The sequence below is a fragment of the Crassostrea angulata genome, chromosome 6, assembly GCF_025612915.1.
Source record: "Crassostrea angulata isolate pt1a10 chromosome 6, ASM2561291v2, whole genome shotgun sequence".
Classification (NCBI taxonomy): Eukaryota; Metazoa; Mollusca; class Bivalvia; order Ostreida; family Ostreidae; genus Magallana; species Magallana angulata.
In genome coordinates, this window is record NC_069116.1 from 15,304,431 (window position 1) to 15,365,378 (window position 60,948).

Below are 60,948 nucleotides of genomic sequence, written 5' to 3' on the forward strand. Positions count from 1 at the left end.
ATGTAAATAAAAAATTTTAATGGATTTAAAATTGTTGATACTCATATACCATAAAGCAATAGCTACTGATACAAAGCTAACTGTGGTTTATAAAATAAAAAACTTTATTAAGTGATAATTCATTAGGTATTGTTAATGGAAGATATATTTCATCAGATTAAAATTAATGCTATGTACTATTATTAAATGAAAGATAAAGCACCAAGGTATTATATTTATATATGACAACAAATTTATATCACAAAAAATTACAGCTAGGTCATATGATGTGACCTGTGATGTGGTTATACTGAAACATGTTGGTGAAGGATGACTTGTTAAAATTTACTATTAAAGATGAAGAAACGTTTTTACACAGCAAGCGTTGCATTTATCATGTTGTTAAATAAAGAAAACACATTCAAAATATTTTCATCAACTATTCAGTGTGTTCTGCTTTGTATTGTAATGAAAATTTCTCTTTGAGATTTGTAGAGAAGCAGCCATTTATCCCATATTCTCAAGGTAAATGGCTGAAGTCCAGCTGTTCTAATGCCGACTTACTGAACTTCCCGTAGGAATGTGTTCCATGTCAGGACTAAACAGCTGAAAATGATCACAGAGCAAAAATTTACAGGAATAAAAAAATCTTACAACAGCAACAACAAAGATATACTTACATCGAACAAAAATTTCAATGCCATTCAATGATCATACATATAAGCTTTTTTAAAAACTTGTGCATTGACATTAGTGCACAATGCCAACCCCAAATTTGATGGTGTCTATAGTATACTATATAATGAAACGAGATGTTTATGAAACACTTATGCCCCCTTCCTTGGAAACATCCACAGAGAAAATGAATGTAAACTGCAAATAACTGGAATTTTTCTAAGTCCAAGGAGTATAACTCTGTCGAAAACTGCTCAATCATACCTATAATCAAACTTGACCTAGATATTATTTAGATAAACCTGTATACCAAATTTCATATCGATATGTGCACCTTCTGCGAAGAAAATGAGGAGAAACTTCAAATAACTGGAATTTCTCTATGTCCAAGAGCCATAACTCTGTTGAAAATTGCTCGATCATACCCATTATCAAACTTTACCTAGATTTTATTTAGATACACCTGTATACTAAATTTCATATCAATATGTGCACCTTCTGCGAAGAAAATGAGCAGAAACTGCAAATAACTGGAATTTCTCTATGTCCAAGAGCCATAACTCTGTCGAAAATTGCTCGATCGCACCAAATATTGAACTTGACCTAGATATTATCATGATACCTGTATACCAAATTTTCTTTCAATATTTTCATCCTCTGCGAAAAAAATAAGTGGAAACTACTAATAACTGGAATTTTCCTATGTCCAAGGGCCATAACTCTGTCAAAATTGCTTGATCATACCCAATATTGAACTTGACCTAGATATTATCATGATAAATCTGTATACCAAATTTCCTTCCAATACTCATCCTCTGTGAAGGAAATGAGCGGAAACTACAAATAACTGGAATTTTTCTACATCCAAGGGCCATAACTCTGTCAAAAATTGCTTGATAATACCCAATATCAAATCTGACCTAGATATTATCATGATAAACCTGTATACCAAATTTCATTTCAATACGTTCATCTTCTGTGAAGAAAATGAACGGAAACTGTTGGTGGACCGACCGACCGACAGACAGCAGCAAAGCAATATGCCCTCCCTTCTTTGAAGCCTGATCAGGTTTGATTGACCTAAACCTCACAGTGCGCTAATGTCCAAGTCCTACCAGCTAGGAGCATATCCTAGTGACAGGTATTGTTTGTTTTTAATAAACAGGAATCGTTTTTCATATGTTGGCAATAAACACTACCTGTGCTCAATATTCAGACTTGGAAAATGACACACAGAATAACATTTATCAGCCCTGACACCCCTGCGAATGTGTTCGGAATGTTTTCTTTATCGTTGCTAAGTATGTGATAAATCCAGAAGTGCTCGAATGAAAGTTCACGAGACTTCACCGAGATTTGTTAAGTTGCCGTGAAATTTCGAGCGGAAGTATAAGTGTTCGGATAATATTCTATAAATACGTAAGTACTGGTCAATTTTCATATCATATCCTACTTTGATTTATTTTAAAACATCAAAATCTATTAAGATGTATGTCTTATTTCACCATCTAGCAGTTATTTAAATTAAACGATGATATTCAGAACAGAGTTATCATTCGTGTTCAACCACGTGTAGAGTCGTTGAAAATATAAACACTGGGTTGCTAAATAAAACCATAGCCATGTTTGATGCTTGTGTTTTTTAAAAAAATAATGGGTGAATGTTTTGCATAAAAACTTTGTATATCGAGCCATTTTCAAGAAACATTCTGCATAAAATAGTATAGTCTCTTTCACTATTGATGTTATTACTAGGTCAGGCGCGGATCGAAAATTAATTCCTAGGGGGGAACTCTACTATGCATGTTAATTGTTGCAACAGCAGAAAAAAACTATTTTTTGTAATGTCACATTTATTTCTAGAATACATTTTATCCACCAATTAATGAAGATAAAGTTTAAAATCAATAAACGTCTAGAATTCATATTTGACAACAAGTACCTATATCTATAGATTCTATAAAATAGACTATAAACACGAGGCACGATTTTTACTGCGAAACTGAAAGGGTCAAATAAAACCACGTGGTCTAAAATTTAAATGACAATAACATTCGCAGGGGTGCCTGTACTAACATACACATTACAGTAGAATTAAACACAAATGACTAAATGGGTCCTGTTTACAAGTCCTGTGACTTAATAGTGTTAACTTCTATTGTAAAGTAATTTGTTTGCTGTTTAACCTAAACTGCAAATTATTAGCATCGTAAAAGCTTCCTGCAAAAGTCTTTTTATTGTGCAAGCAGGAAAAAGGAGTGTTTGTAAGTGGCAACAATTGTTAACAATGAAATGAGGCCGATGACCCTATCCAACAGCATTGTGAATGTGTTAATTGTTAATGAGTTAATATAATGAACTCAATGGTGGCTTACTTCACAGTTAGCATTCCCATGCTTTAAAGCCCGATACAATATTGATATAAAGCAATCTATGCAAAATTTTAAAATGCTTTAAAATGATTATTACAGTATGTGCCTTGAAAACTTGAATGTAATCTGATTAGTGTGGTGAAATCAAAGGAAACCCATGGCCAGTCTTGCATTGGATTAGATAGTGGGCCTATTACCTATATTTTTTTCATTTCATGATTAGTTCATGCCTTCCTTCACAGGTTTCACCTTCTGCATTCTGTTCAACTTTGTGTTTTCACATGTACCAGTACATTTCTTTGTGAAATAACTGTTTTCATATAATGATCTCCCTTCTTATACCTCAAAAAATACTACAGAGTTTCAATTTTACAATGGGGAAATAATTATTTTCAATTTACTGAATTGAAAATAATAAATATAAAAGATCAGTGAGTTGCACATGGTTAACAAGTGTATGTGTAACTGGTTGTGGGCTTAAATGATGGTGTGGTGAAAGCTATGAAACGTTAATTATTACTAAAGCTGGTGTCAGTATAACAAAAAAATGTAAAGCAGAAATAACAAGTATAACAATATATAATTTCATTTTAGATGTATTGCCAAGTTAGTCCTGCTCTTGGTAACAATCTGCTAAACATGGCATATCTTTTTTTTAAAAGTTTAAATCAATTTAAAAAAAAAAAAGGACTGTTTGAAGAGATGAAAAGCAATGCTGTTTAAGATCATCGAAGTGGGAATAATAAATACATTGATATTAAATGTTACAAATTTTGATTGACCAATTTGAGAGACTGCAAATGTGAAGACCACATTTTATAATATACTCCTTTTTTTTAATCATTTCAAATCCAATATAATCCCGGACAAACTAAAAACCAAAATAATGAACCTGTTGCGCATCATTTCATCTCAACTGTATTGTAACTACTTCTTCTTTAAAATTTGCTATACACAATAACAATCCATAAAAATATGCCAATTTTTAAAATCTAATGATATACTTGTTATTTTCATTTACTACTGCAATAGCAAGCTAGTAAGCAAAATAAAATTGACAATGAATTACAAGGCATTCAAGAACCAATAGAAATGTACCCCTAATAACAGGTTGGGATCAAAGTAGTTGGATCCAGCCAGCAGGTCTTTTAATCCTTCTAGGTCAGAACTTACAGACTCCACGTGATCGGACATTTCACTCCTGAAAAATACATCAATAGGAAAAATGACAGAATCAGTTACTGTATAAAATAATTCTTAAGAAATACTTAGACTTCCAGCAGATAGTATTAATTCATTTCTTAAATACTGAAGCAGAAAATGAGTTTTTTACACACTGATAGATAATTGTTCTTTCAAGACTTAACACAACTGGATTAATAGCAATAGGATCTTGCTTTTCTAAACCATCTCAAAGAAGGGTAAACAATTACTAGACATTGAAGTTAGACAACTTAAACTGGTTTCAAGCACACTAGGTTTGAGTCAATCCTTGGCCTTCCTTTTTTCTTCATCTGTATAAAGTCTGAAAATTTATTCTCAATACGTTCTGCCAAAACAGCAACAACAAAAACAAAACCAGTGGATGATATCAGAGCAAAAATGCAAAAAGCTGTACCATGACACTGCTCTCCTAGTTGATATTCAGATCAGAACTCACCATTTACAATGTAAATGTTTATCATGCAGTGATGAAGAGATCATTGTGTCCTGATATATTCACATGATTTTTTTTATTTGCATGTCACTGGCTTTATATCTTTTGCTCACTTTATCTTTGTAGTAAGAGTATAAACTTTAACCAACTTTTGTTTGCGTGCAAGAAAATTTTGTGGGTTTCACTAGAGCCTCATCAATGCAAATATTAATTTCTTTAATAACAATTATTTCAAAACTGAAATGTATAGGGTATTTTATTTTCCAGACAATCTACATTTATGTTGATTGTAGTCCAATATCAACTGAATTTTGTTATCTTCTATCTGTCTTAAATATTTGCAATTAACCATTGTTCATAAGAAAATGTATTCTTTCTTAGAGTTGGTATTAAGTTGAAACATTTATAAATTTTCAGTTACACATGTATATCAGTAATGAGTAATTGCCCCGTTATGTATGAAGCCATGTTACTTAGCTATTGTAAATTGGGTTTCTGTTGAGTTTTTGTTGAAAGGGTTTGATCACAAACATTGGTCACCACAAACCAGTTTATCTCCTCTAAATCGCTAAAAGTCTTTTGAGATAAATTTCTGTTTACAGTATTCTCCCTTTGCATTATGTTTCCACCCAGATAGCTCCAGTGTACCTCTAATACTAACTCATCCCAGAAAAAGGAAATTGTTAGAGATTTTTTTTAAAAATCTGTATCGTATTCCCAATAAAGTTCTTTGTCTCATCTTTAATGTAAATGTACATAAAATAAAATATTCCAATTTAACTGTTACCCTATCCTCTCCTTCTACTGATTAGCAATATCTTACCGGTAATTAAATCAAGGCATCTAGAGCTAAACTACTATATGTATCCCACCCCTGTACCTATTTGGGTTTGGGTATCTAATAATTACTATTTAACAAAGATACCAGTCCCCTGGTCTACATCTAATTCTAAAGGACGCATTACTGATGGCAATTCAAATGCTTGTACAAATATCTACATTAAACTTTTCTTAATTGGTACTTTATCTTTAGATTTTTAAAAATTTGTTTTAAACATTCAGCAAATGAGAGATAGGAAAAAGAACAATAATTATATGGTCATGATATCTATTTATAATCAGCCTTAAAAAATAGTAAATATTTATAAAATGTATGCTAATTGAGGTTATTATAATTGAAAAACTGATTTCTTTTCAATGTCACAGAAGTTTGATGGGGTACTCTGGTGATACTTACACAGATTTCTGGCGTTGGAAATCTTTGCCTGGCTTTAACATTGTAACACTGTAATCATGGGAACAAAGCAGTTTTAACAAATGACCTCAAAATGAGTGAGAGCAAGTGCCATTTATTCTGGTGTAAAAGAGAGAAAAAACTCCCATATGGTGTATGAAAGAATGTATGCATGAATTGTACTATGCTGATAATGATAATGAAACATGTATTAACACTACAGACACTTTTTACTCTTTCACAAAATTGTTTTCAGGAAAATAATCTGATTGTGGTCTACATTACATGTATATTTGAAATTTTTATTTGTCTTGAATGTTCTTGTGTATCAAAAAATTGTAAGATATTCTATTAACATAAAAATCCTCTCCATTTCATATTATCATTTGAAGTTATTCTTATTAGAAATATGAAGTGAGAAATAAATTGATATGAATAGAGAAAAGCACCATGTTTCTTAATGTTTTAAAAGCATGCTGACAAGCATGAGTCTTGCTACATTTAGTGCAAGTAAAAAGCAGCCCAAAAAACTTATGCTCTCTTGAAACAAATGACAGACTCGGTCTGACTTCTTACCCTGGAGAGGCCACTGTGTTTGTGGGCTTGGTATTCACAGATGTTGGTACGTTCCCCATCCGTCCCAGGTCAGACATGGACATCATTTTAGGCATCAGGTCTGATGATGTTGACGAGTCGGATAACAAGTCCCCATTGAACAGAGTCAGATCGTCCTTCACACCTGACGTGTCAGGTACGTGACCCTACAATACATGATTTATGCATTGTATAGATACATACAGTTCACTTTTTTTTCAACTTTTTAACCTGATCAACATTCAATTTTTGTTGTAATATTTCTTCTATTAAAGTCTGAACTAGAAATAGGAAGAAGAGATGTTACAGTATGGAAGAAAACTGAATCTACACTGGATATCAGTATATCCCAGTATCAGGATGTTTGAATAGTAATATCAAAAATTGTAGCATTGTTGATCTTGAGAAAAGTTTAAAGAAAATTCTCAATTTATATTTCTATGCTGAACATTCAACCCAATGCAGATTTAGTTGATTGTAAACAAGTTTGAGTTATTGGACTTTAAATATAACACTGTGACTCTGATGACACCAGAGGAGTTCCAAGATAAAAGATCTCAATATGCTCCAATTGAAGAGTTTCAATTGCTATTAACGGTGGGCAAATACCCCAGAGACTAAAGACAACAGAGAAGACAATGTAAACTTGTGTAATTTTGTTTTCCAGGAGTTCAGTAGATTGAGTTATGCTACACACCGGGGTAATGATGTCAGAGGGCAGATTGAGGTGGGACAGGTCAAGTACAGCGCTATCCTTCTTAGCGCCTGAATTCTGCCTCTGATTGTTCTCTTGAAGATCTGTGATGTCGTGTATGACTGGACCATTACTACTGCTGTAATTACTGAAGGAATCAGGCTGCAAAAAAATTTGAAACAATGTATTTGGTACCAAGTTCAAAGTTTTGAGCCATGCAATGAGAAAATATAAACTCTTAAACAGATGGAAATCCTTCTAAATGTGTATTCTGATAATATAGCTGACTGGCACAAAAGTGTACTGTAAATTCCTAATTAAACGCGAGAAATTAATATCCACGTAAAATTGAGAGAAGCCCGTCTCCCGAATTTTAAAATCTCTCTTTTTATTTTCAGCCATATGTAAACTACATGAAACTATGATAAAATTTCGGCAATCGTGATTTTATGTTCTCGCGATTTGTTGGAAAACCGTTGAAACGCGGAATTAAGTACTCGCGTAAAATAAGGAATCTACAGTAATTGCATTTTCAAATTAGAATAAGACTCACCGATTCTACACAGTAACTGGATGAATCAATGTCTAAGGGTATATGAGATTTGTTGTAGCGAGCCACCTTTGGACTGGTTGAATTTCCAATCATTAGAGGCATCTTTCGCTTACTGGCAGCTGCTACTCGGTTAGCTCCGACCAAGTGTACCAGGAATTGTATCAACTGATAAAATAGAAAAGTGAAATATTTATACAATGTTTGGTTTGTGTTAATGAACTAGGAATATTTATAATTAAAATTCTAACTGAATTTGATTTATTTATGTTATATCCTATACAGAAAATGTACAGTGTTTCGTCGGTCCTGTGAAATATATACTGAACATTTCCCAACCTGTGTGATATAAACCTAAAAATCAAGTGTGATATGAAATTTCCCTTTCCCTTTTCAAATATCTTTGGTCAGTATATCACATCTTGATCAATCTTTATTTTAATCACTGGTTATTGTGACATAATGTAGAATTTGGCAAGTATCATTCAATTTCCCTGCAGACAGGAGATAATTCTATACAACAGTCATATAGATCCTCATCATAATAATTTAAAGAAATAAGCACTGCATATGACGATAAACCTTACTTTGTTTACAATCTGTGTTTGTTTCATATGTTTTTGTCTTAGAGATGCAACCTCTCGCCACAAGACTTCATTTTCTCTGTAATGCAAAATTTTCTTCGTTCATACATGCATGTTCATACTGGATTTACCAGCTAAAATATGTCCCAATATCTTACCGCCTGCTAAATTGTAAGGAAATCATTGGTTAACAGCAGTCATGTGGAGACCATGTATATCCCATACATAGTCAGTACGAAATATATCTCTCCTTGAGCATTATGATGTCTTTTTAGAGTATTATGACGTCAGGTTTCGTATTCAAATTAAAACTTGTAACATTGTTATTAAAGTTTGATTTTCATTGTTTCATTTACTTTTTATCATTAAAACAAAGGCAGTCAGTAAGATATAATTGTTACATGGTTTGTAGTTGACCTAATATGGTTTATACATGGTCAGTAAATTCCATATGGAATACTTTAAACTTTAAAATGATTAATACAATATCTTTCAAATCTGAATAAAAAATCATAATTGTTATTGAACTTTTTAAAGATACAGTTGATCACTTTTGGTATTTGGAAATTTGTTTTCTTAAATTTTTTTAGCTATAATGCTGTTTACAGTCCATCATTGCATACAACAACAAATATGTATGATCCTTTCCCATCAGACTCGAAGGCACCTGACATTATCTATTTTTCTCTTAATAGTAATATACAGCCTCTACCTATTAATAAACTAATTTTTAGCTTGAGACTCGTCAGTTAATATTTTTGTGATCTTCTGTCTTCTGAGCAGTAAAGAGTAGTAAAGAGCCTTGCAAACTCAAGAATAAATCATGCCTAGGACAATGGTTGAATAATCATATTTTGATAAATTGAAGTATTGTTTATACCCAGGTACTTTCCAATGGATTCTAGTTGTTTCAGAATTCAAAGATCTACCTTAGTCAGGGTCTCGTTATCTAGTGTATTGTATACTTGTAGCTTAATAATGGTCTCTGACCCAGTACAGGAGAAAAAGAAGTTTGATTTACTTTTTCATTGTTTCTAGTTTGTTGTTCATCATGTCCTGCTTGCTTTTGACCTGGTTGACCTCTGAAACCATCCTACTGAGGTCTTCTGTGGGCACGCTCACTGTTTGAATAGGCTCCACTTTGATTTGGGGGTGTGCAGGTACATGCTGTGCAATTAAATCAAAGGAAATATTAATTTTTTGACAAAATATTCAGTCCATCATATTCCGTATGAACAAAAGAACATGCTATTAAATCTATGCCAAAATCAAAATGAAAATTCAAGTTCATTAATCTAATCAAGAAATATTTTTAATAACATCCTTCATGTTTGTTACATCTAAGGCCTGATTAAAAGGGCATTCGCTCATGAACACAAGGAAAAATTAGTGTGATATACATGTAAGGAATTCTGAGATGCACTCACAGGCATCAGCTCACTGAACAGATTGCAGCATTAAAAAATCATGGCTGAAGTGTTGTATTTCTTACAAAGACCCAGTGTTTACTGTTCGTTTCACTTGAGCTATGTGTTTGTAATGCATGCATAGACCATACAAATGATGTTACTTTTTCTCCTGATTTAGTAAAGTGGCATATATTTGAATTTAATGCACAACCAAGAAAGACAGACAGTTAGATGAAAAGAGAAACAAAAAGGGGGAGGTGAGGAAAAAGACAAAACAAAATTGAAGGTTTTTAAGAATTAAAAGAAAACCATAGTTTAAGAGTCTCCTTTTAAAAAAATTCAAATAAGTTAATGGGTCAAGGCAAAAATTTACAAGGCCTGGAATTCTTTAAAAAAAATCTCCCCACCCAAACAATTCTTAGTACATGCCTTACTGTAAAAAGGTCTTCAGAAAAATTGTGCTCAATCGTAAGTGGCTAATTAATGTTCATACTCATAATAATTAAATTTAATTAATTTAAACATATTTTAGAATTGGGCATCAGGCAAAGCCTATATAAACCCTAATAATTCAAATACATCAACATTATATGCACAGGTAAACTTTCCATGTATAGGGAAATTGATCGCACGTAATGAAATTGAATAGTGGAGTCCGATACTTTTAACAATGTATGTCACTTGAAAAATTTCTGCAAACATGTCATTGTCCACTCTGAATATTCTCAAAACTTATGAAAAACTAAAAAAAATTGCATCATGTTAAATTTAAGCTGCATGATATAATTTTGGCTCGTTGACAATATTACCTGAAGCTGCGCATCCAAAGATTTAAAACATTTTCAACTAGTTTTAAAACACTTCTTTCAGACATTAATTAGCTCTGAGTTTCATAATACCAAAAACATTTTCATTAAAAGAGTTTGTTTTCCCAGATTATGCCTATAATACATTAATTTCCTACAAATGTAAAGTGTCTAGCATGCAAATTCATATAAATAATTTACACAGCTTTTCAAGAAAAGTAAACGAAGTATCAAATTTACATGAGTGATTTTTCTTTTGATGTGTTCAAGCAACTGCTCCTGGTCTTTCTGAAAATATGGATGTTGGAATTCCAGGTCATCCTTCTCTGTTTTCAGACCTTGTTCTATGTTGGTCACTTTCCTGAAACCATCTAAAAAGATAGGAACAAGATGTATTTGCTTCAAAATTTGCCCCACACCATGTTTGTGCTGTACACTGACCAATAAATCAATCCTGACCATTCAACCTTGATCTAAGATTTTCTCAAAAACCTTGAAATTGTTGACAACCAAGTAAAGAGTCTCTATCTAAGGTGTTTTATAGGTTCATCCATGACCTAATTAATGGCCCAATAACCTAAAATGAATTACCGTAAGTCCGAATTTTTTTTTGTAGAGTATTAATCTCAAATGAAGCAAAGATTGTAGCTGGTTCAGAGGCATGAAGCCAAATAAAAAAAAAAACGTGTTTTTGATGAATAAGATAAAATCCTTGAGGAACACAATTTGTGTCATATATGATCAATAATGAATGATTTGGGTTGTCAGGCACATTGATTTGCTTTGCTAAGGTACATAGTGCTAAAATTTCTGGCAGCAATGCAAACTCATTTCAGTCTTTCCCAACTGAGAGAACTGTGTCCTTGTGCAGTCATCTTTTCTTGGTACTGTTACTGATATCTGAATGATAACGCCCACTTACACATATTCAACTGCCTGATAAAACTGGCGATGTTGCTGTGCTTGAAATAAAGAGGCAGGATCTCCTTTGCAAATCTCCCCTGATCGAACACATGAAAGCTTTTTCCTGACTGCAAAAGACCAAGATATCATTTTGTACATATATGTCTATCAAATATAAACAAAAAGCAATACTGGTAGTAATTTTAATAAAAAAAAATGTTTTGTTTGGGTTTTTTTTAATTTTAGAACCTACTGAACTGGAAAATTAGTCAAAAAACAAAATTTTTATTAAAAATTAATATCAACGCACACAAGATGAAAACAATGACATGATTCTTTGGTGAGTGGCTTAAATAGCTTGACCTTGATATCTATTTATAGCTTTAAATTCAAACAGAAGTTGAAGTTTCTAGAAACCCTATTTGTTTACCTAGCTGACAAAAAAAAATAAAAATAAACTATTGCAGAACAAAAGCGAGATATCTGAGAACTTAATCTGTAATCCATTCAGCTGTGTAGTCTGGATTCTATCCCTTATTGAGAACATGCTATAGCCTATACGTTTATCCAAGTTATGGATTTAATCATCATTAAACATTGTGAAATTTGCACAAATCCCATACCGCTTTATGTGGTCTAACTGGTGACTAGACATGTAAATATCAACTAAATAACCACTCATCAATTCAAAACAGCAATGCATATTTCAACTGTATAATGAAGAAAAGTATGTATTCCTAATGTATTACAATTTATAAACATATTGAATTTGTATATAATATAAATTGGCTACGTCAATATTCAGCACTAAACAATTATGTTTGATATGTTTGTAATTTCAAACCTTCTTCTTTTATAATCAGAATTTGAATTCTTTATTTATATTCATTATGTTTTCAATATAACAAAAAGTTTTAGGCAATGAATCAATGTATAAGATACATATATTGCAGAAACTCCATTCTTATCCATAGTCATAAACAACTTGTTTCTGTGGTTCATGTAATTTAAACAGATATTCTCTGTTTACCTTCTTTAGTACAAAAGGGTTGATGTTTCCCATGGCACTATAGTTTCAGATAATAGGGTTAATAATCATAACAAATATTTCTAGTACAGTTAGTCAGTCACCTATTTATTCATGTGTATTTTAGTGAAGTGCAAAAAAGTCAATGCCCAAAGGCTTCCCACCATTTCCACATATCAATGAGGTAAAACATAATGTTTCATGACCCAGTTACGGTATAGTACTGAAAGGTCAAATCAGGATAAACTTTGGGGTATTCATCTACAAGTCTAGTGAGTTGTTCATCATGCTATAATTCTAAAAATCTTCTACAGTCATAAATGGAATCTTAGAACTTAACTTATTACACCAGTGGTTAGAATCCTCATAAACTAAAAGATTATATTTTGTTGGAAGCAAAGATGACGTTTGATTTTTGGCATAAATTATGAGATTATATATTTTCTCCAGCTGTTTATCATCTTAACTTTTTATTTATAAGATATTATCTTCAAAATTCAATTACACACATAGATTGAGACAGAAATTACTTTTGACTAACAAACAACAATCAGATGGAATCCTAATTGTGTGATAATGAAAATAAATTGATGAAGGCTGGATTTTTTAAGTGTACGGGGCAGGGCCTGCCACCAAATTGAAACCCATCCTTGGGGCAATGATTTTTATGCAGTCAACTGATTTCACAGAAAAACTTGTGTCATAAATTCCAGTAAAATAAATGCATGACTTATTATATAACACTAAAAAATACCAGATGAAACTTGAAGCCACGTTTAATTCTTCAATGAACAATTTATTAAGAATGCTGCTAATATCAACGAGAGGCCAATTGGCCTTAAACGGTCACCTGAGTAGCGTATAACCCATACACAAACTAGTCGAGGAGTCTCTGCATTTAATTTGGTTTCATTCTGGAGTAAGAAAATTATAAATCTGTAATGACGACCACCTCCTTGTCTGAAATCTTTCAAAAAGAACCATGAAACCTATAATTTTGGCGAAAAACTTAAAGATCTGGTCTACAAAATCATGAATTCAGTTTTCCTTTCAGGTGTGTGGGAGTTAAGATCATTTTTAAACATTATATGCATTAACACCTATACGTCCATTTTGGCCCTGCCCTAGAGTCAAAACCCATATTCCAGGGGACATGAAATTTAAAATTTTAGTAGAGGACTTCCTGGTAAACATACCTTAATTATGAAGTCAGTTTTTCATACAGATGTGTGAGAATAGAGAAGAAGATTTTTAAACATTATATATGCATTAACACTACTGGGTATATTGCCATATTGCCTCCCTCCCCCACCCCCCCTCCATGTCCTGAAACCCAGGGGCCATGAATTTCACAATTTAGGTAGAGGAGTAAGTGGACATCATAACCATGTATTCAGTTTTTTGCCTACAAGTGTGGGAGTAAAGAAGAAGATTTTTTATAAGATTTAATACATTTTTACTATATGGCCATTTTGGCCCCACCCTAGAGCCTGAACCCCTGACACGGGGGTCATGAATTTCACAATATTGGTAGAGGGCTTCATGTACATTATAACTATGCAACCAGTTTTTTCCTCACATGTGTGGAAGTAGAGAAGAAGATTTTTGAAAATTTGGCTTTTTTTTTTGCATATTTGGCCCCACCTGTGGCGCCCCTGGGGTGGTAGAGCCATAAATTTCACAATTTACATTCCTCTTACTATAGAGATGCCTCACACCAAAAATGGTAACAATTAGCCTTTTAGTTTTTAAGAAGAAGTTAAAAATGTAAAATTGTTAACGCAGGACGAACGACACAAAAACAGATAGCAATAGGTCACCCGAGTTTATTCAGGTTACCTGAAAATTTATTATTATTTTTCATGTCTGTGGACTGGTGTACAAATAATTGAATCGTAAAATCAAGCTTAAACTTAATTGTGGCACAAACAATAAATGAGATACAAATTTGCTTCTAATTTTACAGCGATACATGGCAAGACTTATCTGGTATGGAAAACATTTTAGGTGGGAATGCAATATAAAGTTAATAAACAGATCTTAACTGATGTAAGCATTTCCTAAAATTCAATTAAAAAAACCATCAATTTAAAATGGTATATATTTACATGATTAGCATTCTCGTTTTCCATGAGCCTTTACACCATTTTATTCATGTAAAAATTTCTCTGTCTACATCAATAATAATGTCAATAAGAACCACAAATGTCTACTGTCTAAGAAATCAAGGATAATGTTTTATTATTTACATCATATATTCCTCTTAACCTATTCCAAGATGGAATACTTATATTGATATCATATATATGTTCTACTTTTGGGTACATGTTAATTTCTATCAATCCTGTTTGAAAGTGTGCATGTCCCTGTTATTGAAATGAAGGTTTCAATGATTTATTCCATGACCCATAATATTTTTCTTTACAGTTTTCTTTACAGTTTTATGAGTATTATTGCAAATCTTGCTTGAATGTATACAAAACAGCCGATTTAGCAATGCATAGTGTGACGACACTGTTATATGTAATAGTTTGACAGGTTGAATCATGACTTGCAGTACATAAAAGAAACAGTTTATTTGGTTGATTTGATACCTGTCTACTCTTACGTGGTATTTGATATTTTCAGCTGTCAGGACAAATACATATTCTCTGTATTACTGCTATGTTTAGCCAAGAATTCTCTCAATAATTGCTCTTTCTGATAGTGAAATCCACACAATAAATATATATAGACATCAGTATGAATATAATTTATATGAGCATTGAATGCTTATTTTTGGATTTTGTCAGTCCTATAACACACCAAGCCGTGCGGACAAATTATCATACTGCACTTTACACAGGGTATTCAATTTGTCTGCACTGTTTGGTGTTTTTGGACTTCAGTTTTCTTTCTCCAATATTTGATTCCACTTGATTGGAATTTTGTTGCAGGGTTGTCTCTAAAAATTGAAGTAGAAGGAAGAATGAAAAAGTAAAAGGGGGGTCAGGGGGTCTTGCTTATAGCTACATTCCATTTGAAATGCAATAACAGTCAGGTAATTAAGGCATTATAGGCAGGGGACTTTCCCACCCCCAGGTCTTAGAGACAACCCTGATGTCATGCAAATCAGAATTTTTGTTGCTTATTGCAATTGTAATACAAACCAATTTGAAAGTGTCACTGAACACATTACAATTTTGTTTGTTGTGTATACTTTCTATAGCAAGATTTGCGATAAATCGAAATTCAATAATTTTACTGAGGTAAATTTGTTGTGACAAGACATTCTGATCTCAGTTGTTTGTAAATTATTTTGTTGGTTTTCCCATGCATATAATATGACATATGATTTATCAGTGAACACCTTCCACAGGTCCTTGTTCCTAATTAATATTGCTGCAAGCTATAAGTTCTTTGTCAACAAAAAAATCTGCCAAACATAGTTAGGTTTTAACTTAGTAAGTTAGGGCCTATTATATAACATTTTAACTGATTATAAATCTCTACAGTGTAAGCAAAAACGACCAAAATCATAAACTGATGCTTTTTTTCATAAAATACGAAATAAAATTTGATTTGAAGCAAATCTAAATTTTAGCTCGTTTTGTTTAGCATCTACATTCCAAAGAATAACTTACTTCGTCCCAACAAATAAGGTCGTCACATGTTGGATTTTCAACAAGTGCCCATAACTTGGTCAAAAACGCTGGTACAGGGTTTGAACCCATCGTGTTAGCGATGTAATGCTGTTGATGTTTTCACTGCCTTATTTACATTCCAAATGGCAAAACCCGATGGCCGCCGGAAGTGTACGATTCGAAAATAAGCCAGGCACGTTCACTCGTGCGATAACTTAATCTTGTTAATTGATACCTGAAGCATCAAAAGAAAAGAAACGAACATGAAAATTATTTTATGCATAGAAATACACAGTATAGTGGAAGACAGTACATGCATAATTTGCTGCGCAATTTGGCATACTTACGCAATATACAACTTCTGCATATGCAGAGTTATCGGTCGTTCGCATGTTAGAACTATTTTTAAAACCACGTGTCTAGGAGAAGTCTCGTGTTCACAACACGTGAATACTGAATAAAGTCATTCAGAATATCATTTAATTAAAAAAACTATATTATGAATAGGACACACGTGGTACAAAATCATAATTTAATTTCTAAAAGTTCTGACCCACTGCCTAGCCATGGATCATAATCACAGGCCAGGTCGGGTCACGACAGCTGTCGAGTCACGTGCACTTGGAACACATTGTAGCCTATTTTTTGCAAGGAAGGTTAACTACACATATAGATTATATAAACTGCGCAAACAAGTCAGCATATATAGAAAAAGTAGTCATTATATGTTGTTGTGTTGTTGTTTTTTTGATAAATCGAGTAAAAACAAACGATAATTTATATATTGCGCATAAATTAACTCAATTTCTTAATTTCGGTACCCCCCCCCCCCAACCTTTTTCTCGCAGCAGACATTTTTTTTTAAATGTGCATAAAAAAGTAAAATTAAGGTAGAACCCTCCCCCTACTTTTTTGGGAGCATGTCAAAAATTGAATTGAAAGGAAGGAAATTAACAGTGAATATGATGCACGTTATATGCTCTGTCCTTTATGATTATCATGATTTTGTTTCAGTCCTGAATTTAAAGTAGCCCCCCCCCCCCCCCGGCTGTCTATGTCGCATAGGCAAATACGATTTTGTTTGATTGTTCAGCAAGGGAGCCGAAATTTTTTTTAAAAAAAGAACACAATTTAAAAAAAAACCATCGACAATGTAGTTCCCATTAAAATTTGTTGACAGTAAGTGATGAAAAATAGAATATATACATGTAATAAAAAATATCCAAATTAATGAAAAGTAAAAAGGTATATAATGAACTCATTATTATATAAATACCGTACCTCACGACTAAAACATTCATGCATAGGTTTACTTGGTTGGAAGGGGGGGGGGGGGTTGCTTGTTTGCTTATAAGCTAGTGCCGCGCCGTGGTCTTCATAAATGTACAATGTAAGCAATTTAACACGCACACGATACAAAACTTTTTCTTAATTACACTGGCCCGGGCCCCCTCTTTTGTGATCAATTGCAAAATTTAAAAAAAAATATAAGACCTATAGAAAAAGAATTTGTCAAATGAGAATTTGTTGTTATTCATCATTCTTAAAATATGTCAAATCTTACTAAAAAAAACCCTCATAAAATGTCTTAAAACACTTTAAAAACCTGCGCGGATGGAGAGCTTCCAGGGGCTTCCCTTATGGATCCACTGGGGGCCCCAAGGTTTCGCCCCTTTCAACAAATCCTGGATCCGCCACTGAATTATAATTATATATAATTTGTTCCATCTTTGTACGCTTACAGAACCACTATACAGATGACAGTGAGCAGCTGACAGTAAACTGGATTTATACGGTGACAGTAAGACAATATACAAGCGAGATACGTACAGAGGTGTCAAACATCAAAAACGGAGTTAACGTGTTCATAAATAAATAAAACGAAAGGAATGAAGCAACATTTGAAACTAAACTTATACCAATACAATTAACATACTACGAAAGCCTAGTGAGGTCAAATATGAATGTTAAAAAAAATAATAAAATGTCGTTATAACGAGATAAAAGTCGTTATAACGAGATAAAAAGTCGTTATAACGAGTTAAAAAGTCGTTATAACGAGATAAAAAGTCGTTATTACGACTTTTTAAAGTCGTTATAACGAGATAAAAAGTCGTATTAACGAGATAAAAAGTCGTTATTACGACTTTTTTAAGTCGTTTTAACGAGATAAAAAGTCGTTATAACGAGATAAAAGGTCGTTATAACGAGATAAAAAGTCGTTATTACGACTTTTTTAAGTCGTTATTACGAGATAAAAAGTCGTTATAACGAGATAAAATGTCGTTATAACGAGATAAAAAGTCGTTATTACGACTTTTAAAAGTCGTTATAACGAGTTTAAAAGTCGTTATAACGAGATAAAAAGTCGTTATTACGACTTTTTTAAGTCGTTATAACGAGATAAAAAGTCGTTATAACGAGATAAAATGTCGTTATAACGAGATAAAAAGTCATTATTACGAGATAAAAAGTCGTTATAACGAGATAAAATGTCGTTATAACGAGATAAAAAGTCGTTATTACGACTTTTAAAAGTCGTTATAACGAGTTTAAAAGTCGTTATAACGAGATAAAAAGTCGTTATTACGACTTTTTTAAGTCGTTATAACGAGATAAAAAGTCGTTATAACGAGATAAAATGTCGTTATAACGAGATAAAAAGTCATTATTACGAGATAAAAAGTCGTTATAACGAGATAAAAAGTCGTTATTACGACTTTTAAAAGTCGTTTTAACGAGATAAAAGTCGTTATTACGACTTTTAAAAGTCGTATTAACGAGATAAAAAGTCGTTATTACGAGAAATTGCTATATATATACCGTTATACATCTTTAAGGTAAAGGAAATACCAATGGAATATTAAAGGTGTGATAATGGAAACTGAAGAACTAGTAAAACGGTATTTTTACCTTGGTTTGTCAAATGCGGAAATTCTAGCCTTTCTTGCCTTAACTCATCATATTGTCATTAGCGTTTCAACCTTAAAGCGCATCCTACGGCGTTTAAATATGAGAAGAAGAAAAGATTATAGTGATCTATTGGATGTTGCGATATTCATTGCCCAGCAGCAGCAGACTGCTGGAAAACTACATGGTTACCGTTGGATGCATCTCAAATGCTTGCAAAATAATCTACGTGTTCCAAGAGACAGTGTATATGAAATAATGAAGTTACTAGACCCGGGCGGGATGGCAGCTCGAAGAAGGCAACGTTTAAAAAGACGCCAATACGTTAGTAAGGGACCAGACTTTGTATGGCACATTGATTCATATGACAAATTAAAGCCATATGGCATAGCTATTAACGGATGCATCGACGGATTTTCGCGAAATATAATGTGGCTAGAAGCTAGTACAACAAACAGTGATCCTAAAGTAATCGCTTACTACTTTATTCAAGCAGTTCGACGGAAGAAAGGTGTTCCAAAACGAATTCGAACAGACATGGGAACAGAAAACACCCATGTTGAACAGATGCAAGTTTTTCTTAGACGTAACCATCAGGATGAATTATCAGGACAAAAAAGCTTTCTTTATGGAAAAAGCACACATAATCAGAGAATAGAGTGGTTTTGGGGATGTTTGAGAAAAAAAGTAGGACAATTTTGGATGGATCTTTTCCAAAACCTATCCAGTGATAATGAAAGTACGTCATTTTGTGGTACCTTTCTCGACAAAAGCTTAATACAGTTCTGTTTCATCAAGCTAATTCAGGTAAAATTTAAATATCTCTCTTTTCCCTCTCTCTCTCTCTCTCTCTCTCTCTCTCTCTCTCTCTCTCTCTGAGTGTTTGTTGAATTATTAAGTTATACAACTAAAAGGGATCAAACTCGTAAGTGGGCGGTTAGTTTCTGAGTTTTGTAGGCCTAGGCTAGCACTTCTTAATTTTTTTTGACAGAAAGACCTGGACGAGTTGGCAGCAATGTGGAATACCCACACTATTTCGTCGAGTGTTAACAGGCTTCGCGAAGGAAATCGTCCACTGATGATGTATACTTTGCCTGAGCTGTTCGGTTGTGAGAACCAACTTTGCCCTGTTAATACACACGAAGTTAACTTGTGTGAAGAAGAAACAACCCCAAAACCAGAACACCCATGTGATGACACTGTTAAAGAACTCTGTTTCGATATAATGGAGGAAACTGGAGATGTCATGCCAGACAATGCATTTAGTGCCAAAGAGTTGTACTTAAGTCTTAGAGATGCGATTCTTGAACAGCTATGAACTATTGTGACTTAATGATTGTCTATTACAATGACAAACGGAATTTACTTTACTGGCTCGATAGAACTATTTAGAATGACATAATTGCAGAATATGAGGAGTTTATATAAAACATTTAAATAAAATGGCTGACAATTCACATATTTCAATTGCCTAATGAATTTCATATTAACGTAAAACTTTTTTGTCTGTAAAGGTTTGGGTATTGTTAACATATAATTTTTCTTTAATATATTAAATTCATATAGTATGGCGTTTTAAAGCTAATTAAGAAATGAACTCAATTTCTACCCAAGTTATACGAGTATTTACGCTTTATAATCCGCGAAGCGGATAATAAAAAAGCGTAAATTGCTCCAACCCAGGTAAACTCGTATAACTTGGGTAGATAATGAGTTCATTCCTTATAATTTAATTTTCTGTAATTAATTATACGAATTGAGTGCGTTTTACTTTTTAAAATGATAATTACCTCTTCAAAATTCAAACGTAACGTCAAGCGGATTAGTACGTTTTTGACGTTGGTACATTGTGACGTGTCTTGTGACAAGCAAACCAGGTTATACAAATTTAACAAAAATTTTCTATCCAATCAAATGCTTCGTTACAACCAGAATTTATATATATATTAATTCTAGTTGTAACGCGCTTTCTGATTGGCTAAACACACAGAAAAAAAATAATTTATTTTGTATAACCTGGTTAGCTATGTAGCCACCCCTCTTGACAACCCCATTTTCACGCGCGTGTTACAGTTTTTATTTAAATTCAAATTTTAAATAATTTCTATCTTTTACAATTAATATTTTTTTAATCTATTCGCGGATTATAAAAAAGCGTGCACTGCCTCAAACCAGGTTATATCGGATAATCTGGGCAAAAATTAAAATTATTCCTTAAATAATTGTTACTTTGACTGTTGCTGTAATAATAACTGGTATATAGCACCCCCCCCCCGCCCCATTTTCTATAACGATTATCACGTTGTTCTATACTTTTGATTTTTTTTCCTTTTTCAGCATTGTCAAAATGATATATTCACTCCTTTTTGCACATTGATATTTAGTTGATATTATGCATGCCCTCTCTGTAAGGAGGAACAAAATATTGAATGAGAAATTCGAAAACTGGTCATACACATTTTGTTCTGTAATTTACATACATGTATAATATATGAATTATAAAATAAGCACACAAGAACAATCTTTTACATTTTGCTTTAATGAACAAACCAATACAAAATATCATCAGCTTCCCGACAAAGATATTTGAATGTTAAAGAACATCAAACAACACATAATCAATGTGAAAGGTTCTGATGTACACTTATTATGAAATGACATCATAATCTACGTACTAGTAGTTTTTAAGTGTGTCTTATAATTTGCAAACTTTAGATCTATTAATAATTATTGGCTGTATTTCTTATATCAATACACAATTCCCCTGTTCCCTACTTATATACATGTACACATGTACAAGAAAAATATAGAATTACATTTTTATGAAATTAATGCTGATATCATAAAAAATCTAAACAAAAACTTTGTTACAAAAAGAATTTAAAAAGAAACAAAACTGAAATTAAGGCTTCTTAAAACTGAGCATACAAGTATTTCCTTTCATGCTTCTTTTCATAAAACACATAAAAAATTAAAGATCAAAGTTAAAAGATTTACGATCTGTTTCGCTTTTAGCAACACATATTCGCCAGTGTAAATATGTACTGCGCATGTATTGAGGCATTTCAAATAATGTCCATTACCCATACATTTGCATTTAGAACTGCCAAAAATTCCGTCCTAAAACCTGGAAAATTTTCGTATGTTTTCGGAATTTCAAGCAAACACGAGCAAGTATGAGCAACAGGGCGGCGCGCCAAACCTCGAACGTTCACAAATGACACTTCAATTTTGTCTTTAAGCAGCAAGTCAGACCCGGTGCAGAATCTCATGAATTTTTTCAAGGTAAAAATGTCAAGCTCTCTGACAAATCGACGTACATGATTTGACACAATTATTTCCTCCTGAGACATGGTTTCGGGGAACTTCAACAACGCTAAAACTTTCCTGGTTGTTGGAAAAAGACTTTCGTACATTGATTTCAGCTTATCTTCTGGAATGCCAAGTTTCTTAAGATAAGGACTGATACAGTCTATGACAAACATAGAAGATTGAATCAGTTCTTTATGTGCAATTTCTTCCAAAATCTTGAGAATGGTATCTTGTTTAGGAACTCTTTTTATTTCGTGTTGATCTAAAATTTCAAGAAACTCATCCATATCAACTGATTCAATGTCTTCTAAGGCAGATTTAAGACACTGCGCATCACTTTCCGGAATAAACTTTAAAAATTCATCAAGTATGTTGCTTTTAACTGTGTTATATAGACATTGCTCTAAAAAAGCAATCGAAAGCTGTATAGGGAAGTGTCCAACACTCTTCCATCCAAAAACAATAATTTTCCCTACGGAATGCCACTCAGACTCTCCAAAATCATGTCTCAGGCATGGTACTTTGAATGCGCTTCCTAAAGTACACTCTTCAAAAAATGAGTTCCAGAACTCGCAAAGGATGTCCCTAGTAACACCCCCTCCATCTTCGGCAGTTTCGGACATCCCATTAGGAAGTATCACGTCCAGAGTACAGAGATCTTTAAAAGGGTCAACATCCTTAAACTCCTGGATCATTTCTTTCAGAACATGTCCTCTATGTACTGTTATTTTCCGTTCCGTAAGCGTTTTCGGAGGAGGGGTTTCATCTAAAACATTGTCATCTATTTCCTCATCTATTCCCGCCAGCTGTATTGCTTGCTTCAAAATGTCATGTTCCGGAGATGCTGTTCTCCTGTGACGTAAGGTTACGTGTAGATCAGGAAGTTCGTCTTCGTCGTCTGACTTATTATCATCTTGCGATATTTCATTTGCGTCCATCTCATTGTTTTCATCCTTTTCAGCATTTTTGAGTTCATTTTTTTCCTTTGTTGTAAAATAGAAACGCAATAGGGAAAGTTTTGTTTCATCATATATTTCTTTAACAGTCATCTCATTTCGAACACTCCTACCACTGAAATCTCTCAGGTCAGTCACAAAGTCTGTAATTGGTCCTTTTGGTGATTCTCCATTAGGAAAAAACAATCTTATTCCTTCTTTTATTAAGTCATCTTTTGTTGCATTTTTTTTTTAATACTAACTTTTCTGGTACCTCCCCCCTTTTTGAGTCTTACTTGGACTCCTCCATGCATCCACCCTAACTCAATTTTTCTGGTTTGTTTTTCTGCGTTTTTGTTTCCTATCTGCCTAGGTCGCATATCTTCAAGTTGCTGCTCTTCTTCTTCTTCAGACAAATCATTAAATTTGCGCTTTTGTCGCGGGTCTTCAATTTTTTTTCTTAACACCGCAAGAAGATTCTCTCTTTTCGAATTCTGTTTTTGTTTCTTTTGTCTTTGTTCTAAAAAGCGCTTGACTCTTATTCTATCTCCATGCAAAGGGATGTATACTGAGAGCTCCTGATCGCTCATTGACGTTATAAGTTCAGGGTCTATCTAAATAACAAAGAGATCGAACATTATACTTAAGAGGACCTCAAATTATTGATTGTTTCTTAAATTCAACATAAGTACACTTTTACCAATATGCACTAACAGGTATTATTATAGTTTTAAAAAAGAAGAAACCAGAAGAGAGCAATTTAAAATAATCCAAATATTAGTACACTTAAAGGAAAAATCCGAAATTTTAATAAGTAAAAACGTAACTTTGCAAATATTAGTACACTTAAAGGAAAAATCCGAAATTTTAGTAAGTACAAACGTAACTTTGCAAGGACTTTTATAATTCTTGACACATTGCAATTGGGTAAATGCAATTTTATATAAAAATGTGAGGTATAATATTTAAATATATTTTCTGATTCTTTTAATAGCTTTTCTATATGTCAAAAATGGCAAAAGCATTTGTACTGATTTTCATTTTGCTGTGATGTTATTTTATTGTTAACCTTTTGCATAACAAGTAAAGAAGTTGAAATCAGGCAAGCTAAGGCGGAGGGGGGGGGGGTGTGTGCCAAAAAATTAAATTTTAATTAACCATTCGATTTTCATGTACCTGAATATTTTTAGAAATGATTATTGAAGCTATCTACAATTATTTGGTAAAGAAAAAAATCATATATTTTGACTTAAATTTTTATCATTTTTTATATCTTTATATGGAGTTTTTCTTTTCAAGGAGGCCAAACTGATATAAAAGGACATCGACCCAAGCCCTCTTAACACACACACACACACACACACACACACACACACACAGAGAGAGAGAGAGAGAGAGCACGTTAAATAATGAATGCAGATCACTTTTTCTTGAAATTGAATGGTTTACATTACCACTAAATTTGCATAGCCCTGACTTTTTACCTCAGAATTTAAAGGGTTCATACTTCTAAAATATTTATGATCTATATTAATGAAGATTGCATGTATAGTATCAGGCATTTGGCGAAATCTACTTTTTGCGCACACATTAAGCCTCGCACTATTAACTATGTAAACTATGCAGTGACAGCTTCGTGAAAATTAATTTCATATTTTGATGCATTTTACTTGATATTTAAACTTTTATACAGTGACATAATTATTCAATCATCTATTTATATACGGTCACATACTTATTCAATCATACTTAAATGCTTAAAAAAATTTTAATCGGGAAGTACTCTAGCCTCGCCTACTATAAAAGTAAAGTTAATTAAGCTACATGTGTATTCGGAAAACAACAAAACATCGCGATTTATGTTATTTGATGCATGTTGTAGTTTCGGCATAACATTAACTTATTCCATGATACTGACAGTTCATATCACATGCCGATCATTTTTTTTTTAAAGGAATACTTTGTTTCTGTACTGTTTACCGACAACTTTACAATTACTTATGTGTACATATGGCATGGAATCCCGATCCCGATTCAGATTAACGTGTGCTACCCTGGTTCCCTGAGCTACCCATTACGCACAAGAACCATGCTAGCTCATGCGCAAGCTGAATTTTCCCCATAGCATCCGGTTTAACCTCGCTTATATATTTTCTGCGTGGACCTCAGGGTCCACGCAATTAGCAGATCAGATACGAATGGGAATCAAGTGAATTGTTCAAACATGTATTAACAATGTTTGTTTTATAAACATGAATGAAATAGGTGTTAAAAATGTCCGCGGCGAGGCAAGAGAAAATTGCTGAATTTAATAATATGATTTTGAGTTCAGATACGGTCGGTTAAAAAATAAACTGTTGATTTGTATTAAAAGTGTTTGTTTTCTAAATATACGGTATTCATGTAAATAGTTAGTGTTATTATTGTGAAAATGTCAGCGATAAGGTTTTACCACGTAATGACGTTTTCCAACAATTTTAAAAAAATTATAAACAATTGCATGCACAATGCATTGTTATGTGTTCGTACTTATTTGTAAATATAATAGATACTATAAAAACACCAAATCAATTACTTTATCTATCATTTTGAAACATTATGCTAAATATCAAGTATATAATTAAAATAAAATCCAATAATTGTTTTAATAAGGTATTTGATGTTGGCAAATTCATAAGTCTCTATTCAAAGGTCACCTCTGTTAAGAGGTCACTTTGGGTGCCTCCCGCAGGTGACTGCTTAATACAAGTTTGACTGTATATACCTTTTCATCTTTCATTTTTCTCACACATTCTACCGGAATGCAATCCCAAATATCTTCCATCGCGATCGATACTTTATAAAGAGGATAAAATACACAAATTGTCATATTATATACAAAAAAAAGTCGTTATTACGACTTTTTAACTCGTTATTACGACTTTTCAAAGTCGTAATAACGACTTTTAATCTTGTTATAACGACATTTTATCTCGTTATAACGACTTTTTATCTCGTTATAACGACATTTTATCTCGTTATAACGACTTTTTATCTCGTTATAACGACTTAAAAAAAGTCGTAATAACGACTTTTTATCTCGTTAATACGACTTTTTATCTCGTTATAACGATTTTAAAAAGTCGTAATAACGACTTTTTAACTCGTTATAACGACTTTTAAAAGTCGTAATAACGACTTTTTATCTCGTTAATACGACTTTTTATCTCGTTATAACGACTTTTTATCTCGTTATAACGACTTAAAAAAAGTCGTAATAACGACTTTTTATCTCGTTAATACGACTTTTTATCTCGTTATAACGATTTTAAAAAGTCGTAATAACGACTTTTTATCTCGTTATAACGACTTTTTATCTCGTAATAACGACTTTTTAACTCGTTATAACGACTTTTAAAAGTCGTAATAACGACTTTTTATCTCGTTAATACGACTTTTTATCTCGTTATAACGACTTAAAAAAGTCGTAATAACGACTTTTTATCTCGTTATAACGACTTTTTATCTCGTTATAACGACATTTTATCTCGTAATAACGACTTTTTATCTCGTTATAACGACTTTTTATCTCGTTATAACGACATTTTATTATTTTTTTTAACATTCATACTTGACCTCACTAGGCTTTCGTAACATACACATTTTAGTATGTAAACAATAACAAGACTCCAGAGTTGTTCGAACACAAAACACATAATTTCAAAGTTTGTAACTTGCTTGCAACTCGATATTTAACCTTTTATTTTGACGAAGGGCAAAGATACCCATATGAACCGTTTTAGACATTAAAATGGCACGGGTCATTAGCGGATTTGTTCATGTGCGGAATCTCCTCGCTTTGCATTGGCCATTAGGATAAAAGACAGTTCACTATTTCATTTATCAATAACACTGGGCTGGGAAGTAATGCCAGTGCCAAGGTGACAATTTTGCATCCGTCTAAGCCTCTATGCATGTGTCAAAAAATGAAATATATCATGCTTGAAGAATTCATTACCACTTTTTATTGATGTATTTCACCTGTTAGGTGAGAATTTTTTTTTTTAAAAAATAATGCATGTAAATCCATACAAGACAATCATTTTCTCATAGGAAAACGATTTTCCTATGGATTTTTAAATCTTTTTTTAACCGAAATATAAGAACTTTCTGTAAGAATTCAAATTACGATAGGATATTAATCATGCAGACTCCCACACTAGGATTTCAAAATCCGATAGGAAAATTCAAATCTCAATCCCCTGTAGGAGAAGCCCTGTTTAAATTAAATTCCGTGTAGAAAATACATTTTTAAAATCCTTTTAGAAATATAATTCCTGTATGATTTTTAGAAAATCTTACAGGATCAATCTCCAAAATATCTCGTCGGAAAATTATTTCATCCCAAGGGAATTATTATTTCCCCACGGGATATATTAATTTTTAAGGTAAATATCCCATCTGTCATATACAATTTAACTACTTTCAAAGATAATTCAATAAAAAATGATAGTAAAAAAACACAATACATCTTCTCTTCAGATACATGGCCTTACATAGTCTTCTTTCACTGGATACAGGGTTATGTCTGTCCACTTTTCTAAAGATAACAAGACATGCGCAGATAGAATCAAAATAACACAAAAGTGCAACTAAAATCTGTCACAGGATTTTTTTTGCTTCGTAGTGTATACACAATATACATTTACTAGAATGAAAAAAGTACATGTTTTTGCATTATTTGAATTGCCCGGCCCTCTCTTTCTGTCTTGGTTGGCTAAAAAGCGTCTTTATATAAAAATCTATGGAGATAAATGATATAAGTTAAGGTCGAATGATTAATTTAAAAATTGTGCAAGATTTTCCAAGAGACTTAATTCCAAGTGGAAAAACAATAAATCTCCTTAAGAAATCTGTGTTTTTCTTCCGGTGAAAAGAGATGATGTGTCAATGATTTCAATTTTATTTCTTTTAAAAGATATGTTTCTGGGTGTTTTTTTTTTTTGAAAACCGTCAAAATATGGCGAAAACATTAAGTTGGGACACACACGTATATTCTAGTATATTCAGCATGTTCAGTAGGGCTTGAATTAAAAAACCTTAACAATTAAGGGCCCGATGATCTTGGACCAGCAATAAGATTAGGACTTTTGCTTTTGACAATAAAAGTAACTGATTCTCAATTAATTTACCATCTTCCAAATCAAGGTTTTCTGATCCGCTCAGAAACCCTAAATTATAGTTGGTTTGGGAAGGTGCAACTTATATTTTTAATTCTATAGTTATAATTTAAAAGAGGCAAATAGTATGTTCGTTTCCTAATTAAGGGTGAAAAAAGTATTGCAGATAATTATATTAGCAGCACACATAATTTTTGTGTGGAACACGAAATGATATCTACATGTATATTTCCTATTTTGAAACTATCCCTGGTCACTACGTCTACAAACCGGAAGACATTTCGCTCATACGGAAGTAGTATGGCCGACAAATGAGAGCAACTGTTATCAACGCTAAAATGACATTAGGGACGTAAAACATATTCAAATGACCAGTAGTTTGTTCAGTTCGCATTTTAATTAATACTTAGATGTTTTCTACGAAGATTAGCTGCAGCTATTTTAAAAATCGTTGATAAATGGTCGTGGACAACATGAAATGGGATCGTGAAACTTCAACTTCGACTAAATGACAATAAAAAAGATATTCAACCCGGATATAGAATGGATATACCAATCATTCTCAGTGAGTTTTTATACTAGACCTTTAAATCAACTGCTATTCTTAAGTTCCCTTGTTTTTTTTTTATTACATTTGCAATGTTATTATCTGATACTGGGTTATGGTATGTCCCAGTTAAATCAGCTGATTTAATCAAAACGTTTATAACTATGCCAGGACCTAAATTTATGTAGTATAAATGTATTTAATCAAACATATGACAATTAAATCAAAATGAATATTAAGGTGATGTATGATCAACTCTAAATTATTACATGTAATTGTTGATTTGACAACATTGTAACCCCATCTACTCTCAAACTTTAATATCACATTGGGTACCTCTTTGAAGGATGCACTCATAACAATATATGATGTATTATGTATTTGGTTGAATTTCCATTTTCTTTTTACATTGTATGCTTTATGCACATCAAAGAAACATTGATAAACTGGGAACACTTTACAATAGGGGCCGCGGGATTCCACGAGATTTCGATCAGTTGCCAATATCTGTTATTTATGTCTCTGGCCAAACATTATGGTTCAATTGTACGATTACTTTTTCAGAGGTTGGGTTTTTAGGTTTAGTACTTTTCAAAGGAAGAACCTTTTCATAGGCCTGATGGGAATGTTAGAGTGAAGCTATTTTTTTTTTTTTTTTAATAAGATAACTTGAATGTGTGAAATATAATTTTAGAAACAACTAACTATAGCTTTTAATCTTGAAAAGTGTAATTTATTTTTAGATTATAATTACACATGGTTCTACCATTTCAGAATTATAAGACGTAAATATGTCGCGTAAATTTATGAAGAAAAAAATTTTAAAAATTGTTGTTGAGAATGCCTTTAGCATATTTAGACCTCACACATTTTTATATATAAAATTTAAGATATGCACTGAACAGACTCTCTCTCTCTCTCTCTCTCTCTCTCTCTCTCTCTCTCTCTCTCTCTCTCTCTCTCCACCCTGAGATTCAGCATTATTTATAAAAGATCACATATTGTTCCTTTTCTGATCGAAATGCTTATCTTATTTTACATCACATTTTTTCTTTTTCAGGATATTGCATATTATGTGTTTTCATCATTAGACTCAGTCACTCAAAGGGTAAGTAGATGAAGTGTTTTAGTGACCTATTATATATGTAAAAATACTTAACATGACTCAAGGAGGTGTTTCATTTTTATCACTCAATCCAGCTGTATCTAAAAGGAAGAACATATAAGCCTAAGTTGTAGCAAGATTTCCTGCTGTCACAATGAAAAGCAAACTTATAATTCATTTTACAATTTGATCATAGCTATTAAATTTACAGTGCATACCACATGTACCTGATGGCTTTCTGAAGAATTGGGGAATATATGTATTTTTTTGTATTTCTACTTGTCATGAGATTATGCGATTGAGCAAGACTAATGAAATAAGAATCAGTGTAGAAGTACAATTTAAACGTCCCTTAAAATATCAGTATACCTGTTTATAGTGATGCTCTTGACTGACTTACATACATGCATGTATATATACATGAAGTGCATACAAGTAGTTGTCACACACACAGTAACCAGTTTCACTCAAATTGACTTTTTTCATTAGAGCTTAACATGCTGCGCACACAATCACATTATTTAAAGATTAAAGATAAAGTAACAGGTAATTTTAAAAGAAATGTACAACTTTTGGTAGCAAGGTAATAAAAGAGTTAAGATAAACATATTGTATATGGAAAGGTATTTGCTTCTAATTTCTGTTTTCCTTTGTTTATTGTTTTGTATTACCTGTAGTTTCTATGATAATATATCATCAGTGATTTACCAGTATTTATAAATTTCTCAGATTGTTTTCACGATGAATACAAAGAGGAAACAGAAATCATAACATCAGCAGGCTTTCCCCTAGGATATTTACCCAACTCATGCTCTGAGTGGTTCATTACTGCCCCAAAAGGGCAGATCATTACCTTGAGGTAAGGCAACACAGATCAGCTTGTATCAAATATAATTGATGTTTTGTGCTTTCTATATAGGAAAAAATGTAAATGTGCAATTTGTCTTTATCAGTAACAGGCATTGGCCTTGGAAATTTTTAGTTTTTAATCTGTGAATTATAGCATCAACCAGTAGACTTGCACATGAAATTCAGGTCAGGGTATCTTAACTTTAGTAATATTTCATCTCAAAATGAACAAGGGAAAAAGATGATTTTAATGTGAACTTAATGTTTCAAAAGTCCAAGTTGGCAAATTAAAACATAATAAAAAAACGACCAAAAATGTTTTTTGCTGATATCACATTGAAAAATGGAATGGATATTATGTTTAATTATGAAATATGAATTGATTCTATTTACCTTTTAGTTGGTATCATATTCATTAATTTCTGCATATCAAAGTTAAGAAATATTTGTTGCAGCATATTCCTAGATATAGAGGTCGGTGATGATGGCTCTTGTAATCGAGATGCTCTAACTATTGGACCGGAACCAGTCATGGAGTTATGTGGAAATAACAGACAACTTGTTTATATTTCTAATTCATCTCATGTTTGGTTGAAGTTCTACACAGATGGATTGATATCAGGAAAAGGATTTAAGATTCAGTATATCAGGGGTAAGAAACAATTGCTGTATATTTGGATATAGAAATCTATGTAAAAAACATAAATCACATGGTCACTAAGTGTATGTTGTGGTAAAACTTGCCTTATTTAATGTTAAGATCTTGTGAATGTGTTTAGGTTGTCTTTTTGGTTCTGATCCATTACATTATGTCAAAATATAAAAGCCCTTTTCTCAGATTTTAAGGCTAGAAGTGAATTTTATAAAATATGAAGCATTTTCTTGGCATTCCATTTGAAATCATATATAACCATATCTCTTGTACAATCTCTGACATGTTCTAAATCTAATGTCGTCTGAACTGAGTGTATTTGACTATATCTTACCTCCTGCTAAATTGAAAGAAATTCACTGGCTAACAGCAGTCACGTGGAGACTATGTATATTCCATACATAGTCAGTAGGAAATATTACCCTCTTCGAGCATTATGCATCCTTTTAGAGCATTATAACGTCAGGTTTCGTACTCAAATTGAAACTTGTAATATTGTTATAAAAGCTTTATTTCCATTGTTTTATTTACTTTTTATCATTAAAAAAAAGACAGTCGTTATAAAGATATAATTGTTACATGGTTTGTAGTTGACTTAATATGGTTTATGCATGGTCCGTAAATTCCATTTGGGGGCTCGAGCTCCCCTCTTTCCCCATATGGAATTTACTGACCATATATAAACCGTAACGTATAGTATTGACATGCTTTGTGACAATGGATTTTTTCTGTCAGGTCCTCCTGTAGGAAATTGTAAGACAGACCAGTTCCTTTGTAACAGTGGCAGATGTATACTGAAGAAGTGGCTGTGTAATGGACTAGATGAATGTGGAGACGGCAGTGATGAGAATGCAAAGACATGTCCTTCAGGTAAAACCCAGAGCTACCCAGGTGTTTATTGGGTTCCCTGAAGTGTATTCTATGATACGATGTAATGTCATACATTACACCTGTTTAGAAGAGTAAAGTAAAATGTTTTATGAAATTAAGGATATTAAACTATGATTATTGGTTATTCGTAATGTTTTATAACACATGTACTGCTAGACAATTTTTATAAATCTCAAATACCTGTTATGCTTGTATTTGTAATAGCCAATTTAGATGTACGTTGTTGTGGATAACACTTTAACAACGAGTGGTAAAGCAAATGTGGACTGTAGATGATTTAGGGTTTTATGGCTCTCTTTAATCTGAAAAGGTGTAACTATATAAAACTGTAGAACTGGTATTTATTGATTGTGTTCACTTCTATATTATTTGTTGTTGATAATTTGCAGCCACTGATATTCCAACATCACCATCCAATATTAACTGTGGTGAAGGATTTTTCCGTTGCTATTCAAACTTAAGCAGTGCCTTCATTTGTCTGCCTGAAGCCAAGAGATGTGATGGCAGTGAAGATTGTTATAGGGGACTTGATGAACAGAATTGCAGTAAGTTACACCCTCACAACCTCTAAATACCCTGGTAATGCCAAAAAAACTCAACATAATAATTTCTTGATTTTGGATATGAAAATATTTCATGATTTGAAATGATTGTAAAGTGTTTTTAACTGTCTTCAAATATAATAAATGTTTTTAAATGTGTGTGTACAAATTATGAATACTAGTTATACACTATATGAGACTGAAATTTATTTATGATACATGTACTAAAATATCAGTGTTTATAATGAGCACATCATTTTGTACTGAGTAGTTTATCTATTTCTACCAAAGCTCTCTGGTTTGCTATTAAATTAAAACTCAACATTCAATCTAAAAATCTAAATTTTGTAAAAGATTGTATGCTTGGAAACATAGATTCATGATCTCTTCTTACTTTTTTCCCCAGGTATCAACTGCAACGCTCACATTCATAGTGAAGATGGATATATAACATCACCTCTCTACCCCAGAGATTACCCTCCTGGAATGAACTGCAAATGGACCATCCACATGCAGATCCCCAGTGATCGTATACAACTGAGGGTCGTTGACTTTGCTGTTCAGGCCAATGCTGATAGTGACTATCTCATAGTGTATGATGGGAAAGAAGAAGAGAGTGATCAAATTTTAGGCACATTTTACGGAAATCACATTCCTCCATCCAAGCTGGAGTCCAAGTCAAATTGGATGACTATTGTCTTCCATTCTGATGATAGCTTTTCCGAGAAGGGCTTCAACTTTACATATCAGAGGAAAGGTATGTCACTCAGAAAAATATAAAATTCTGTTCAAAAGGGTGAAAAAAAGTATTTTTTGGTTAAGACATTTCTCAAAATAATTTTTACAAACTTGCTTGTACATGTATGCATGGTGCCTTTAATCAGCTGAAAAATGTGGTGTTTTGTTATGTTTAGGACTTTGTCTGTCAAACCAAGTATCCTGTGGGAATGGTGAGATTGATTGCTTTGACGCTAAGGACAAGTGTAATGGAGTCTGGGACTGTCAGGAACATGGAGGGGATGAAATACACTGTGGTAAGAGGCACAAAAGGTCTGCAGACACAAAAGTTGTGTCTCTGATATTTGCTGGATATTAAGCTATAACTAAAGCAAGTCTTTACAGGTTGTTCGTTCAGGTACAAGAGTTAGACCCGAGTAGATTTAGAAGAAATTCTGGTATATAATCTACACCCCCCCCCCCCCCCCCCCCCCCAAAAAAAAGATTATATTAATTAGTACCGGTAATTGTACCAACATTTTCAACAATAGTTATTCTAATAATTTATGTAATTATTCAGAACTAAAGTGTACATTTTCATAGACACTAAGCAATTTTTGATAATATTGGAAACGTATTCAGTTAATTATTAATAGCAGCAACAATTGATTCAGGGAGATGGCAAATTGAGTTTTAAGAACTTGTGCCCAATCCCACTGTACTTGTTTGTGTTGCAATAAAATATATTCAAATGAAAGAATTCAAATATATTTTTAACTGCTTTGTATGTATTTAGTATGAAAGCATGATGAAAATATTATTGTAGTATAGACTCAAAACAAATACCGGTAATGTTAAGTTATTTTTAGTTACTGTAATCCAAAAATAAACTTACTCATACATGTACTTGAAAATATCTTTCAGACTGATATTTGCTCTGTAGAATTTGTTGATCATTTACTTGCTTGATTTCTGTTGATATTTATTTTTAATAATGTGTTTTATTGTCCAGAAGAATTAAATTGAACATTTTATTGTTTAAGAAAATTTGCTTGTGCATTCTCATTGATTTAAAACGAAAATTGTAGGAAACTGTAACACTCTGTACACCTGCGGTCCGGGAAGTTCCCAGTGCTATCCAAGGAGTCACCGCTGTAATGGCGTAGGATTCTGCTCCAACAAAATGGATGAAAAGAATTGTTGTAAGTTCAGTTATATAACATGTAGGAAACTCATCAGCTGAGCTGTACTGTAGAGAGAAAAAAAACAACTTTGGGGTATCTTTGTTCCTTATGAAATGTAATTGGAGTCATTTCTGATTACAGGTATAAAATTACATGTTTCAAATTTTGCATCAGTTATTTAAAGCATATTCTGTAAAAGAATTATCATCATTTCTATCATAAACTTCTGATTTGAGTATGAATTTACTTAGGTTTTTTCAAAATTTGATCTATTCAACTGTAGCTCCATCTTCCTGTGGAACACATAATGGAACATTTTTGTGTCAGAATAAGAATTGTGTGTACGAAGCGTGGATCTGTGACAAGACAGATGACTGCGGGGACTGGAGCGATGAGGTGGACTGTAGCAGTAAGTCATAGTCTTTGTACCTGACTGTAGCAGTGAGTCTTATTTTCTTACTGTAGTAGTAAATCATAGTCTGTATTTGACTGTTGCAGTAAATCATAGTCTTTGTATTTGACTGTAGCAGTAAGCCATAGTCTTTGTATTTGACTGTAGCAGTTAGCCATAGTCTTTGTATCTGACTGTAGCAGTGAGTCTTATTCTCTGACTGTAGCAGTAAATCATAGTCTGTATCTGACTGTAGCATTAAATCATAGTTTGTATCTTACTGTAGCAGTAAATCATAGTCTGTATATGACTGTAGCAGTAAATCATAGTCTTTGTGTTTGACTCTAGCAGTAAGCCATAGTCTTTGTATTTGACTCTAGCAATAAATCATAGTCTGTATTTGACTCTAGCAGTAAGTCATAGTCTTTGACTGTAGCAGTAAATCAGAGTCTGTATTTGACTGTAGCTGTAAGTCATAGTCTGTATTTGAATGAAGTAGTAAGTCATAGTCTGTATTTTACTGTAGTAGTAAACTGTTGTCTGTATTTTACTGAAGCTGTAAGTCAAAGTCTTTGAGTGTAGCAGTAAGCAATAGTATAATATATTTGACTGTATCTGTAACTCATAGTCTGTATTTGACTGTAGCAGTAAGTCATAGTCTTTGAGTGTAGCAGTAAATCAGAGTCTGTATATGATTGTAGCTGTAAGTCATAGTCTGTATTTGAATGAAGTAGTAAGTCATAGTCTGTATTTTACTGTAGTAGTAAACCGTAGTCTGTATTTTACTGAAGCTGTAAGTCAAAGTCTTTGAGTGTAGCAGTAAGCAATAGTATAATATATTTGACTGTATCTGTAACTCATAGTCTGTATTTGACTGTAGCTGTAAGTCATACTCTGTTTTTGACTGGAGAAGTAAATCATTGTGTGTATTTGACTGTAGCAATAAAACATAGTCTTTGTATTTGACTGCAGCAGTAAGTCATAGTCTTTGTATTTGACTGTAGCAATAAAACATAGTCTTTGTATTTGACTGCAGCAGTAAGTCATAGTCTTTGAGGTAGCAGTAAGTCATAGTCTGTATTTGACTGTAGCAGTAAATCATAGTCTGTATTTGACTGTAACAGTAAATCATAGTCTGTATTTGACTGGAGTAGTAAATCATAGCCTGTATTTGACTGTAGCAGTAAGTCAGTGTCTGTATTTGACTGTAGCAGTAAGTCATAGTCTTTGACTGTAGCAGTAAATCATTATGATAGTCTGTATTTGACTGCAGCAGTAAATCATAGTCTGTATTTGACTGTAGCGGTAAATAATAGTCTGTATTTGACTATAGCAATAAGTTATAGTCTCTGATTCTAGCTCTATTTGACTGTAGCAATAAATCATAGTCTATATTGACTGTTGCAGTAAGTCATAGTCTTTAATATGATTGTTGCAGTAAGCATAGTCTTGTATCAAGTCAACTGTGAAATCAACATTCTGTTTTATAAAGTGGAAAGCAAAAATATCTACCCTTACACACAGGATGTTATTTTATTTTAGTAAAAACAAGAATATGCAACATACTATAGATTCCTAATTAAACGTGAGGAATAAATATCAGCGTAAAATTTGAGAAGCACCCTTGGCGGTTTTAAATATCTCGCCATTATTTTTCTTGAGAACTATAGGAAATAAGGATAAAAGTTCTGCTTTCGCGATTTTATTTTCTTGCGATTTGATACAAAACAGGGGGATCCCGGAATTAAGTACTCATGAAACATAAGGAATTTACAGTATAAGATGAACGCTATACAGTTACAGCTGTCTTAGTGTCGTTTGTTTATATGAATTAATCTGATTCTATAGAATCTTTTGTAGTTTTTAAAGGAGAATTTTTCATGTCTAAATCTGTTATCAATTTGTCAAGATCATCTCCCTTCTACCAAAATTTATTTGTCCTGTAATAAATTTCTGGATCCACGCATTGGTCTGACCAATTTTTCTCTTCATAAAAGGAGTTGATTTGACTATTTCATTGAACACAGTAATATGGATAAAATCAGCTTGTTTAAATTATGAATATCCATTCCATTCACATCCATAATATGCATTTTTATGAAACACTAGTTCATGTTAAATATTTGATAGTCTATGCTGTCTGAATTGTTACACTTACTCATCCATCTTTTATTTGCAGTCATGAAAATATTTTCATTTTAACATTTTAGGCAATAATTCTCTAAAAAATACAAATCTATTTTGTCTTGATTTCAGGAGCAACCAACTTGATCATCATTGCAGCTGTATCTGGATCTCTTATCTGTGGGTTGTTGCTTGTTGTTGCTCTAGGCTGCACCTGTAAATTGTACAATTTGAGACAACAGCAACTCCATGGTCCACGACATGAAACGCCCCTGTCTCGGGTGTACGCAGAATTCATGAGGAGAAGGGCTCCTCCACCATATCATGAAGCCATGTTAACCTCACGACCTTATGAAGAGGCCCGAAGAGAGTACATGGAGAGGTTGGGTCAAACAGAAGAAAGGTCAAGGTCTTCTGGTCGAAGACCGAGACTTAATAGAAGAGGTAGAAGTAATCGCAATAGGCATTCACAGGATCAAAGCAGTGATCCTACACAAAACACAAATAGTGAAAACAATAGTGAAGAAAGTGCTAATACATCTGTAACTGCTATATCTCAAGAAAACACTGTGAATAGTACACATTCTAATATAGAAAGGCATTCCTCCAGATCAGCTCTTCTTCCCAGCGACAGTGGAGACTCTGACACAGAGAGTGAGTTGGGCACTCCAAGTGCAGACTCGGTACGAGTACACTTTTCGGAGGAAACTGGAATATCAGCCGAGTTTCATCGACGCAACTCTCCAGGAAAGGAGGTCACTGAAGGTGAAAATTCATCAAATATTCCAAGAAGTAGTCCCTCTACTGGCCCTGATGTTAGTAGTCTAGATAACGCCACCATAGCATCCTGTGATAGTGTTGATCCTTCTCAAGAGGAGGATAAAAATAAACCAAAAGACATCAGCAGTGCTTTGACTCTCCTTGAAGAAAACCCTCCATCCAATTCCAACCGTGCTTTATTTATTCCAGAAAATGGTCAAAACCATGGCAACGTGGATAGAGGCAGACATGATTCAGCCGGTTCACTGAATTCAACCGGTTCAGACAACCCGTGGGGGGATTTTACTGGTTCTGAAGCAATTTGATGCATATCAGGTCATTTCTGCCAACAGATTTGTTATTTTTTAGTTTTAACCCTTATTGCACTGAGTTTTAGAAAATAAGTTGTTAAATTGCCAATTGGGTTGTTTTTTGTTGACTGTTAGGTGCTTTTTGTTTTATTTCAGAGTCTTGTACTGATTAAATCAGTTTAGATATGGTTTTTAATGACTCATGTATTAAGAATTTTTTGCACTAAATGTATATCATTATTAGTTTTGATGTGGTTTTTACTATTGTGATTTTCCTTTCTTTATATTTCTCCACTTTTACTATTTACCAACCTGTAACACAAAACACTATTAGTGTAGACATATGATGAAAAGTGATTCTTCATTACATTTATGGTAATCTCCACTTGCTTAATCAATGAAGCTTAAAATACAAGCATCGTACTTTTGATTTTATGCCATTTTAACGGAACTCTGTTTATGGAATGTATGAGAGACTATTGTAAGGTTAATGCAAGTCAAAATAAATCTAAACGCACTTGCTCTGTGCATTGCCTGTACTGAGGAACTGTAATGAGAATTGCAGATTATGATTTTAATTAGTAAGTTGTTGAACATTCCATTTAAAAGGTTCAGAATATTGTATGCAGTTTTTGTAAATTTTGGGCTACACTTTATTCATGTGTCTTATATTTTGTGGATTAGTTTCTTTTCAAACTTTAAATTTTCATGCATTCCTTGGTATATCATGCAGGAAAGTTTCCGCAAAATGCCAGTCACTCTTGTTTTCATCATTATTTGATGCACCCAACTTTTTTGGGATTTCATTGTTAGGTCAATCGAACTTAATCCACATTTACAATAAGAATTTTTTTTTTACTTATCATTTAAAGTGAATTTTCCACCCAAAATTAATGCCCAAGCAAAAAAATGAAGCAACATATGCTTCAAAATGAGAATTCTGAAGCCAAATTTTCAGCCTGCAAAATATTTTTGTGTTGAAAATTAATATGCTTTGATACACCAATGACTTAAAAACTTAGCTGCAGAATCTAGAATGAATCTTGTTGGCATTTCAGTTGCATTAAAGATTTGAAACATTTTTATGTGTGGAACACTTGCACAAGTTTCAGTAGGTGAACAAAGTAAAAAACCATAATATGTGCTATGCACATTTGTGAAGGCATTGTTTTAGTTTACATCTGAACATGAAAGACATGTTTCCTAGTTACTTTATCATTTCAGAAATGCAATAAGTGTGTAAAGACATTCTATATGCTACATATTTCAGGACTAAATATCAATAATTTTCAACTTTGAATACAAGCCCTTGATGCACTGTTCCTAGCATAATTAAATTTTTGTAACATATTATTCATACAGACAACTTTTGAACGTAAGGAATTGATTATTTATGTAACCTTAAAGTTGTACCTTATATTTTGATCACATCTTGATATATCTTTTAATCATATAAGGTTGGTTTAGAGGCATTGTGTGTAATTCAGCCTATTATATGTGTAACACAAGCATCCTTATCTTATTTCATTCTCTTACCATCCAAACAACTTCAATTATATCATCATGTTGTGAGATGCTGTGTTCTATTTATCTTTCATGTTTAGACATTGAAGCTTGTTAGCATGTGCTGATTGGAGACATATTGTATTTCAGGCAGCTTGTAGTCATCAAGGACAATATTTCAAATATGTTTTATTGGAAAAAATGATCAATTTGAAACATTCATATTCATAAAATTGAAGCTTAGATCTTATTTTTAGATCTGATTTTTTTGGGTTCTGCATGCATTTAATTTAAAATCCTTTAACTTTACTTGCAAATTTATTATATTACAAACCTCTTTGATCTCTGGCACAGGTATCCACAATACCTGCAGTGTTTGATGCTGGAGTTAATAAAAAGTGGGAAGATTCACACAATCGGTCCCACAGCAGGCAAAGGAGATCCTAGAACAAGCGGTCTCCAGGCAATGGGCCTGGTCATACTTTCGAAAGATTCACAATCAAATAAGAATACAAACAGATCTTACAGGGCTATGAATTGAGACATTGAAATTTGAAATATTGAGGCTTCTTATAAAGAAACGGTAGTTCAACTGACTCCTCGCTTCAACATATTAATAATAGTTATAACTAGATTCGATCTCGTTGCGAGCAACGAGTGGGTCTTCCGTACGATTTTTGAATAGATTAGATCATACTTATCAATTCAAAGATAAAACCGTAGATCTGAGCGAAAAAAATTAAAAAAAAAATTTGCGGCACTCGAGGCTTGAACCCGGGTCGTCTTGGCCATGTCCACGACTCTATCGACTGAGCTACTCGGACTCTCGCTTCAGAACTTTAACGCTTAATTTCTCAAGAATGCCTTGATCGATTTTAAAATAAATTACATATTCTAAATCAGTAAGAAGGTCACTATCAGGTGTGAAAATTTCAAAAAAATAATATTCAAAAATAAAAAAGTCGAAAAATTCAATTTTTTAAATTTCCTTCCGGTGACGACCAGAAGTGACGGCTGACATTCTCTTGACCGAGGTGCACCAGAAAAACGATAGATCTATCATCTCTGAAAGTTTCAGCCCTATATCTTTACTCGTTTTTGAGAAACCTTAGAGACAAAATTGACTTTAAAAAATCGTAAAATGGCGATAACTTCCGACCGGAAGTAACTTTTGAAAAATTGTCACGGGGGTACAAACTTCAGATGGCGAGGCATCATCAGTGAAAATTTGAATGAAATCGACTCAGCCATTTCCGAGAAATCGCCTGCACAAAATGTGTAAGGAAAAAAAGAATAATAACTAGATTCGATCTCGTTGCGAGCAACGAGTGGGTCTTCCGTCCAATTTTTGAAAAGATAAGTTTAAACTTATCAATTCAAAGATAAAATCGTAGATCTAAGCGAAAAAAAGAGAAAAAAATTTTGCGGCACTCGAGGCTTGAACCCGGGTCGCCTGGGCCATGTCCACGACTATAACGACTGAGCTACTCGGACTCCGCTTCAGAACTTTGACGCTTAATTTCTCGAGAATGCATTGATCGATTTTAAAACTAATTACATATTCTTAATCAGTAAAAGGGTCACTATAAGGTTTAAAAATTTCAAAGAAAAATATTAAAAAATAAAAAAGTCGAAAAACTCAATTTTTGAAATTTCCTTCCGGTGACGACCGGAAGTGACGGCGGACATTCTCTATACCGAGGTACATTAGAAAAACGGTAGATCTATCATCTCTGAAAATTTCAGCCTTTTATCTTTACTCGTTTTTGAGAAACCCGACAGACAAAATTGACTTTTTAAAATCGTAAACGGACGATAACTTCTGACCGGAAGTGTTTTTTCAAAAATGAAAAAAAATGTATCAGCTTTAGATAAAAACACGTTTATATTGAAAATTTGAGCGAAATCGACCCAGCCATCTCCGAGAAATCTTCTGCACAAAATCGGTAAGAAAAAAAAAGAATAATAAGAAGAAAAGTGAAAAAGAAACAATAGAATAATAGAAGGGTCTTCCGCTGAAGACGGAAGACCCTAATAATAATAGAATTGAAAAAGAAACCGAAGAATAATAGAAGGGTCTTCCGCTGAAGACGGAAGACCCTAATGATATTTTTAATATTCAAGCATACTGCTGCAATGTATTCTAGAAAATCTTAAGTTTGCATCTACACAACGAGATATGTGTGAGCTGATAATATAAACATGTGTGAATGTTTAGATAAAATAAAGTTATGAACTATGAAGTTATTGCCAATTCTTTTTACACATTGATGCTTTTTATAGAGAAAGAAATGAAAAGGAATGTTAGTGGTTGGAATGATGGATGTGTACGAGTTCTAAAATTAAAACCACATCTTGCAATGGGAGAAGGCTTCTTGTTGCTTTGCTTAGTCCTTTGTTATCAGCTGAGATAATTTATGAATATAAGAATAATTTACTTATCAGATATTTTGCTTTCTTGGATTTGTTTATTCACATTTATACTTTTAGACACAATCTTACTGGCATTTTTTAAATTTAAAATTGAGTTGACCTAGTTTAATTATTTTGTTGTAATTTTATTTTGAGCATTTAAGCAATGGCAATTTTATCTGGGCTTTTTTTTAAAATATAAATTACAACAATCCACTTGATTACTATGTATTGCCTTTAAATAATCAAAGAAGACATTTATCATGCAACATTGTAAACATTGAAATAAAACATTGGAAAATGGTGTGCTTGTTACATTTTTTAAGTCACCTGACTAACTCGGGTGACCTATTGCAATTGGTTTTTTCCGTCGTCATCCATTAACAATTGAATATTTTTAACTTCTCGAAAACTACATGGCCATTTCTTTTCAAATGTGATATTCTGCATTTTTATTACATAAATTGCAAAATTGAAGACAAACCTGGTTAATTGCATAGGACAGGGGCGTACACGGCTTTATAAATCCGCCACTTAGAGCAATAAAAGAAATTATTCAAATGTTAATAAAATATGCATTTTTGGCTTGTACACATTGTTTATACCATAAATTTCATGATGCGTGTTTTCATTCTATTAGGTGTCCAAATTAAGCCACACGCCGTTTTGTGCCTAAATCTTGACCATTTGTTGTGCTAAATTGCAAATTTTTAGACGAATGGATCTGAACTCTATCCTAAAAGTACTTTTATTAAAAGGATAACTTTTCATTTTTTTATTATTGTTTTATTAAAGTGGAGTCTAGCCCATTATGGGTCAAAATTCGTGGTCTTCACAAAAACTTCAGAAATTTATTTATAATTGTCATTTATAAAAGTGATTTACTCAGATTGATATGTGTCGACAAAGCTCAGTGTGATAGGCGGAGGAATGTAGACAGTACAACTCGGCTGAGAGGGTGTTCGAATCATAAGGTGTTCGAATCATAGTGGACTTTTCTTTTTAAATTCTGCGTTTTTGCTCCTTTCATGTGAAATATTATTTTAAAAAAATAAATTATGTAATAGATCTAGAATGATTTTGGAAAACATTTAAAACTCTTCAGATAATGACAGAAAATACATAATGCTCTTGCCCAATCCAAATAACGTTTGATAAACAATAGCGCCAGCACAGTCGGGGATTGTTTGAGATCACGTTGTAAAGAAAATAAACAGAAATGAAAATAAGAAGAAAAGTATAAGTGTATGTTTGTCAATGATCAGAGAATGCAGTTCTATAGTATACATGTACTGATAAACACGATTCTTTTCTATGAAATTTACATAAATTGTTTAAATATCCTAGGTGCAGGAGATTCGACAGGGTTTGTCGCTCTTTTTTACTTCTGCACATACTGAATTCATCATTGAGAAGACAAGGAAGCCCTCAACCAAAATTGTTTATTTCATGTCCCTTGGGATAAGGATTTTGCCTCTAGGACAGGGCCAAAATGGTCAGTGTTCAAGTGTTTATGTATATACTAGTAATGTATAAAAATCATCTCCTTTATATCTGCAAATACTGAATTGAAACTGGCCGCATGAAGACAGACGAAGACCAATATTATTGCAATATAGGTCACCTGAAATTGAATTGAAAATACCCTCTTCGGCCTCTTGACAAACCATATACACACATCAAACGCTTGAAACACAAGTACCACATATACTAACAATGCTGGACGTTTTAAGGTGGTATGGGACACTTCGAGATATTTTAAATGTGAATAAAAAACATCATGTTCAAAATATACTCACCGTTTATAATATTCAAATTGTTCAATATTTGGCCATAAAATAAATTTTAAAAATTCTTAGAAAGGTTTAAATTGTAAAAGTCCAAGCGAGTTTCGAACTCATGACTTGTAGAAAAGATGAGACCCTCTGACAGGTCAATCTATGGGCTTTGGTACTCAAGTGGCCGTCACGGCCTGTATGCCTCTTGTTTGACATACCTATAACAAATATATTATATAATCTAAATATATCTCAGTATATCGTCCAACTTTTCTTTCAAGCCAAATATAGCATTATCAGTCCATTTAGGAACAATCCTATGGGATCTGATTCTATATATAATCGATGTGGCCTATTTCATATGTCCCTCGGTCGATTGTTATACTCATTCAATATCAGTTCACTAGATTGACGTCTGAACATTCAGACATTTCCTCATTTTCTTGTCGATTTTTGACCGTTATCGTACCTCTTTTCTGCTCTAAAAATACATGTTCTCTGTAGATTGGGCCATGTCTTGTATCTATTAACGTACGAGTTGTTTCCAGTTTTCTCTTTATATTATTTCAGTAATAAAATGATCATAAGCAGTTTAAATTAAATCAATTAAATTAATTCAGTTCAGGTAATTAAACATGTATGTTCCCGAGTCAGCGCATTATGTAAAATATTTCTGTAATGATTGCTACTTTTATACACCGCATGAGCTACCAAAGAAAAGGCATACAATACTCTATAGAATGTGTACGATTTGAAGATGACGCCAAATATAACAATTTAATGCAATATCCGTGCCATATTCTAACTAAGGATCTGCAGGCCAGCAGTCTACTTAGAAGACTGCGCTACCAAGTGAAAAATAGAAACAATTTGCCAATGCACTTATTTTAAGTAGCACGCTTTGTCTCACACTAAACTTCTCTACGAAAACATGACCTCGACTTGGATCACCATGATCATATCTGCACTTTATTTTTCTACCCTGTTTCCAGATTTGTGAGACATCATTATATTTACCATCATCAAAAAAAAATATAAAAAAAATTGTCATTCTATTATCATGACTGAGATGCAAGTTTTACCGTGACTCATTATATAATTTTCCACAATAACAAAAACCTACAATTGATATAATGGGTTTATAGTTATTGGTGTTTTGCAATCGACACTGACCAAATAAAAACAACTTTGCATATAATTATATATTTGTAAATAAAGGCACCACCGATACAGACGTGACACAGTGAGAAAAAGTGACATATCTATGGCTGGTCTTAAATTAGATTTGGTTTGGATAATAACGTCTATTTCTAGACCAATTTCGCTCTATATATTGACATGTCTTTATTCCCTATCGCTTACCGATGATAATCAATGACACTTGAATGCCTATCCCTTTTCATCAAATTATAAACGCAAAAAACACATTGAAAAAATAAACTAAGATAGAAAGAACTGAACTGTTTAACTTGCTGTTCACTATGTAACTGTTTTTTTTTTTCAAAGATTGATAAAACAGATGAAAAAGAGAGTCTAACCAAAATAGGATAGAACCATATTGTCCAGACATAAAAACTTATCCAAAGGTTACGATAAAAAATCCCAGTCCTAAATTTTGTTTAAAAAACGAAAAAAAAAATCTTAAAATACCCATCCCTCCCTTATATACAAATATATACAAATAAAACGATTGAACTCTGTGTGACCTTGAATAAAATTTAAATATGGTATCCAGTTTTGCCCTCTAACCTTAACCTTAACTTTGGGATTTGTATCAAATTACATAAGCTACTATTATTGTTTATCAGCTACTCAGTTTTTATCAATATTCATTTGACGGAAATAAGCCTGTCATATTGACATGATTTCAAATAAAATGATGAGTTAAAAACATGCAAAAATAAAACACAAATTTCATGGACAAATTCTGTTGAGACCTTTGGTGGGTTTTTTTTAAAATTAAATTCCGTTCTTGCGCAAATATTTGGCGCCCCTTTTCAATCAGATTGGATAAAATGTATTAATCAAATATCCTATATCGAGTATACACAGAGCTGCGATTGGTTATAAAAGGCCCACAGCAAGATAAGTCTGAATGCCAATAAACAGGGTCAAGGCAACATTGTTGTCATAAATGAAATTAACGGAATTGACGAGAAATGAAATCCAGAGCAAGGTAAGTTAAAAACGCACTATATCCTCTTCCTCCAGTTTTTCTGTGCCTTGTATGTGAGGAACATGTTCTTCGACCTATGTATAAAATGTGTAAAACACTGTTCTTAAATGCCTACGTAATTTATTAGCGCGTGCTCTGTTGATTAAAGTTAAGTTTATTTTGGAGATAAAATTCCCAGTTGTCCTGATTTGCCAAAATCGAACACTTACTATAAATGTAAAATAACTTTTGTTATGTCTGCAGAACATGTGTATCATTGAACAAATTGGGATTTACAGTTGGGATTAAAATCAGAAACAAACGATACACAAAGTGATAAATCTACGACAGTCTTTATGCAGTCCATATATCTAATAATTTCTTTTATTTGGGTAATGATCAGCGCCTTTTGTAATACCTATAGTTCAGTTAATTTCCATCCATCTGATATTAGTTGCCACGGTAGCTGTTCAAGAAGCAATCTACTAGGTGGACAAGTAATAAAGGGTATCTTACTGCAGTGTCTTATAATTTGGGTGAAACAAACATAAACACAATAGAAAACAAAAAAGATAAAAACTGGTTTACATATAAATACCAAGAATATCCATATGAGTTGTAATTTGTAGATCTCAACATGCATGTAAATAAAAATTTTCAAAGTTACAAATTCAAGAATTAATCGTCAGTGCTCATTCATCGTCGACCTTTTTGTATAAGTTGGACGCGGAAAGAAAAAGAAAGATTTCACCATGAAAACAGTGTAAAGTTTTTATCAAGACGTATCTGTGAAGTTGTGGTTAACGCTGTATGATTATTACGGGTGTAAATACAAAATTTGTCATGTTGTATTTACACTCATGCACCCAGTAAATTCAACATTTAAAACATGACAGATATGCCAATCGGCATTTAACTAAACTGCACTACCCAACTTACAAGAACATTTCTCGTATGTGATTTGTATTGTAAACTGTAAATTGTAATGTATAAGTTCTTAAAATCCATGTGGTAAATTAAGGGAAAGCTCAATTCGTTACATTCGCCCAAGTATCCAAGTATACGCTGAATAAAAACTCCACAATAACAATAGTTCATATACCGGTATTATTCCAATGTAAACCGAGTCTCGGAGTTCCAAATTAACAACTTAAAATAACATGCGGAAACCCAGCATGGACGGTCCGACATCACACACTCCATCAAGGTGCTGCACTCTAGCACAGTTAGTCCAACATAACACATTCTATGCTAACGTGCTGCGTTCCAGCACATCACATGTCACAGTCTATGCTAAAGTGCTGCGTTCCAGCACGGTAAGCCCGAACCGTACTCGCTCAGAGCTTAGACTGTTCTCTTTTCCAATTTTTTAGACAGGCATTGCTTTTTAGCTCACCTGAGCTGAAAGCTCAAGTGAGCTTTTCTGATCACCTTTTGTCCGTCGTCCGTCTGTCCGTCTGTCCGTCTGTCCGTCCGTCCGTCTGTCCGTCTGTAAACTTTTTACATTTTAAACTTCTTCTCTAAAACCACTTATCCAATTTCAACCAAATTTGGCACAAAGCATCCTTATGGGAGGGCGAATATAAATTGCAGAAATATAAGTCCGATCTGTATTCAAAGCGGAGAAAACCTTGAAATTGTAGAAAAAGGGGGGTGCATTTTTAAAAATCTTCTTCTCAAGAACTACCGAGGCAAATTCAACGTAGTTCAGCATAAATTATCCTTATGGGAAGGAAAATATAAATTGCAAAAATTAAGTGGTAATTCTGTTTCAAATCTGATTTATTACGAAAATAATAATAAAGGAAAGGCGTGTTTCAATCAGTTTAATAGGTTCGGGTTCGGCATACAATAAAATGGGTAGACAAGACTTGGCCTGGGTAAAACAAAATATTAGCAGTTATTAATCTGCCAATCTCATTAAAATTTCAGGATATTTGATGGACTAGTATATTTGTATTCGCTGTAAATATTGCTGCAAAATAATGCGTATTTGGAATTGACGATTGCCGATCTGCCCCGGCTTTTATTTTGCCACGGCCCGGGTTTGCATACCCATTTTACCAAGACTCGTATTTCTTTGTTTAAAGCAGCCATGACATTATACGAAAAAGGTTCGATCTGACTATGATGAATTTGCTGGTTGTGCAACAGTTCGCGTATGAAGGGAAATTTTGAAACATGCAAAATATATTGGTGCCGATTTTGTGAAATAAATTGAGGCTAGATATTTCAATGCGTTGACAGTTTTCACACATGACGTTGGTGCTAGCTTGTTCCAATTTTCGTTTCGTTTTCATTATTTATGCTTTGTTACCTGGAAACTATCGTCTGTATTTCGTGATTTTTACGTATTAAATCAAACAGAGAATTCGTTAATCAAACAGTTAACTGTTTACCTGCGCAAATTAAGCAAAATCTGATGTAAGGGTAGGTGCCTACTGAAATACAATTTATTCTATCGGTAATTCGGCATTATCTTTTGCGTAATGGCAGATTAATGCAATAGGTTTTGTTGAGATGCTCGGCATTTTCTCGAGTTTATTCAGTTTAAATAGAGTTTGATATCGCTGACGGAAATATGTAGGTATATACATGTAATATATATATGAATAATTTCGAAAAAATAAATTGTGTTCTTTATTTGTTATACATGTAGTGCATGTTTCTTGTGTTTAATTGTTTACAGTTTCTATTTACTAACCATATTTGAGTGTTAAGCTTCGAATTATAAGCAAGATACAAAGATTTGCTCACAATTCTATGTTTGTACACATATCTTAAAAACTAAAGATTAAAAAAGTAAAAAATTTGTCAATATTTATTAAGAAAATTTTCAAAGTCTGTTCTTCCAGAAACCAACGTATTGTAAACTTAACCTTTTTAGCTCACCTGAGGGTGGGGCCACAATGGGGGGTCGAAGTTTAACAAATGAATTTATAGAGTAAATCTTTAAAAATCTTCTTCTCAGAAACTAATCAGCCAGGAAAGCTAAAACTTGTGTGAAAGCATCATCAGGTAATGTAGATTCAAATTTGTAAAAAATCATGACCCCCGGGGGTAGGGTGGGGCCACAATGGGAGATTGAAGTTTAACATAGGAATATATAGAGTAAATCTTTAAAAATCTTCTTCTCAGAAACTAATCGGCCATGAAAGCTGAAACTTGTGTGGAAGCATCCTCAGGTAGTGTAGATTCAAAGTTGTGAAAATAATAACCCCTGGGGGTAGGGTGGGGTCACAATGGGGGTCGAATATTAACATATGATTATATATAGAGTAAATCTTTAAAAATCTTCTTCTCAGAAACTAATTAGCCAGGAAAGCTGAAACTTGTGTAGAAGCATCCTCAGGTAGTGTAAATTCAAATTTGTGAAAATCATAACCCTGGGGGTAGGTTTGGGCCACAATGGGAGGGCGATGTTTTACATAGGAATAAACAGAGTTAATCTTTAAAAATCTTCCTCTCAGAAACTAATCAGTCAGGAAAGCTGAAACTTGTGTGAAAGCATCCTCGGGTAGTGTAGATTCAAAGTTGTGAAAATCATGATCCCCAGGGGTAGGGTGGGGCCACAATGGGGGTCAAAGTTTAACAAAGGAATATATAGGGTAAATCTTTAAAAATCTTCTCAGAAACTAATCAGCCAGATGATTCTTTATAATTGTTAAGACTTGGGCCCCAGGACAATTCTTTGGCCTCACGAGAAGGTTCAGAGGTTGATGTACGTTTATATCCCATATATAAACTATTGTTAAGGATCTTTTTGAGAACTGCAATACTCAACATATGATATGACTATAAAATCATCCTGTTAGAAAAGGGACCAATGATTATAAACATAAGAATATCCAGGGGAAAATGGATTTTATTTATACAGGATCTACATGTATTTTTGTACATTGTCCAGATAGTTTGTATTATGACTCCATTAAGCTGATTTTACCATTCCTATTGTTCCTCAGGTGAGCGATGTGGCCCATGGGCCTCTTGTTTAGATAACGAAGAGATGGTAATGACATGCCACATAAATAAACATTTAGGCATATTGCTGTTAAGATAATTTCACACTTAGATAAATTTAGAAATCTTTGACTATAAACTTCTAATGTATAATGTAACTAGAGGTACTGTGAGCAAGCTCACAATTGATAACCCCCGCTAAGAAAAAATCATTACTCAAGTAGTTTGCTATAGAAAATGATGGATGCTATCTATTTAACAGTCCATTTTCTATCAGTAACAAATGCTCAATTTTTTTTAATTGCTTCTGCTATTAATACTTCAACTTAACTGTTAAAACATAAAGACATTTGTATCCTTATGATAACAAACATGACTGGAATAAAACGATAATTCACATCTCAAGCAGCCATTTATTGTTTTGAATTTTTGGTTTACCGAGCCCAATTTTGTTATCAAATTTTTTTTCCAAAAAAGATAAAATACATCGGGGCGGGCCAATTTCAGAGGGGCGGTCGGGAATACGAATGCTACAATTAGTTTAATTTCGCCTTACACGAGCAAGCTTTGTGTCAAAATTTTACCTTTTAATCATTTTCATTCATGCAAGATATGACACATATAAAAATTAAGCATTTTTTAAACAATCTAATGGCTTTGAACTTGCCCAAATGACATTGGGTCAAGGTCATGACATACCTTCAGATCATAGGCAATCTTCTAGTAAATCAAGAATTTCTAATGTCTCTCCATTAGAAAGATATGGACACGAATTTTGCCAGTGACCTTGACTTGCCAGAATGACATTGGGTCAAGGTCGTGACACACCCCTAGGTCATAAGCAATCTTTGTGCTAAGTAAGAACTTCCAATGTCTTTCTTTGCACTTTTTCTGCCAGTGACCTTGCCCTTGCCCGAATTAGCTTGGATCAAGGTGTTGACAAACCCTCAGGTCATAAGCAATCTTTGTGGGAAGAACTTCCAATGTCTCTCCATGGAACGATATGGACCGGACACGAATTTTGCACAGACAGACGGACGGACAATGTGATTCCCATACCCCCCCCCCCCTCAAACTTCGTTTAAGGGGTATAACAAAGAGATAGCTAGTTAAAACTTGAAAATTCATATATTGAAAATTTAATTCTAAAACTGGATTGGGGTTTAAACCGTACTCAGCTTATTTCAAATCGTAATGCAGACTAAATGACTATCCTAAAGTCAAATCTAAACACGCCTTTTCTCCAAAGCAAGTGATAATTTCTACAGCATTCACATTCTCAATCTGATCAGTCTCCGTCCAACTGTACCATTTGGATAGTGTCAGGTTAATAAAATGAAGCCGAATGATCGTCAAAATTGTTCACAACCAATACAAAACACTTTTAAATTGGTTAAATGCATCGACGCTAATTTATCCACACCGTTCATTATCTGAAATAATGAAAGGACTATGTGCGGTATGGTCAAATATCTGCCCCCGATTTCAACCAATTTTTTAAAAAGTGTCGTATGAAAATAAAATCTTCACAAATCAATGTATAGAGGATGCCTATAACTTTAATAATGATTTTAGTCATCATTGCTCATTCGCTGTGTATCTATGACGTCACCTAAATGGCCCAAATCCCGCAAATTTGCAAAGAAATGAAAATATTCTCATTTTTGCTATGTATTTTGCATTCGGAAGTATAGAGCGCAGGTCTGCTCAAGTGCGATTTGAACATATGTTTTTCTTCAGATGGTTATACACATTATACTAAAATATGGTACTTGAGCAAGCCTGCGCTCGATGTTTCCCAGTCGAAAAACCATCGGAAAACACCCATATTTTGCTACAAAACATCAATTTATCAAAATAATGCAATATTCATGACGTCATTTCTACATTATGACGTCACTGTGGTGATAACCTTTTACACCTTTATTTCCAATATGATTTTAACTATCTTTCACCTTAGTTTTAAAGCTCTTTCTAAAACTTTGATTTTGGGGGCAAAAAATGCATAAAACCGCACATAGTCCTTTGTTTGGCTTTTAGCCGTTGCTGTGAATAGAGTAATTATAGCATTCAGGCGTTTTCAAATATCATACACAGGGAAATTCCTTTTGCACTATTCATACCTTTATTTCACACGCAAAGTTTCAACAAGGTAACAAACGTCTTATTTCCCTGTCTTTAATATGCAAGTTTAATAAACACAATTTAAACATTGGATGAGAAACTACAAACTTTGCATCGTAGATGTAAATTTGAAATTATTAACATCGAAAATATTATCGTCGTCATCATCGTTGTGATCATCATCATCATCATCATCATCATCATCATCATCATCATCATCATCATCACGTATTTCAAAATATATTTGTAGCTGTGTGTTCCAGTTTACCACCACACCAAAGCGTCATGCGTATGAGGCCACTACCCCTTCTATTGAAACAACACATCTTTCTTCAAAAGTGGTGACTAACCTTTCAAAGAAAAATGACAAGGTCATTTCTGAGATCGAAATTCGACATTTTGACGAAATACCAGGTCCCTCCGGAATATATCAACTGCCTTATCTGGGACTTCTTTTACAAATGAAACCTTTCAGTAATTCTCATAATTAAAATATTTTTTCTCACTATAGATTTAAGGATTTCAATGCTAAATGAAATGAAAGAGATTTTCATGAAGTTTTAAAGCAAACTTTGGTGAGAACATCAAAGTTCCGTTAATTTTGCTTGGAACATGATATTATTAAAGACGCCGTTTTAAACATAATTATTCAGTTGACTTAATTTCTTCTTACATTATAAAAATTTGTTTTCAGCAAAATATGCAAAAGACAATATGCAACAACGTGTATTAAACTGGACCCAGAAATATGGACCTATTTGCAAACAAAGACTCGGAAACGATTGGTATGTGTTTCTCACAGATCCAAACGACGTTGAAAAGGTGTTCCGAAATGATCGGAAGTTTCCTTTTCGCGGGGTTTTGCCATTAACTAAAGTGTACACAAAGAGAACGAATGCATCGCCTGGACTTACTGGACTGTGAGTGTTTCTTCTATAACATAGATTAATTGATGCCCAAACCTGAAATAATTTCGATTTTGTTTGACTGGTTTCATCTAAATTTCACAAATTGGGAATTGTACCAAAGTTTTCCATGTTTTCGGAGAAAAATTATTTAATTTTCAATTCATTCTTAGAAAGTAAAGAATTGACTACTAGTTCAATTCAATATAAAATCAAAGTACTGAAGTACTGAGGGGAGTTGATTTTATCAATTATCATTTATTTTAAAATCAACTTATCTTGCATGGTATATTAGTTTCTAGTCTGTATTTGAATTGCGCACTTTTTATTATATGAATTTTTAGACTTTCCCGACAAGAATTTCGAAAAACCCCATATGAATCATGTTGTTTAATATTTAAAGATAGATTTCAAGCTATGTATTAGTAATCGAAACAATTCTAAAAATCGTATGGATCCAATTCAAGCACTATTCATATCGAACTCTAGTCTCGTTCAATCAGACGCTCGGCTGTCTCCGTTAATCTCCGACAAGCAGGAGAACCTCTCTGTTTGTCGGAGATTTACGGAAACAGCCGAGCGTCTGGCTGAACGAGACTTTATAAATCTCTGGCGTAGGAACACATGAGACTACAAAAATATCTAAATTGTTCGTATCATATAAAATCTGACTATTTTCAAAGTGTTTATAGATAAGTTTCCTTAAAAAACAATGCTTCAGCAAACATTACATCGAATTTTTCAATTATTTTCAAGAACTAAGTCTTGTCAGCGATGATGATTTGTGCTTAGGTCCAAACACTGTTTCACTTTCGGTTTGCCAGAGTAACTGCATAGGAGAGTTGATTAAAATCAACTCCCAAAAATAATAACAACTCTCCCCCCCCCCCCCCCAAAAAAAAAAAACAAAACAAAACAAAACAATAAACAAAACCAAAACAAAACAGAAAAATCTAAGTTTTAATAACAAGCGGCAACTATATTCACATAAAACTATATAGGAACGATGAAGAATGGTATACTTTGAGGAAAAGCGCCCAGAGAGCTATTTTACGACAAAAAGCTGTCTACAAATACTTATCAGCAATTAGTGTTATTGCTGATGATTTCGTCGATAAGTTTCGTGGTCAGTGTCAAATCGATGATGTCTTACACCACTTAATGGAGTTTTCAACTGAAAGTAAGTTTTCATTTTATTTTGAGTATTTTTTACAATTAAAGAAATAAATACACAACTGCAATTTCAATTGTTTTTTTTTTTTCAAAAATATGCTGATAATATTGGTTTCATTTTTGTTGTGGTTAGAAAGGGTCCCAGATAATACAAAAACTTTAACGGTATTGAACTTCCTCTTTACTCAGGTGCGGGCAGAATGTGTTTTGGCGTGCGACTTGGTTGTATTTCCAAACCTGAACAAACATCGCAAACTGAAACAATGAAGCATGTAGAGACATTTCTTGACTGTTTTGGAAACCAGTTTTACGTTATTCCGTGGTTTAAACTGTTCAGATCACCATTTTATCGAAGATATGAAAAATCTGCTGATTATCTGAAAAGGTTTCAATTCATTCTCGATAACAAAGATTGAATTTCACTTAAAAATCGTAACATTTCACTCAGAATATTTTACCACAAAATCATAGTTAAAGTTTCGCACGAAATACGTTTATTTGTTTATTTATTTATTTTTTGGTAGACAGACAGAACAATACATTAGGGCATACAAGGAGCGGATTCAGTCGAGCGGTTCACCGGAAGTTAGCCAAAGTCTTCTGAGCGATTTATCGTCCGACTCCAAACTGACGACCGCTGATATTCAGAGAACATTGATAGATGTTTTTGTGGGGGGAATAGATTCGGCAAGTAGTGTTTCTTTAATATTCCTTAGATGTGTTCATTAAATTTCAGAGACTGTGTTCTTTATGTTAATTTTTATTTTATTCTTTATGCTAACTTTTATAATCTTGGAACTTTGCAGATTAATATCTTTTTAAGAATATTTCAATTTTTTACTGAAACCGATATTTATGAAACCCTATTATCAAATTATGAAACCTTAAATTCTCTACTTTAAGACAGCATCCAGCATCACGATATTGTTGTTCAATCTTGCTAAAAACCTGGAAAAGCAAGACCTGTTGTATGATGAGCTAGAAAAACATGTCCCGAAGTTCGGTCCAATAGATGGAACCATTCTTTGTAATCTAAACTATCTGAAAGCGTGCATCAAAGAATCAATGAGGTAAAAATTTGTAGACGGAGCAGGATTTAAATAGATGACAAGTGTATGCAAAACCCAAATCTGTGAATTTCTTAGACTCATGCGGTGAATATTTACACTTAAGGTTGGTATTTCCTGTTCCAGTCGGTACTGCAAGAACCTTAGACAAAGACATTATCCTTCGAGGTTACCGAATACCTGCACATGTAAGAGAACAATCTTTTTTAAAAGGATATATTATGTAAATAACAGTATTCCTAAATCTTCAGAATTAAAAAAAAAACAAATTGCCGTTATTATAGATTAAAAAGGTAGAAGGGCAAAACTATTGTACAAGATTTCCCTCCTACAAATCACCAATATGAAGTATTTCTGTTGTAGACAAACTTTGTGTTTTGCTCAGGCATAACTTGCTTGAACAGTAAATATTTTGAAGCACCTGAACAATTTGTACCTGAGCGGTGGCTGCGTAAAAGTGACAATTATACACCGATCCATCCGTTTTCTTATATTCCCTTCGGATACGGACCACGAAAATGCATCGGACAGACTTTTGCTGAGACAGAGATTAGTATGTGTGCTGCAAAGGTAAAAATTGAGAACAACTTGTCTGTCTCTAAGAACCTCTGTCTACGCTCGTTATAAATCAAAATTGATCCTTAAATGTTTCCAGATTTGATAACAAGCACGACCATTAAAGTTTCGAACGCATTTGACATTTATTGCCATGTACACCGAATGATTTAAGTTATATCATCTTAGTAAAAGGAGAACTGTTAGCCCCCCCCCCCCCCCCCAAAAAAAAATGTTAAACGAAATAATCAGGTATTGTCTGGTTTGAAAAAACTGTACATTTTAAATATGACTTTGATTTGCACGACTATAACTAAATCTACATGTTATGAATAGTTCAAACACTTTGCAAATGCCCAACGTTAGCAACTACATGTTATGAATAGATCAAACACTTTGCAAATGCCCAACGCCAGCAACGGCAATTTGATCTCTTGATTACTCACCGACGACTCTGATCTAGTATTTGTGCTTAATGAATGAATTCAGATTGCCTTCGTATTAATTGCTTCAGAAGTTATAGTCCCATAAAACAGTTTGGCAATGGTAAAGTTTTTACCAACATTCTGAATGACCTTGAATGCAACGGTGTGTAGTCTCTTAACTTCTTTCAAATTGTAAAAAGAATGAGTTTCTATTAATCTCGTCTCTTTTTATTCCAATTTTAAAATAATCTATCATGATTTCAAATAATTTTAATCTAAAATGAATAAAAATGGCACTTTTTGACAATGTCATTCAAATGTATATTTTTATTATGATGACCATCGCATTTTTGGATATTCTTTAAGACGAATTTACGTGTACCAGCAAATTCCGTTTTGGTTTCTAAACCATTTTTATAAAACTGGGCCTAATACAAAATTGACGTGGGAAACGTGATATTTTGATGGTCATGAATTGTTTATATATCACGTGACAATCTAAGTTAATCATTAAGGTGGTATGGGACACCCCCATAATGTTACGCTCTTCCTATTGAATTAAACAATAAAATCAAATATAATTATGATTAGTTTATGAAGTTCGAATCCCGCTGGGGCTTTTAAAATTTATACATTTCCAAAATATTTAAAAACTTAAAAAAACATATTTCAGACAAATATTGTAAAATTTGAAAATTTTAAACCGGTGAAAGTATTTTGTTTATAACATACTTCTATCTTTAAATTAAAATTAAAATCACACTGGTGAAGCATTTATGTACCTTTTAAAAATAACAGCGCAACGAGGTATATTTTTGTACGGATTCTATGGCTATTTCTTTTGTCTTTCAATTTACCTCGAATGACAGTCGATTAAGGAGGGTGAGTGGTCAAGAAATTAACCAACAGATCTAACTTAGCATTTAAGAAAAGATTTCTTTAGTCAAAAATTCTAATCCCTTTACTTTTTTAAGTACAATAAAAATATTTCACAATCTTCATACAAAGCTTTTCTTCTTAATCAGATAAATATAGTCTAAAAGGCCCTAAACAAACGATATTCTTAAAGCTTCTGAAGCGACAAACATAGGGTAACCATGCGGGGAATAGATTAGAATGGGCAAAATGAGGATTGGTTACTTAAATTATATTTTTAATAATGTTTTTTTCAGCTTTTACGCAATTTTCGACTGACGCTCCCAGAGGGAAGTCATGAAATCAAGTGTAAGGATAAAACTTTTCGAACACCTGTTACTCCAGTGTCGTTCCTCGTACAAAACAGATAGTTTCTATTCGTATGAGGGAATCGTATCTCCTGGTTGTCCATGAACACTATTCTTTCCGAAGGACTGCCATAGTTCTCTACTGAGTGGATATCCTTGTACGATAGCAGCAACATCTATACAAGCTAGCAACTATAAACATGTTTGACGTGCCAAACAGTTTCGTTACCACCACAATTAAAACCTTAAAAAATTGAGATTTTATCAAGTGAACGAATGACGACAAGTATGCAAGTCGATTAACATAATAAGGGATAAATTAAAAATGCTTCATTTATAGAAAAAGACGTTAAAGAAAACGCTTTGAATAATATACAAGTCCAAATCCAATTGACAGGTACATGTACATCGCCGAACATGGTAGGGTAGATTAAAATGATAGTTAAAAATAAGAGAGAATTAATTCTGGTGTTTGTGCTTCAATAGTATGTTGAAATGTTGATTCAAATGGATAAGTTCATAATTAACTAATAGACAAGACCCTAATGTGTTTAAAGCAATATTGTAATGCTACATACATGTAATCCTACATGTATCAGCACTTTGTCATTTAATATTTATTACCACTTTAAATGTCCCAAATGTATATAAATGTAAATGGGTTTTTTTTTCAAACCATGTTTCCAAATTGGAAAATATTTAACTTTGAATTTTATCTGTTTATTATTTCGCTCTATTTATACATATATACATTCTGCCTCAAATGAACCATGAGATGGACAATGACATTCCTGTGAGCCGTCAAAATAGTTTTCCCCAAACTTGACAACTGTTCCATCGCCAGAAATCCTGCAATTTCTGCCTGAAAAAAAAGCAAAGACCCTTTACAAACTTAACAACAATCTGCAATAGAATTATCGGAGATGTTACCAAATCGACGACCTGTTCATTGGGTCTAATATTAATCCAAGATAAGCATTTTTCCATAAGCTTTCAAGACGTTACAACTTAATAATGCCTAATATTCATATTATTAACTGGCAGCATTGGACTTGCCGATAAAAATGAACTTATTGTACGTTGTTTCTGCACATTAAGCATCGTTTCACTATGAAATTCTTCGTAATTGATGCAGGAAACACATTTGTTTATAAAAAAAAAAAGAAGGTAAAACGAAGATTGTGTATGAAACTACATGGTTCTAAGAACTTTAAAAGTTGTAACGTCTAGAAGAAGTTACCATATTTTACATAACAATGATTTTTTTTACCTCTGTATTCTTCTTGTAACTTAACTTCTAATATTCAAATGTTTGTCAATTATTCAAAAAGTAATAATTTAATAAGCCAATGAACCATTTTTCTTTATTTATGTTCTCTAAACTGACCTAACAACTTTGTAGGAGCAAATTGTTAAGGGTTTTATGAAAAATTTGTTTACCTGATTAAGTGAGATTGAAATGTAGTGAAACTCGAAAAATAAATAAAATCAAAATAACATTATCATATGTAGTATATATTCCTGTCTTGAAAAAAAGACAAACCACAGGAATAAAGAACACTAGTATTACGAATAGTTGAGTACTCTACATGATAAAACCTCATTTTATATAGGTATTGGAAACATCATTTCAGCAAATCTTCACAAAAGTTTTAAAATTTGGAAGTTTTGAAAGCGTAACCAAATAATATGTTATCAATAGTTATAAGTCAAAACTGTATTAAAAGAATAACTTTTGTTACTTCTGAAACACAGGGCAGTAGCGTAGCATCAGTTTTAATGATTATGTAAATTTTTAATATTATTTAAATTAAATTACCATTTGGGCAAACAGGACAGCACTTTGACGGATCCTTGACAGCGTCCACACAAATAGGAGGGGGACAGAACTGCGGAGCACAGGTCACCAGTCCCGTACTGGAGCACTGACAGTGCACGCACACGGAGGGCTGGAAGGCGCCAGATGGGTAGATGTGTCCGTTATATAAACACTGAGGGGTTGGTACTAGATCTGTTGGTAATGCACATGCAACAGCAAACAATGAAAGTAATACCTTGCGGTACATGTTTGTAAATTATTAAACATAGAGTTCTCAGTTATTGGTAGGAGCTTATCGTAAATATTTATCTATAGTGCAAGGAGTTCTTGTTCTAGTAGAGACTACAAAAACAATTCAACGATTAGAGATTACTCAAGTAACCTGTTGATATCCGTTTCGTCTATATCCGTTTGACGGTTTTCGGAATATTCTATTAACGACTGAACCAACTGAACTTGAATTCGATGGTTATGATTTGAAAGGGAAGGACTTATTCATGATCCCTAGCCCCAGGGACAATATATTTTGGATAAGAATTGCAAAACTATTGCAACATGTAAAAGTTTTTTAATAATCTCATTCTCCAACGGTTGACACGATTGTGTAAATCTTTGTTTTTTGAAATTTCCTTTTTTGCGTGGCCTATTCTTGGTTCATCACATCGAATTGGGGCATCTATGATTATTTCGGTTCTGGCTTGCCTCTCGTATCAGTGAGATAAGTAACTTGTATACATCAGGATGTGAGACATCGACGACACGAAAGCCGTCTGTGCCACCGGGCCCCTCAAGTAAGTTGGTTGTACGTTGGTCATTTGCTAACATACCAACGTTTGATGGTATAATGAGGTTCCTTCCATTTCAAAAAAATAGTTCCGTTTTAAAGCTGCTCTCGAATATGCCTATAGAATTTCGTATCCATGTAGTTTTGAGGACCATCATCGTTGCTTGGAATACTTTGAATTTGGGCAAACGCATCAGGTACATATTCGATAGGAAGGAAATCAAAAGGTGTAAACATAAAAGCCTTCCTTCCAAATCCGTAGTATCGGATTTTTTCTCACAGCAATGTAAAAAATTGAATTACCATGGAGTTGCCCCCCCCCCCCCCCCACTTTTTTGGAGCATGCAGAAAATTGGAATGAAAATAAGGAAAATAGGAGTGAAATTGAAGCTATGGATATACTAGTTAGCCAGCCCCCCCCCCCCCCCTTCCCCGCACAATTTGTCTTTAAATCCTTAAAAGGCTTTTACATAGGTCTCTTTAGTTTTGTTTGGAATTAAACAATATATAAGAGGAACCATTTGACCTAAATAAGGTGCATGTATAGTGTGCATTCGGTAAAACAAAGGA

The 60,948-nt window shown here is 33.2% G+C and overlaps 5 protein-coding genes across 9 annotated transcripts in view; 3 read left to right on the plus strand and 2 right to left on the minus strand.

Annotated features, from left to right (window-relative positions):
• The window catches only part of LOC128188114 (heat shock factor protein-like), a 19,556-nt gene extending 2,952 nt beyond the window's left edge, over positions 1-16,604 (minus strand). For 2 of the 4 annotated variants that reach the window (XM_052858962.1, XM_052858961.1), the window contains exons 1-11: positions 16,455-16,604; positions 16,108-16,342; positions 11,477-11,585; positions 10,795-10,925; positions 9,361-9,506; positions 8,343-8,418; positions 7,759-7,923; positions 7,209-7,367; positions 6,494-6,678; positions 5,921-5,968; positions 4,125-4,227 (exon numbers count right to left, since the gene is read on the minus strand). In XM_052858962.1, the coding sequence (XP_052714922.1) occupies positions 4,125-4,227; positions 5,921-5,968; positions 6,494-6,678; positions 7,209-7,367; positions 7,759-7,923; positions 8,343-8,418; positions 9,361-9,506; positions 10,795-10,925; positions 11,477-11,585; positions 16,108-16,197 (1,212 nt within the window). In that variant the 5' untranslated portion in view covers positions 16,198-16,342; positions 16,455-16,604. The remainder of the gene's footprint in view (positions 1-4,124; positions 4,228-5,920; positions 5,969-6,493; positions 6,679-7,208; positions 7,368-7,758; positions 7,924-8,342; positions 8,419-9,360; positions 9,507-10,794; positions 10,926-11,476; positions 11,586-16,107; positions 16,343-16,454) is intronic. The other 2 variants (XM_052858964.1, XM_052858963.1) reach the window with 1 other exon arrangement.
• Positions 16,605-18,396: 1,792 nt separating this feature from the next.
• Positions 18,397-21,182, plus strand: LOC128186595 (uncharacterized). Its single transcript, XM_052856424.1, has 2 exons — positions 18,397-19,824; positions 20,009-21,182. The coding sequence occupies exons 1-2, from the start codon at positions 18,985-18,987 to the stop codon at positions 20,333-20,335; spliced, it is 1,167 nt and encodes a 388-aa protein (XP_052712384.1). The 5' UTR covers positions 18,397-18,984; the 3' UTR covers positions 20,336-21,182.
• Positions 21,183-28,724: 7,542 nt separating this feature from the next.
• Positions 28,725-40,628, plus strand: LOC128188861 (low-density lipoprotein receptor-related protein 12-like). Its single transcript, XM_052860157.1, has 11 exons — positions 28,725-28,988; positions 30,031-30,078; positions 30,805-30,934; positions 31,380-31,576; positions 32,312-32,446; positions 32,857-33,012; positions 33,416-33,766; positions 33,924-34,043; positions 34,815-34,928; positions 35,194-35,319; positions 37,558-40,628. The coding sequence occupies exons 1-11, from the start codon at positions 28,967-28,969 to the stop codon at positions 38,508-38,510; spliced, it is 2,352 nt and encodes a 783-aa protein (XP_052716117.1). The 5' UTR covers positions 28,725-28,966; the 3' UTR covers positions 38,511-40,628.
• Positions 40,629-46,253: 5,625 nt separating this feature from the next.
• On the plus strand, positions 46,254-57,863 carry LOC128190502 (probable cytochrome P450 49a1). 2 transcript variants are annotated; one of them, XM_052862575.1, is made up of 10 exons: positions 46,254-46,364; positions 52,678-52,901; positions 53,122-53,347; positions 54,334-54,512; positions 54,695-54,890; positions 55,030-55,196; positions 55,413-55,575; positions 55,679-55,760; positions 55,936-56,142; positions 57,725-57,863. In XM_052862575.1, exons 1-10 carry the CDS (start codon positions 46,348-46,350, stop codon positions 57,836-57,838), a joined length of 1,575 nt encoding a protein of 524 aa, XP_052718535.1. In that variant the 5' UTR covers positions 46,254-46,347; the 3' UTR covers positions 57,839-57,863. The 2 variants fall into 2 exon arrangements, with proteins under 2 accessions (XP_052718535.1, XP_052718536.1); XM_052862576.1 differs by lacking the exon at positions 46,254-46,364 and having other exon boundaries at positions 52,678-52,768.
• A 634-nt stretch (positions 57,864-58,497) lies between these two features.
• On the minus strand, positions 58,498-60,106 carry LOC128190503 (von Willebrand factor C domain-containing protein 2-like). Its single transcript, XM_052862578.1, has 2 exons — positions 59,595-60,106; positions 58,498-58,637 (listed from the first exon to the last, which is right to left on the minus strand). Exons 1-2 carry the CDS (start codon positions 59,839-59,841, stop codon positions 58,513-58,515), a joined length of 372 nt encoding a protein of 123 aa, XP_052718538.1. The 5' UTR covers positions 59,842-60,106; the 3' UTR covers positions 58,498-58,512.
• Between the last annotated feature and the right edge of the window lie 842 nt (positions 60,107-60,948).

What these genes read in the sequence shown, in the direction of transcription:
- LOC128186595 (XM_052856424.1), top strand. Translation starts at nt 18,985, where the DNA reads ATGGAAACTGAAGAACTAGTAAAACGGTATTTTTACCTTGGTTTGTCA. An exon ending in GTTTCATCAAGCTAATTCAG is followed by an intron (nt 19,825 to 20,008) that starts GTAAAATTTAAA and finishes TTTTTTTGACAG; the next exon opens with AAAGACCTGGACGAGTTGGC.
- LOC128188861 (XM_052860157.1), top strand. Translation starts at nt 28,967, where the DNA reads ATGGATATACCAATCATTCTCA. An exon ending in TAGACTCAGTCACTCAAAGG is followed by an intron (nt 30,079 to 30,804) that starts GTAAGTAGATGA and finishes TAAATTTCTCAG; the next exon opens with ATTGTTTTCACGATGAATAC. An exon ending in TAAGATTCAGTATATCAGGG is followed by an intron (nt 31,577 to 32,311) that starts GTAAGAAACAAT and finishes TTTTTCTGTCAG; the next exon opens with GTCCTCCTGTAGGAAATTGT.
- LOC128190502 (XM_052862575.1), top strand. An exon ending in TCGCCTGGACTTACTGGACT is followed by an intron (nt 53,348 to 54,333) that starts GTGAGTGTTTCT and finishes AAAACTATATAG; the next exon opens with GAACGATGAAGAATGGTATA. An exon ending in TGCATCAAAGAATCAATGAG is followed by an intron (nt 55,576 to 55,678) that starts GTAAAAATTTGT and finishes TTTACACTTAAG; the next exon opens with GTTGGTATTTCCTGTTCCAG.
- LOC128190503 (XM_052862578.1), bottom strand. Translation starts at nt 59,841, where the DNA reads ATGTACCGCAAGGTATTACTTTCATTGTTTGCTGTTGCATGTGCATTA. An exon ending in CTGTCCTGTTTGCCCAAATG is followed by an intron (nt 58,638 to 59,594) that starts GTAATTTAATTT and finishes CTTTTTTTTCAG; the next exon opens with GCAGAAATTGCAGGATTTCT.